This window comes from Podarcis vaucheri, assembly GCF_965113315.1.
Source record: "Podarcis vaucheri genome assembly, chromosome: 8".
NCBI classification, from domain to species: Eukaryota; Metazoa; Chordata; class Lepidosauria; order Squamata; family Lacertidae; genus Podarcis; species Podarcis vaucheri.
Genome location: NC_138766.1, coordinates 59,435,980 through 59,496,140, shown reverse-complemented (window position 1 = coordinate 59,496,140; position 60,161 = coordinate 59,435,980). Strand labels below are relative to the sequence as shown.

Genomic DNA, 60,161 nt, shown 5'->3' with positions numbered 1-60,161 from the left:
TCATTCTGGTAGGAGAGAAGGATAACACTTTCAGAGTTTACACAATCAAGGAAGGAGTTGGGAAGCCCTGTCTGTAGCATTTTCAAATAATTGGTGCAGGTGCTAGGCACAATCAGCTTCTTAAATACTACTTGATCCTTTGACATAAAAAAACCACCTTGAGAAATAGTGAAACTTTAAAAATTCTTAATAGACAGAAATGGATCCTTGGCCAGCAACCACATTGAAACTGAATGAGTGAAAGTCAAGGAAGAACATGAACACTTAATCAATTTCAATGTTAGCATTAATGTATGCTAACAATTCAAGGCAATCAGGAGCTTCAATAGGGAATCAGATGGCAGCTTCTACTGTACTTGCAATGTCGGTGCTGTGCCAATTACAGTAAACAAGATCATGATGTAAAACATAAATTACAATAATATTGGATGTTGAGTCCCATATGAACAATTAGCTCTGTGAAGATAGCATGGCCATGCTAAACAAGAAGCACTTGGTTCTGTACAGAGAGCCATCTGTGAGATTAGTAACCACGAAGGACGAAACCCACAGGCAAATTCTCCTGGGAAGGTTCCTTGGGAACTAAAAGTGCTACTGTGCCCAGAGCGTGAAATCCATGGTTCTCAACACTGGGAAACTGAGGACCAAACGAGACTTGACCTTGGTTGCATCCTTGCATATAACACAGAGATTTTTTTTTTAAATGCAAGGAGGGAAATCCCTAGGAAGGTAACTATTCAAAATCTATGAAGACTCAGATACTTACAGGTTGTATAGTACACAGCCCTTGCATATACACCAGGCATATAAACCTAAGAGGGAGAAAGTATAAATGTTGTGTTCAAACTGTTAACAACCATTCTGCTGTTTAAGGATGTTTCTGTGTGGATATTGTAAAATAACTCATCATGTTCATTTACATGAACAGCTATAGTGTGTAAACCTCGATCTCAGCTGTCACAGTTGATGGCCTCATCTGTTGCTCCAAGGTGGCCAGGTGGGATTCTGGTCAGTCTTAGACCAGATTCTACTTAGTGCTTCAGATGCTACCGTAATTCATTACTGTGTTCAATTAAAGCTCCTTCATGGATCACTGCCTTGCCTTGGTGAAGGGGCTTGAATAACTCAGAGAAGCTATGAGCTATGCCGTGCAGGGCCACCCAAGATGGACAGGTCATAGTGGAGAGTTTTGACTAAAAGTGATCCATGTGGAGCAGGAACTGGCAAGGCACTCCAGTATCCCTGCCAAGAAAACTCCATGGACAAAAACAAGAGGCATATAAAGGTTATGACGCTGGAAGATGAGCCCCTCAGGTTGGAAGGAATCCAACATGCTACTGAGGAAGAGTGGAGGGCAAGTACAAGTAGATTCAGAGCTGATGTAAGTGGCTGGGCCAAAGCTGAAAGGTTGCTCAGTTGTGGATATGCCTGGAAGCGAAAGGAAAGTCCGATGCTGTAAAGAAAAATATTGCATAGGAACCTGGAATGTAAGAACCATGAACCTTGGTAAGCTGGATATGGTCAAAAATGAGATGGCAAGAATAAATATTGACATCCTGGGCATCAGTGAACTAAAATAGACGGGAATGGGCAAATTCAGTTCAGATGACCATCATATCTACAACTGTGGGGAAGAATCCCATAAAAGAAATGGAGTGGCCCTAGCTTCCAGGTGGAAAAATCAAAATTAGAAACAGAACTGTTAGAACCTAAAACTAAGATTTTGTCAAAGATGTATAACTTGCTGTTGAAATGGAATACTCAGGATGAAACGGTGAAATCTGCTATGATTAAATGGGCACAAGATGTTGGACATAACATTATGTTTGCTGACTGGGAACAGTTGTGGACCACAGGTATGAAATTTACGGCATGTAATGCCCTAAGAGAGAATATTATGAAAATGATATACAGGTGGTACATGACACCAGTCAAGCTCGCAAAAATCTATCATTTGCCCGATAATAAATGTTGGAAATGTCAAGAAACTAAAGGTACATTCTTTCACCTTTGGTGGACGTGCCCAAGGATTAAGGCTTTCTGGGAGATGATCTATAATGAAATGAAAACGGTATTTAAATATACCTTTCTGAAGAAACCAGAGGCCATTCTCCTGGGCATTGTCAGCCAATTGGTGCCAAAGAAGGATAGAACTTTCTTTATGTATGCCACAACAGCAGCAAGAATACTCATCGCAAAGTATTGGAAGACACAAGATCTACCCACCTTGGAAGAATGGCAGATGAAGGTGATGGACTATATGGAACTGGCAGAAATGACTGGCAGAATCCGAGACCAGGGAGAAGAGTCGGTGGAAGAAGATTGGAAAAAGTTTAAAGATTATCTACAGAAATACTGTAAAATTAATGAATGTTAGAATGATGTTGGATAGAAACTAAGTGGTCTTTAGCTGTAATGCTATAAGAGAATATGAGAAAATGGTTATTAATAGGTAAAAATTTAATGTTATAATATTTTAAAATTGAAGATTAAGATGAATGAAGAGGGGAGGGATTTACTGAATTAACAATTTGAACTGGAATACAGAAAAGGGAGGCGTGAGGAGGTCCGGGAAATAAGCAAATGAAAGATATGTGACGGAAAGACTGAATTGTTTTTAACTAGTTTTATTTTGTATTTTTCTTTTTTCTTTTTCTTTTGTAATTTCTTGAAAATCTCAATAAATATCTTATAAAAAATAAAAAATAAAAGACCCCTGCTTCTTGGGAGAAAAGCAATGACAAACCTAGACAGCATCTTAAAAAGCAGAGACATCACCTTGCCGACAAAGGTCCGTATTGTTAAAGCTATGGTTTTCCCAGTAGTGATGTATGGAAGTGAGAGCTGGACCATAAAGAAGGCTGATCACTGAAGAATCAATGCTTTTGAATTATGGTGCTGGAGGAGACTCTTGAGAGTCCCATGGACTGCAAGAAGATCAAACCTTTCCATTCTGAAGGAAATCAGCCCTGAGTGCTCACTGGAAGGACAGATCCTGAAGCTGAGGCTCCAATACTTTGGCCACCTCATGAGAAGAGAAGACTCCCTGGAAAAGACCCTGATGTTGGGAAAGATGGAGGGCACAAGGAGAAGGGGACGGCAGAGGACGAGATGGTTGGACAGTGTTCTCAAAGCTACAAACATGAGTTTGACCAAGCTGCAGGAGGCAGTGGAAGACAGGAGTGCCTGGATTGCTCTGGTTCATGGGGTCATGAAGAGTTGGACACGACTACATGACTAAACAACAATTGAATTAAAGAATAATTTATGTGATATACCTGCAGCAAAGCCTACAGAACTTGCAATCCATCAAAGAAAACACAGTCCACAACTGGCCACGTAACATGGCTGGCCAGGGAAATGATAAAGCTCCTGGTTTCGGTTTGTGTGTATGTGTGTGTAAAGCATATGTTTGTTTTATCTAAAGATAGACATTGGTGCCTGGGAAACTGGAAATAGGTTACAGTAAACTATTTATGGAGAATATCTACATTCCTGGGAAAATGTCCTGCTAGAAGCATCCCCAAGATAGTTTCTAGATAATGGGAATTGCACTGTAGATAACAGCATGGAATTTCAATGGGAAAATGTGGGTATGCCTCTTCATCCCTCTCTGAACACTTGTCATTAAGGAGAACCTGACCTTGCGATGTTATAGATTTAGTATGGTAATGGCTCAGAAAGGAGACACTTTCTGATTTACCCAGCTGTTTGTTTCTGGCCTAGTGTTTCCCAATTACTTCACCTGTCCTCCCTCTTAGATGTTGAACATGCTCTGAATAAATGCTGCCTCACCTAGCTGCTTTTTCAGTGTTCAAGTATCGATCCAACAGAACAACACTGTGGTGGTGCTGAAAAGAAATGCAGGGCTAATTCACATGCCTACAATTTGGGGGTTAATTGCTTTGTGACTTAAAACCCATAATTTGGAAGCCCTTTCTTGTTACAAAACACACCAGCCATAAAACAGCCAATGAATACAAATTGCTTCAGTGCTATCATGAGATGTTTGCAATCACCAATACCGGTAAGATTACTGATCCAACTGGAATTAATATTAATGATTTTGAAAGTTTCTACAGGTGTTTTATCCATTATCTGAATGTACAAGAATAACTGTTCCTTCTAAGGTATAAGTTATACCTTAACTAGTCCTTCTAAGGCAAATATAAAGGTCAGTTATGGTTTCTTCATCCATGGGTAGTCAGGAAGGAAAAGGCACTGTCCTAATTGTTCAACTACCTTCCTTTGGGGGGGGGCTCTTGCCTAGTGGAACCTGATAAACAATGTTTGTGATATGAGTAGCCAATGTGGGGCCTTCCAGATGTTGGGGATTGTAATCCCCTTCATCCCAGAACATTGGCTGTGCTGGCTGGGGCTGATGGGAGTTGTAGTCCAAAGCAGCTGGAGGGAACCACATTGTTTTATGACCACCAAGGGAGTACTTCACAAGATGCAGGCTTTCCCTGTGGACACTGTGGCACCCGCTAGCTTTGAAAAATAGGTTATAACTGAGTAGATGAAAAATAGATCTTTCATGGGCTTCTTCCTATGATAGCCACAAGTACAGCCTTAATGTCCAATGGAAGCCCACCTCTGACTGCTAGATATGGGGAGGGTTCAGAACAGGAGATGAATATGGCCATTATCACCATCTTGTGAACCTGCCTGTAGACCCGCGGTTCTCAACCTGTGGGTCCCCAGATGTTGTTGCACTACAACTCCCATCATCCCTGAGCTCTGGCCTTGCTAGCTAGGGATGATGGGAGTTGTAGTTCAACAACATCTGGGGACCCACAAGTTGAGAAAGGCTGCTGTAGACAATAGGTAGGACGCTAATCAGCACTGACCATTGGCCTGGCCATCATGGCAATTTTCATATATTTCTTGAGTTACTTATTGATTTATTGATGGCATTACCACACTGAGTATCAGGCCCACAGGTCTTGAGTACTATGATGGAAGAAAGGCAGGATGTGAATGTAGTTTTGTTTTAAGATAATCTGAAAAGGAAGGATTGATATGTACCAGTATCTGTTCCATTCTGCTTGATGCGGGGCTGAATGCTTCCCATGTGAACATTTTCAGCATGAAAAATGCCCCCAAACCCTCCTGTTGTTTACCTGGAAGTTATTTTGGCACCATTTAAAAACAAAAACAAAGAAAGGTTTCTTTGTGTGCTGATTGTATGAGTCTAGCCAAACAAGCATTCCATGTGATGCTACCACAATGATGGCACATTGCCAAACTGTGATAATGGGATATGGTAACACTATGAGATGCCTGGAAATATGTAGCTCAGAGGTACAACACACACTTTGCATGCAAAGGGTCCTAGGCTCAATCCCCATCCTATCCAGGTACTAGAACCTGGGGGAAACCCCTGTCAGAAACCCTAGGGAGCTGCTGCCAATCTCTGAGCTAGATGGGCCAATAGTCTGACTCAGGTTAGGGCAGCTTCTTAAGCTCCTGGTCTGGAATCAGCTAATTGTGTGTTTAGCATGTTTCTCCCATTTAACTGAGGAAGCTAATGTCAACCATTTGCCAGCATATATTTTAATCTGCTCAAATTCCTCCACATTTTAAAAACTGTTGGGGTCAAATCCACCTTTGGTGGAATCATCAGTCAGCTTCAAAAGTGCTGCAGTATTAATGGAGATGGTACAAATATATGCAAGTCCGTGTCTATTTTTATGGCAACCTATCATGTTTGTGCTTATGGCAAGACGGCACTGACAAGGAGAGGAACTAAAATTAGAGAATGCAATAAGGTTCCCCCCCTCCCCATGTTTACACGTGTTGTTCTTCTGAGTCACAGCCCTGGAAAAATTGTGTGGTTGACCTCCCTTTCCCCAACAAAGTTTGGAAAATGCCTTCTCTCCCCCCCAAAAAAACTCCTAAAATAGATCATGTTAGCATATTTTAATAAATATGCTACAATACAAGATTACTTGATACAATACAATAACATTACCTGAGTCTTACATTAGAATTGATTCAGACTTAATATTTGTTGTCCTTGGCTAATTAACCCCAAGGTGCCAAATTCCAGATCACAGCGTTCATGGTCAAAATTGCCCACAAGGGGTATCAGGCTACATGCAGCAGTAAAACTGCATGCCCATAGCACCCTTCAGAACATGGTTCGTTTGAAAATGAAGGCACTTTGGATGAATTTCCATGAAATGGAATCAATGCGTGGACATTTCATAAGCTATACACTAACAATGGTAGGCTTAGAAGAGTTTAAAATTAAGAAAAGTATTAAAACTACTCGTACAAGCAATCAATTCTAAAAGCATGCATAGAAATATGTAGCAAAGCTAGGATGCAATAAACCTTCTCAGGGCGATAGATGGGGTGGTATGTGTGTGGGACAGACATTGGCTAAAACTAAACAGAGGAGAGAATTGGGTTGTGTTACATAAAATAGATTTAATTCACACAAATGAAAAATGCATGCGCATTAACAAAAGTTTAAAATGAGAATGTCTAAATGTTTATTGGTGAAAAAGTTTTTCCATGGGGCTATATTAAAGACAAGGAGAACACTTTGAGCTTTTGCCACGTTAACAATTAACTAACATATTGTTGTTCTTTGGTAACTAACATGTGAGTGTTGTAACCTTAGATCATGTGAGAGACATTGGGTTGCAAAATCTCCCCCCCCCCCAAACTCAGTGGAGTGAAGATGTAAAATGATGCTCTTCTGAAGGGAGAGTAAACTGCCTGGAGGCTGGAATGCAGGCTGCAGAGAAAGAGAGACCTTTGCTTATAGGTCTGTTTGAATTATTTCATATTTTGTAAGATGCTGAGCTTGTGCTGGACAGCACAAGACAGTATGGATATTTTGGAAATATAGTTTAATGTATTCTGTTTTATTTTAAAGAGTTATGCCAGTAAAAATTTGAACAATATTTTTATGGGTCTGGACAATGGTTTACTCCAAAAGGAGTCATTTCTTATGCTCCCAGTCGCTTCAAACTGCACAATATTAATATCTGCAACAGGTTGACGAAGGAGTGAAGTTAGTATCAGTAGAAGCCTTATAAGCCTATTGCAAGTGTGTTGCTTCTGAAAGTCTATGGATGTGTTTTAACCTGGTTTTTAGTTCATTATTGATTGTAATAGTTCCTTGAATGTTTTAAAAGTTGTTTTTAACTGTCTTTTTTACTGACAAGTTTCCTGTTGGTTTTCTTTTTTGCTTTGAGGTGTTATTACAATCGAGTGGTATATATACATTTTGCGAAATTATTTATTTATTTATTTATTTGTTTAATTAAAAAGCAGAGGGTGATTTTTTTGGGGGGGTTTCTTTTTTCAAAAATAAGAATGGAGCATGGGTAGTAGTGTTGTTTTTTTTGTGAGGCTTTGTGGAAGTTTCTACTCTATGCAGTGCTACTGAGGGCTGAGAGTAAAAGTTCAGTTTCTGCAGAAGGGCAGCAGCAGGTGGCTGTGGGCAGTGAAGGAAGGTGAATATGTGATTATTTTGGGATAAAACAGCCAAATGAAGAAGGGGGGGACAGAGCAAGAGGGAGAAAGGGAGCAGATCACCCCAAGAAAGAGGTAACTGCTCAGGCTCAAGGTGACTTAAGGAGGATGGGAAAAGTTTGGACTGGGTGATGGGAAAGAGTAGTTTGAAGAAAAATAAGGGGGTTCGTTTTGGTTAAGGGAATCCAGTGAATACAAAGATTTGGAAAGAAATAGGAAAATGTGGTGGAAAGGAAATTAGATTTGGATTGCATGGAGTGACAGCCATATTCCTCCCCCTTTAGTGGGTCAACTGATAAACGCATACATCCGAAAAGAAAAAAGCATGAAGAGATAAGTGAGAAATGTGCCACTCATCAGCAGTATCCAATAGATGCCTGGCAGCGACCCATAAATCTGTTGCAGCAGTGCTGATCCTGTTGCTCGGAGCTTGTTTCATCTTTTCCCACATTAGCCTTGCAAAACCAGTTGAATCAGAGGCCATGGTAAGTCAGAAGAAAACGAACATATGTAGTGTGGGCACTGGTAGCTCCACAATGTTGTCCTCAACCTCTGAAAAAATAAAATCTGTGCGCAGAACCAAGATGACGTTTTCCACATTCAGTAAGTCAGTTCTGGACATGCCTTTGTGATGTGCTGCAGAAACTCCCAAGGCCAGAGAGCGACCCCAGTCTGTAAGGACAGGAAGTAAGAAGGAATGAGCAGAATAGAAGATCAGTCACTGGGGCTGTTGAAACATTGTCATTTTATGCATTGTGGTTAGTTACAACTCTTTATAGAGAGGATTCTAAAAGGGACTCACTGTCTTAAAAAAAGGTTGTCAGAGATAGCATGTTTCTTCACCTTTCTTAAAAGATGTGCAAGGGAATAGTACTCTAGAGGAAGAACCATGAAGTACTGAGTAAATTTCAAATGATTTTTCCACTAGTTTAGACCACTGGATGTTTTCCTCCATGTGTGTATGTATGTGTGCATGGACCTTAGAAGCAGGCAGATTAAAAAATGGTGTCCTGCTACAAAATGACCTTAAATTTCTGGTTGGACTTAACGTTACTTGACTGCTGATGGCTCTCTCTCTACTTATTTTTATTTTTAACAATTGTACATAATCTTCATCACACAAGTGATCAGACTCCCTCAAAATATTATGATACCTAGGTATCATAATAAAATCATAGATTCATAGAGTTGGAAGGGACCCCAAGAGTCATCTAGTCCAACCCCCAGCAATGCAGGAATCTTCCCCCCCCCAACATGGGGCTCCAACCCACAACCCTGAGATTAAGAGTCTCGTGCTCTACCAACTTTGCTATCCCTGGGATAGACAGCAATGCTTTTGCTGGATGCCTAAAGAGTAGTAGTTATTCCAAAGTTGGGGTGGGTACCACAGCTGAAAAAGCCCTCATTCTTGTTGACATCAGCCTCATGTCAGATGTGAAGAAGGGTTTCAGCAAACTGTTGGTTTATGTTGGCAATGATCCTAAAGTGTTATGGGAGTGCTTAGTGGGGTTTCTTTCGAGACTGGAGACAGGCATTTCTTTTTTTCAGAGTGTTGCAAGGCATCAATACCTATGGACACAAGAATATGGAGAGTAGCAGATGCACTTCCAGAATCCCACCTGAAGATGCATACTGCTTCTTTTGAGCATATGGTGTTTTGATCATGCTTAGAATGACTCATTGAAATCAAGGGACTTAAACTCACTAGGACTTGAAATCAAAGGGCTGTATCCAATTCCTCAGCTATGCTGCTTTGATGGACTTCTGGACATGCAACAGAACCCCCTCTCCCACTCCTCTCTCCTCCAGACCTCTGTGCATCCTCAAAATCAGCTCCAGAGAGTTGGGGGACCCTCTGGAGCAGATTTTTGGGGCACACAAAGAGAAGAAACATTTTAAAAACCTGCTGTTATCATGATGCTTTCACAGTGATTTAGAAGTTTCCCTAGAGACCAGGAATCTTCCGTTACATCGGGATCCTTAACACAACAACTTGAAAGCTGCACCCCAGTCACCACCATCAAACTGGTCACTGTGCCACAGAGGTAGGAAGCAGAACCCCCACCCACCAATGACCCACAATAACTAGATTCCTAGCTTCTTTTGTAAAGTCTGAGTTATAAGACAAAACATTTGTTAACTAACCTGAGCCTGCCTTTTGGCATTCTTAGCTAATGAAATGAAGTCATAGCGATGACTGACATTTAGGAAAGCAGGTCTAGCCAATTAGACAAATATATGGCTAGAGTGAAACAGCCATTGCCTACCCCAGGGGTCAGCAAACTTGTTCAGCAGGGGGCCGGTCCGCTGTCCCTCAGACCTTGTGGGGGGCTGAACTGTATTTTTTTGGGGGGGGGGAAATGAACAAATTCCTATGCCCCACAAACAACCCAGAGATGCATTTTAGATAAAAGCACACATTCTACTCATGTAAAAACACACTTATCCCCAGACCGTCTGCAGGCTGGATTTAGAAGGTAATTGGGCCAGATCCGGCCCCCAGGCCTTAGTTTGCCTGCCCATGGCCTAGCCATTGCCCTTCAGATGTTGTTTGACTGCATCTCCCATCAGCCCTAGCCAGCATGGCTAATGGTCAGGCATGATGGGAGTTGTGGTTCAGTAACTGGAGAATACATAGCTGGCTACTCCTGGCTGATACTCTTGAGAAGGAACTTCCTGGTTTGGTTTTAAGGCAGGCATAGGCAAACTCAGCCCTCTAGATGTTTTGAGACTACAATTCCCATCATCCCTGACCACTGGTCCTGTTAGCTAGGGATGATGGGAGTTGTAGTCCCAAAACATCTGGAGGGCCAAGTTTGCCTATGCCTGTTTTAAGGCTTTTATGTTGGTCTCCTCTGATGTAATAATGATTGCTGCTCCACAGAAAAGAATAAAGGTATCAATTATTTTAGTGTAGCTGGGGACTAGCGTGCCAAAAGAAAAAAAAGGGGGGGGGGAAAGACAGCAGCAATGACAGGAGATCATGATCTTTCTAACTCAGGTCTTATTTCATACCAAAAAGATGTGACACCCAGGGACGCGGACTTATAAAAAATATTGGGGGGGCCCGGGAAAGCTCGTGAAATGTAAATAAGCTCATGAATATGCAAATAAGCTCATGAATATGCAAATAAAGTGGCGCCGCCCCCTCGTGAGCGAATAGGGGAGAGCGTGCTGCTGCCTATTAATCAGCTCCGGAACAGCTGATATGCGGGAAACCTGGGGCTAGAGGCAGAAGCCCCCGCCCCCGGGGATTCCCCTGTTCTCGCGGGGGACGGCCGGGGCTCTCCAGCTAGGGCGCGCGGCTGGCTGGCTGGCTGGGGAGGGAGCAGGTGGGGAGGAGGCGGGGGACGGCGGCAAGGGCGCCCGAGATTATTGGGGGGGCTGAGCCCCCCCAAAATTTTTTTTGAGGGGGCTCAAGCCCCCTCAAGCCCCATGGAGTCGGCGCCTATGGTGACACCTCCCTGTCAAGTACAGTGAAATCACCCCTTCCCCAGTTAAACTATGGAACTTGCTCCTACAAGAGGCAGTGATGGCCACCCACCTAAATCTCTTTAAAAGAGGATTAGACAAATTCATGGAGGAGGGGAGTATAGACTGCTACTAGCCATGATGGCTCTGCTTTACCCCTTGGAGGCAGCAAAGCTTCTGAATACCGCTTGCTGGGATCCACAGGAAGGGTGAGTTCTCTCCTGCTTGAATCCTGCTTAAGGGTTCCCTACAAGAATCTGGGTAGCCACTGTGAGAACAGCATGCCAGATTAGAAGGGCCCTTGGCCCCATGCAGCAGGCCCTCCTCCTTTCCCTCCAGCTACAATTCAGGCCACATTTGCACATCATTGCACGCATTCATACAGTTTGATGTGTTTCCACGTCATCTCCTGTCCATCCACACCAAGTGTACGGAGGTCTTCAGGTGGCTTATGTTTCCCAATCAGACTGATGCTGGTTTGGAGAGATAATAATAATAATAATAATAATAATAATAATAATAATAATAATAATAATAATAATAATTTATTATTTATACCCTGCCCATCTGGCTGAGTTTCCCCAGCCACTCTGGGCGGCTCCCAATCAGTGTTAAAAACAGTACAGTGTTACATATTAAAAACTTCCCTGAACAGGGCTGCCTTAAGATGTCTTCTGAATGTCAGGTAGTTGTTTATCTCTTTGACATCTGATGGCAATCAGACTGATGGCAATCAGACACCTGACAATCAGACTGACGCTGGTTTGGAGAGAAATGCCTCACAAAGCAACATTTCTCAAGGAACCTCAGGATAGATGTGCCTTGTGGCTAACCTCCTGTGTCCACTGCTCCACAAGCCAGCAATGTGAGCACCCAGTAGAGTAAAGCCAGGCTGTGTGTACACAGCCTCTTCTGTTGCCAGATCTACCAGAAATTGTTGGCCTGTTCTCTGGTGCTAGTTATGTTTGCTTGCTTGCTTGCTTGTTTGGAGTATTTGCCATTTCTGGTAGAGGTGGTGACAGGCTATGTACCCTCCCTCCCCTGGAAAAAAAATCCTGCCCAACGGATAAAGAAAGAAATTTGAGATTGGAATATTTTTTGCCCATGTCTCACTTCTATGCAGCAGTTAAAATTCAGCATTGCCTGTCCTTTGAGCAAAGATTTCAGAAGACTTCCGCAGTTCCCCCACCCTTGTTTTGTCCTTCTGCTGGCCATGTCTGTAGTATGGAGATGAGGGCGCTTCCAGCCAGCCTCCTCTAAGGGATCTGGGGGACTGGAGAATGGAGGGCTAAAGAGCGCTTTTGATTACGGCGCCGTCCTCGCTATGGAGAAAACAACGGGATCATCAAGCACAATGTTGCTGCTCTTCAGCTAGACAACGACTCCAGGATTGCGACTGAATGGGGTTTAACAACAGCCATTCATCTCCCTTGCGCTTTGCATCCCTGGGTGGCGAGAGCCAAGTGCCTCCAGCTTAACCGAGCCCTCCTCTCCCTTGGAATCAACATGCCGTTTGAGACACTCACCCAGGCGGGGGCTGGGAGAAGGGAAGTGCAGCTGATGAGACATCTCTGGCAAAGACTCTTGTGTCACTCACCAAGGAAGACGAAACCAGCTGCGCGAAGTTTCCAATATCTTTCCTGCTCCGGAAAGGTTAAGGGCATCATGCATTGTGGCGCTGGCGGACACATACACACACAAATTCACATTTTAAGCAAGCAAACAAACATCCAGAAACGACGAATTCGTATTAACTCGCATCCAGGTTCTATGAACCTGCCATGTATATTTTGGGTCCCTGCTACAGACACAAGCAAACCGAGCAGGGGGAATCCCTCTACTTTTGTATCCCACGGGATATTTGGCTGATGTGTGGGTTAAAGTTGGAACATTAATCTGCACTAAGGGAACCTGAGGCATAATAAAGGCAGTCAAGGATCCTCAGCTTTATTAAATTCCTTACCTGCTAGAGAGCGATGATAGGACCTGGTTTCATTTCAAATGTCATTTGAGAATCAGGGGACAAGAAAATGGCAGAAAGAACAGGGCTACTACAAGAGGATAAACGGGTGGGGTGTATATTTGTTAGGGAGAGACACTAGATTTTGGAAGAGACCAAAGATTATGAAGTCCGTCCAACCCAACTCTGACACATGGCCTCAACTTCACTGCATTATGCTACTTTAAACAGGCATGGCTCCTTGCAAAGCATCCTGGGAACTGTAGTTTGTTAAAGGTGCTGAGAGTTGTTAGAAGTCCCCTATTCCCCACAGAGAGCTACAATTCCCAGCGGTCCCTGGGAAGGGGGATTGCTTGTTAAACCGCTCTGAGAAACTGTAGCCCTGTGAGTGGACTCTGGTTCTCTAACAACTCTTAGCACCCTTAACAAACCACAGTTCCCAGGATTATTTGGAAGAAGCCATGGTTGTTTAAAGCGGTATGGTATTATGCAGCTGGGGTCATGTGTCAGAGCTGGGTTGAATTTCATGATCTTTTGGTTTCCTCCAAAATCTAGCGTCTTCCCCGACACCATGTTTAAAGTGGAACGATGCTCCCCATATACTGAAACCACATCATTCAGATCACAAAGCAGCCAAGTGAAAATTGGAAGTATCTATCTATCTACTTAGCTCGAAAATACGTATGTCCAGCAGATACCCTGCTTCCTCTACTCCTTGTGTGTCTCCAGATAACAGAATATATGCTGGGCACCCCTGCCCCAAGTTGCCTTTTGAATCATTTCTATGGGAATTATTTCGAAGCACCTTCTAATATAGTTAATGGGAGCCACAAATAAATGTGGTTGACCGAGAAGTCTGCCAGGTTCACATCTCAGCTCGACGAGAATTGCTTGCCAGGTTTTGCTAGAATGTTGCCGCATACCCTCTTCTAAGGCTGGTGAGAGAGAGAACTCTCATTTTAAAAAGGCAGTTTTTGTCACTAGCTTGTCTTTCAGATAGGTGCCTCCCAATGCTTAAGTATTAGATGCTTGGTTTCCCTTTCCTGCAGATCAGGAGAGGTGGTTGTCCGCTAGACCAGCTTTTATTTTGGAGAGGGACGCATTTGCTTCTCATGCAGACGGTTCAGTCCCCGCATATCCAGGTAGAGCTGGGGGGAAACTCCAGGCTGAAATCCTGGATAGCTGCTGCCGGTCTGTGTAGGCAGTTCTGAGCTAGATAGACCAGTGATTTGACACAGCACAAGGTAGTTTATGTTCCATATTTGCTTCTTCCTATAACTTTCCATTGCAAGGAATTTAGGCGAGGCATTCTGCCTTTTGTAGGTATGCACTCGACAAGCTGGATTCGGTTATAGACGGTTTTCTCCTCTGAGACCAGAGTGGAAAGTTTTTGGTCACCTTGACCTGTGATAGTAAAAGGTGGCGCTCGCTGTTGTACCCCACCCCCCACGCGTTTTGGGAACTCTTCATTCAAGGGTTTTTGTCAATGGGAAGTGTGTCCTGCTGATCCCCCCTCCCCGGTCGCGGGCTTTGCTGACGTCACTAACGAGGCGATAAATATCTGTTGATATAATTGGATGTGAGATTCTGGGTTGTGATAGCAGGACGTTGCCCATTGCTGCTCTGAAACGGCCCCCATGATTTATTCAGCAGTGGATCGGGGCACGCAAGCGAGCTGTCAAGAAAGCGTCAGCTTATTAGGCAAGGGCTGCGTGATTCCAGAAGAGGGTCTAACCTATAAAAATCCCGCACCCGGGCTCTGATTAGGAAGCAAACTGATCACAAGGACGGCAGAAGACGGCTCCAATAGATACGCATCCTGAGAGGGAGACGAAAGGGGGCACCCAACTGCTGAGCGACTCCACCTGTCCGGCTTAAACTTCACCAGCATCTCCAAGGTATGAAAATATCCAGGTTAGCCTCACATGCACAAAAGGCAAACTTCTCTTGAGAAGATACTGCCGCTGGGTAGTTTGGATAAGTGTGTGTTATTAAAGCGCAGGTGGTGTGGTGTGTGGTGTGTGTGTGTGTGTGTGTGTGTGGTCTCAAGAAAAAGTAATTCTGGGATCATGATAGAAAGGGCTATTTAAGGGCAACAGAAGGTTTTCTGGAAGCAGTCAAGCAGCGTTTAAAAGAAATGAAGGAAGGTGTTACTTTGCTTGCTCTGAATGATTGAGACACCTGGGTTTCCTATACTAAGGTCTTGATTAAAGTACCACCTGTCCAGTGCTCTGACCTGTAAGTAGCCTAGCCCATAAACTGCTATGCTGCACGCTAAAGCATCGTGTTCTTTCTATTCGATGCATTTAATAAAGACGGGTGTCGAGGCAGCCCTTGACCCAAAGAGGAGGATGCAAACTTTCCCCTTGTGAGCGGATTTGACTGGGTTGACTGGGCCATGGTGCAGATGAATTCACAGTTGCGATAGGGCAGGGGACAGCTATGGAAGACCTTCAGCACCGCGGACAGCGACCGTCGCAGCAGCAGCAGCTGCCGGCGGGGATCCGTCCCCCTTCCCCTCCCTAGGGTGCCGACCCAAGGGCGGGAGTCCGTCTGACAGCAAACTATGCCCATTCCCTTCCCCTCTTGTGCCTTTTCCAGATCTGGCCGCCGAATCATGAAGATCCAGCTGCTGGTCTCTACAGGGATCCTGCTGGTCGCTCTGCTGCCCTGCCATGAGTGCCGAGCCCTCGGCAAGAGCGTCCCAGCCGACCCCGCTCTGCAGCAGCCGGATCTCCTCCAAGAGCAGCCGCAGGCGCTGCCCATCTTGCTCCGCGTGGGAGAAGAGTATTTCGTGCGCTTGGGCAACCTGCACAAGACCCCCTCTCCCGCCGCCTTCTCCTTCTCTTCCTCCGCCTCGGGCGGCAGCCACCTCGCCGCGTCTGCTTCGGCCGGCAACTTTTTCCGAGCGGCGGTCCAGCAGCTGCAGAACGTGCGGGAGCGCTCGCTAGAGGGCGCCGCCGAGCCCTGGCCAAGCGACGACGACAGCGGGGCTCCCCTCGACGCCGCCGCGAAGGAGAAGCGCTCGTCCAAGGACTCGCCGATCTCCATAGACCTGACTTTCCACCTCCTCCGGCAACTCTTGGAAATGGCCCGAGCGGAGCAGCTGTCGCAGCAGGTCGAGAGCAACAGGAAAATGCTGGAGACCATCGGGAAATGAAGCGCTCTCTGCCCTCCGCCCGCCCCCTACCAAAGAGATCCTCCAGTTCGCACACGATATTTACACAGATTCCCTCGTGCTGTTCTCCTCTTCTTTTCATCGAGAGCTTGATCGACGTAGAGAGTGTCCAGTCGACACGCAGCCTAACCTAGCGCGTCAGTAGCATGCCCAGCGTTGTACCCAAGTGTCGTTTGTGACTTGCTGTCCTAACTCTTTGTCCCCCCCCCTTCCTCTTCCCTCGTTGTTACGATTAATGCAACTCTTTGAGGGTGGGGTCCAGCGGCTCAGCCACTGGAAGCTGGGCGAATGAGAGAGAGCCTTGTCTTTTTGGGTTGGTGGGCGGGGGAGAGGGTTGGGGCGTCCTCCTCTGTATCGAGCTTTATTTATTTTATTTTATTTTTTATTTGGAAGCCACTCTCCTTTCTCTCTCTCTCTCTCTTTCTCTCTTCTTTGTAAACATTTCCACAAATAAAACATCTTTTCAGCGCTCGGTCGATTTGGTCGTGTAAGAGAACGTTTAATATTTATATTTTTAATAAAAGCTGCAAAGGAACAACGGCTTCCTACACTTCCTTGCCTCGGAGACGTGTCAGTGGGGAATGGATCGATCGTGGCATAGAGAGAAGTAGAGGCTGAGTGGGGCTAAGGCGGAACAGCATCCGACCATAGGTAACCTATCTGTAGGAAAGAGGTGAAGTGAGGTTAGGAAATAGTACAGTATAAGCAAAAGGGGCGGGGCGGGTGGTGGTGGTGCCGGGACAATGTTTTGGAAGTTCAGCAGTTCCAGTGCTACATTTGACTCGGAATTTGCTAGGAAATCAGCTCCAGATCTTAGTTACCCCTGAGAAAGTGCCTCTGGGCGTATACAGAATGCTAACGAATTTATCCTCACACATCTAGGATTAAAGGGCAAGGTTTCCAGCCGGGAGAAAAAGACCACTTGCCAAGGCTGAGGCCCTGGGTCTCCTCTCATTTTAGGACACTCCCAGCCACCATGGCCAGGGAGTTGTAGTTTTACGACGCCTGGAGGACCACAGATTCTCCACCCTTGTTTTCCAAAGTAAACTCTGCACGGTGCTCATGTTAGCCCGGGTGGGGGGGGGTGAGTCCTTGCTCTTCTTTGAAAGGAATAGGAGCATTTCTTAACACTCCAGTTGAGCGCACCTTTACACGGAAGTAAGATCCACTGGTTTCAATAGGGCTCACTCCTAGGGGACTGCCCTTGGCTGCTTTGTCACAAAGTTTAAAAATCCACCCGTGGAGTAGACGAAGTGGATGTTTCACTGACCAGTCGACGTTTCCCTTAGAAACCCAGCTTTGTTAGTTCAGAGAAAACTATTTCCAGCTGAAATCTGTTCTTCAGACCTCTACTCCTCATCCTTCCTCCCCTTCCTAGGTCCTTTCAGTAAAGCAAGTGGGATTGACTTCGCTTCGTTTATACCCAGATCTGACGTTATGCATCCACAATATTTATATTCCTTCCACGCACAAAAATCCGTTCCGATTTAACACACAACTTCTTTCCACCTTTGTTTTGCGTCTTCGAACCTGATGCGAAAATCGGTTTCATTTCACTGAAATTTAGCTTATTACATTTTGGGTGTTTGGGGGGGGGGCAGGGGCGGAGAAAGAGCCCATGACAAAGTTATTTTAAAGAAAGCAGCTGTGACTGTATAAGTTGAAACTGAGCCAACTTGGACGGGAATCTGTTGCTGACAAATCTTTCAGTGGAGATCGATGAAGAAGACGCACATTTCTGAACGAGCTATTAGGTATTTTTCAAGTTAGACTTCCCCTAACAACTTCTCACAATTTAGGCAATTGAGAGGCCGGTCAACTTTTCCACTCATAGCCGAAGGAGCCTGAAGGGGATAGAGAGTACAGCACGATAAAAGCAGAGATCTAACGTCCCCATTTTTGCAGATCTCCAGCCTCTGTTTTGTGATCTTATGAGCTAACCCTGAAGTAATGGATGCAATGCTCCCTGAGACAGTCCTTAGCCATCTTTGGTGGTCTCACAATGGGATAAAGTTATTCCAGCCCACCTCACCCTACCCTTCCACTCCTTCATTCAACTGAGCAGTGTGCTGGAGCAGTTAGGAGTGGACCAGGGCTAGGATAGGAAGGAAGACCCTGGTTCAGATCGCCACCCAGCCACGAAGCTCCCTGGATGACTTTGAAGCCGGCCACTATTCCTCAGCTTAACCAACCTCGCAGGGATGTTGTGAGGATCAAATGGTAGAGGTGGAGGAAACCTATATACCGTCACTTAATTTTAACTTTACTATAGCAGGGTATGTCAGTACATGAAGAGTGTGCTGATGTTGTTGAGTACAAAATGTGAATGATGTCACTCTGTACGCATTCATAATGATCAACAGGATGTCAGCATTTAGACCACAATGCAGGGCATTTCATTAAACACATCCAAGGGTTCTACTACCACTGGATTTCAGACATAATTTGTTCGGATAGCAACTCCTCCATCTGGCACATTACAAACTGCTTAAGAACCTTCTTCCAGATTTCAGATGTGGTTTTGCCATGCAGTGTAGGGGACCACCATCAAACTGTTTCCAAACCCTCATTAGGCAGAGCTTAATTGTGTGGCTTGGTGGAGATTGTGCCTGCCTTATAATGTGTGGCTTTTGCCAATGCACATCCATTGAAAAGCTTGCTGGTAAGGTAAAGAGCCAACCTGTGTAATGTGAAGTTTATTAACAATGCCTTTAGTGAGGAAACAGCTATGCAAGAATATTGGTAAACCACTCCTGTAAAACTGCGTATAGAAGTCCCCAATTTACAGATGTGTCTTGTGTGCCTTTAGCACTTTACTTGTAAAAACAGTATTGTGCTGCTTTATTTTCTTCACATAAATTTCTGACATTAATTTTGCTGCGGCACACTTAGGATCAATTGCAATAATCATGCAATAGCTTGTTATATCATATATCACCTTCCTTAGATAAAGCCTTATCACATAAACTCAGTACCTAGCCAATGAGGTGACCTTGACAAGTAATAAGGTCACCACTTGATACCTGCCATTACCTCCAAAGCTGGTAGGAACTTGATCCTCCATTGGTTCATGATTAGCTATTAGCTTACATTTCTTCTTCCCTCCCACCCCTTTCCCAAATTGTACATCTGCTTCCACAAATATAACAGAGTCAAATCCAATGAGAATTTTTTCAAACAAAATCTTTTGGATAAAATGTGATCCACCATTCCTTTTAATGCAGTATTTGTTATCACTTTGAGCCAAGTCACATGCTTCCTATGAATCCTTCCAGAAGCCAGCTGGATGGAGAGTCATCATTCATTCAATGAGTTCAACCAGGAGAAAGAGAAGACATGACGAGCCGGCTCATCAACTCTCTCATTGCTCCCAGGACGTCCTTCCATGTGTCCTTGAGGGGATGGTTCAGACCCAGTCTAGGGGTGGAGGAATAAAGATTTACAATGGGAAAATCTGAAAACTCGTCTTGCACCTACACATATTGACTACTCAGTTCCATCAAAAACAATTATTTAGAAGTATTTGATGGCTGTGGAAAATAAATATATAAACACCACAAAGTCTTTGGCACAACCTTCCTCAGCCTAGTATCCTCCAGGTATTTGGAAATGCAACTCTCATCAGCCCCAATCAGTTTGGCCAATGAGCAGGGAAGACAGGAGTTGCAATCCAACATCTGAAGCAGGGTTTCAGAAACTTGGGTCTCTAGCCATTGTTGGACTACAATTCCCATCATCCCCAGCTAGCAGGACCAGTGGTAAGGGATGGTGGAAATTGTAGTCCAAAAACAGCTGAAGTCCCAAGTCTGGGAAACCCTGATCTGGAGAATACAAGGTTGAGGAAGGCTGTTTTAAACATAACCCAGCAGAAAATGTCCTTGCACAAACCCTATTGAGATGAATGAGAGCAGTATGTAATCTTACACAGCTCCTATTCATTTCAACAGGGTTTGATGAGAACTCTGCCAGGCCCATGTGTTCATTAAAAGATTAAGAAACGGCTATCCAAAGTTATTTTGAACCTTTTGAACATTGTTGTAGAATAATATTATAAGCTTATATCAATTGCTTTGGACTTCTGGAAGTAAACCCGAAGTCCCCTGAAATCAACAGGTCTTATAATTTTCTGCTTCTTAAGTTGGTCATAGAAAGTCTTCAGATAGCGCTTGTACTGTAGCTTGATGGTTAATAGAGATGCCAACCAGGACATCCTTTTTTATCTTAAGAAAAATTCAACAGAAGCATTTTCCAAATTTTCACTAAACCCAGAGCACACAAAAATGTTCAAGACACAGGGCACTTCCCTCCTTACTCTTAAAAGAGTATGCTGCACCTCACCATGGCTCTATATCTCTAAGATGTAGAGAACCTTGAAATAGCTCATCAGAAAACACAAACTTATGCAGCAGGTCTGGGGAACTTTTGGTCCTCCAGGTGTTGCTGAACTACAGTTCCCATCGGTCCCAGCAAGCATGGCCAACAACCAGGAATGATGGAAGTTGCAATTCAGCAACATCTGGAGAGCCATAGGTCCCCTATACCTGAAATACTGTTTCTATCACAGATGCTTATGATGAACTGCTATATGGGATAAAGATGGTTTGGCAATGTCCCAAGCATATTTTGTAAATATACAGTGTTAAATTTTAAACCAAGTTAGTGAGGAATGATGACTCGTTAGGTATTAGTTGGCTTAGAGTCATGCTGTTTGCAAAACAAGACCTGTTGCCTAGTGGGTGTGAAAAAAGTAGTTTGCTTCTTTCTATCTAATAACAGTTTTGCATTTTCTTTCAAGGACCAGATCCTTAGTTTTAAATAAGGAACATCATAAATGGATTTTGCACCAAGCAGATTCATTCTATAGGGCCCCAACTCTAAAATGCCATCCTAATATGGATGATGCTTTTGAAGTAATACTGTTGCAAGTACAATATGTGGACACATAATTCTGTACACTTATCAGCACAGGTTTTTAAATGGGCACATCTTAATTTCATTATTGCTACAGTTCAGTCTTGTACCCTCTGTTTCAGTAGCATAGCTGAGCAAGACTAAGCAAATACAACTTTTGATTATTGTGAATGGAACTAATGGGACATCAAGGGTTTAAAATCTATGTCCCTTGATTGTTGGGAAATATCTCTTTGGAAGATGAGACCCTTTGGCTAATGTTTGGGGAACCTTTGGCCCTCCAGGTATTGCTTCACTACAGCTCCCATAATCCCTCACCATCAGGCATGCTTGTTGAGGCTGATGGGAGTAGTAGTTCAGCAACACCTGGAGCGCCAAAGGTTCACACTCCTGCTTTAGCTAATGCCCTTATTTGAAGGGCCATAACTCAGTGCATCTGCTTTCCATGCTGAAGGTCCAAGGTTCCATTCTGTCATCTTCAGGCAAGACTGGGAGAGAAACCTGTCTGAAATCCTGAGAGCTACTGGAAGTCGACGTAGAAAATACCAAGCAAGATGGACCAATGATATGATAGTATAAGGCATCTTCCTATGTAAGGAAGAGAGAACAGAGAACAGAGTTGGTCCCATAGTGCTAAAATCCCTTCCCCTTTTACCACCATTCACTGGGGGGTCATTTGGGTGATTTTCGAATTCAGAGGAATGAAAGCTGGCTGAATGTACAGGTGGTGGGATTTGCACTCCTCCTAACAGCAGCCAACCACCACCATGCCCCCTGCCAAAATACCCTAAGACTGACACTATGTGACATTTTTGTGTCATTCTGATGGGGGGATGTGGTTGCCAGGTGTTGGGAAGACTGCCACTCTACACCAAAGGAAGACTGGCACTGCAAAACAGGGAGCAGTGAAAAAAGTTATCTGGGGAGACTGCTTCTCTATCTGGTTTTGTATTCTTTAAATGCAGTTCCCTAGTCACCGCTCATTCTGCCACTATGAAAGCTTTATTGCTAGAGGGCATAACACCGAGAATTTTAATAGTTGGACCACCCAGGAACAAGCTGAGTTTGTGTGGCAGAATGGCACTGGATCCCAGTCTCAAATACAGAATAGGTCCCAGGAATGCAGAAGTTGTTGACAATTCCTGCACTAGTTTAAGTTGGTTCCCATAGTGCAGGCATTTGACACCTCTGAGTATGAGGCTTTTACTGTGCAGGAGACAACAAACTTTCACTCCACATTGATAACATAGCAATGTTATCAATGGGCTATTCTGGTTTTATCCATCATCCCCTTCCACTCTTTCCCTTTTTAGTAAATTCTGAGTGGAAGGCAATCCTTAAGCAACCATCAAGAAAACATTGCTGATCTTTCCTTAAAACCACCCATCCTATCCTCCATTTCCACACTTTCCATCTTATTCACATTTAACAAAATTAAAAAAACCACTTGCTTTTGTTAAAGTTTTCTACTTAAAATGACAATGTTTTGTAATCACCCCAGCACTCAGCAGACATGATCCAGAAACATCATATACACTTGCACTTGGAATTTTTGTTTAAGAGTTTCCCTCTCAGAACCTATTGAACAATGTTCTAGCTATTTTTTTTTCACATAAAGGGTCTTCTTTATATGCAAGCACATAAAAAAATGCAATTCCTTACCTCCAGTCTGAAGTGATATAGTCCAGCAAGAGCTTTACGGCATAAATCATGCACCTTAACTCTTCCACAAGGCAAATTGATTTGTATGTGTCTAGTATAAGAACACACATGTCTATTCAGAAGTAAGTCTCCCACTTAATTCAGTGGGGCTTAATCTCAGGTAAATAGGGACAGAATTGCAGCCTAAATGTCCTTTGACTTTGTTGCTATATAATATCAACATTGCTTGTTTTTGAAAATCACATATTCCGTTATATAATAATACATGATTTTAGAAAACAAGCAGTGTATTTTGAATGTAGGTAATTTAATTTATGTGTTTCATGCTAATAGTAAAGGAGAAAAGGAAAACCCAGTCTTAAACTCCTGCTGAAATGGCACTTTGCATATATAAAAAATGTTATAATTTCACTTAATAAAAGTTTCATTCTAGAAAAAGACTGTAATGGATGAAAGGTGGTTCAAATTTTGTCACTGAAACCTGGGCTTCATCCATTTGTCTGCCTGCATCCAAAAATTCACAACCAGAATCTGAATTTGACTTCAATTAATTTTAAAAGTATTGTCTTAAAACTCATTATTTCCAAAATTTTCACATCAGGGCTGTACTGATTTGAATTCAACCCTTGTCTGTCAAATTTATGTTCCCACCACTACAATATGCATTGTCTGCTAATAATGTATTACTTACAACATAGGCTGTTCTCCATGGTCAGAAACTATTTTTTGTCCACTGAAAATTTAAATAGAATGGAAGACGTAACTGTAGGTTATTTTAAAATAATTTCAACTTTCTCTAAAGAGTTTCTGTTTACATGGTAATGTAATATAATCCCTTCAGCAGAACTTCCTACAGCTGTCAACTTTTATCATAACAATACAGCTATAAGCTCAAAGACTTCTTTTCTTATGCCTATTTTTAATTCTCTGGGAGCCAAGTGAAACTCTTTTCTTATAAAATAAATTGTTCAACTACATAACTGTAGGCAGGTAAAATATGCACCAGCAAACTCCATCCATCATGAGATTAGCTGTTCAATTCTCAGAAAGGTGGTTGGCCGTGAACTTTTCGCGCCCATGGGGACTGAATGTCTCACCAAAATAGATTTTCATTCTGTTACAATTAGAGCTATGTGGCAAAAGGATAATGTAATGCTGTTTATTTCACACAACCTTAACGATTCCAAAAATAGTCCTGAGAAATGAATGCAGTGTTCCTCTTTGTGTGTAGGCTGGGTAAGTTCCCTGAAGGATGTAATGTCAAGCATACTTTAGGGAGCTTAAACTAATGGTGAAACCTTTTCAGGGGAAGGAGACCCTTAAGTAAGCCCTGTTCCATAAAGTGTGAATGTTCCAGTGGACTCAGCTGAAAATGCTGCACTTCATTACACTTCTAATCTATCTCAGTGGCTCTGTACAAAGCTATCAATACAAATTTAAGCCTGAAACATCTTACTCTGCCTATCATCTTACTCTGTAGTGTATGATTCTCAGGGTGGTTTTATCACAGCAGCAGCAATCTCTCTCACAGACATCTTATCCCACAGGGATGGCTTCCACCCAGGTGAGGGAACTGGGCAAGCATCAGCAGAGGGCTCAAGATGGATTCCATAAGCATCTTGCTTGAACAGTGCACCAAGCCAGCTGTCTGATGCTTTTCAAACTCAAGGGGCAACAGGGAGGAGACACTTGGTCTAGCAGTTGTCTGGTGTGTTCTCTGATCACTTTCTGATAGGATAAACATTACCACCTGCTGTTGGGGAATTATTAAGCCCTCTTCACCATTCATATCTAACAAAAATAAGTTGTGGGCCACTGGACTGACTGCAGCAGATGAAAAAGAGGCAGTGAAAACATAATTTTATCATTATTTCTCGCCTTTCTCGAGAGGTCCAGTGAAGCTTCTATTAGAAAACTCTAGTGGTTCATTAAATTAGATGACTGTTTCCAGAATTCTTTAAACATATGCTGACAATTTTTTAAAAAATAGGACTGCAATAATCTAAATCTATCATACTCACATAAAAACAATTGTCTGTCTCCCTTTCATGTAAAAAAACAACAACAGAAAACTTAATCCATCGTATTGTATCATCCAAATCAAGGTGTGGTTTATAGACTGTGATCAAACCATCTTTCTGAATCACTTGCTCACAACTTTTTGTTTAGCTGCTTCACTAGAGATAACATAATGCTTGCATACAAGTTTGCCCTGGAAAATAATGTAGAGTAACTTGTGGGTGTTAATGTTAGAAAGCTAACTTTATACTCTCTCGTCCTCATCTAGTTTGCTTGTTTGATGCTCTTTACGAAAACTGTGAAGAGACATCATGAAGTCAAGATCTTGCAAGCTGTGTGTTACAAGACGTAGACCTCAAAAACTGCCAAAAGAAACATTCTCTTCTTGCGGGAGAGAAGGGCAGCTATTCTAGCAGTGACGCAGAGCATTGTCTAAGTATGCCACTTAAGAAGCAGACGGCACTTTAAAATATAGATTGTTCTTTGAAAGGACCTGATGAATGAGACCCATTTAAGATTATGACTCATGGCAGAGCTTTGTACCATGGATTCGTTGGATCAGGTAACAAAGCCTGAATAATTTGTAAGGTTTGGATACACATATCGCTTGATCATGAATGAATGACTAAGCTGAGATATTGCAAATATGCCAGGAGGGGCATGTAAGAACAGCTATGGGCATACTGCACATGCTATGGAGGCCAGCTCCATTCAGTAAGAGCTCCATAAATAGACCATCTTGCTGATGCATCAAGACCATCAACACATTCTAGTTCCTCGAAGTTACTCAGCAGTTGGACAGAGTCCATAGTATAATGTCAACATCTTTCTTTACTCTAATTTCTGGTTATTTCTAGAATGTTTTCATCTTTAAATCTTATTTGGTTGGATCTGTGGTGTGTTTTGTTCTCACTCTTAGAATCATACTGAGTACTAATGGATGGAAAAGGCAAGAAATGTAACTTCATACAGCTCATATGACCAGAGCAGATGAAGCAGGGTCCCACAATGCTCAATATTGAGATGGATTTTTAAAAGTTGCTCATAAAGGACCTGCAGATGAACGAGGAAGAATTAGAACCAAGAAAGGAGAGTACTACTTCACATAGTGCATAGTTACACCAAGGACTTGGTTACTACTAAATGTACTAATTACTAGGAAGCTGATGACTTTAAAAGAGGTTTAGACAAATTCATATATAGAAGGCCATCAAAGCCCACTAGTCATTATGGCTGCATACGTACTGCAGGTGGCATGACTTTTTAATGTCAATTTCTGGAGAACACTAGGGGGAGAGTGCTGTTGCGCTCAGGTCTTGCTTGTGGGCATTTGGCTGGCCCATGTGTGAAAAGGATGGCCCTGTTTCAGCAGTCTTATTCTAGTATAAGGAAGAAAGGGCAGAAGGGTAGTAACTTAATGAACCCAATAAAATATCCATCTCTGGGTTATGGTTGATGGCTACTTTTTAAGCGAATTAAAAAGTAACAGTGCTCTAGCCATTCCTTCATATCATGGGTAGGGAATCCGTTGTCCCACAGATGCTACCATCATTCCTGCCCATTGGCTCTGCTGACTGGGGGTGATGGGAACTGTAATCCAAAAGAATTCAGAAGGCCACAGGTTCTCCACCATTGCCAGGAAGTGCAATGGCCTTAATCTCATTTTCTCTTTTCTCACTCTGATACTGTTACAACTTTTAAGAGGAAAATTACGAGCACCATCAGGAAGAACAGGAAAGACATTTTACATGCTGACAGATGCCCTATGATGCTTCCCAAGCACTTCCTAAATTTGGCAAAATCTGCCCTGCTCTTGAACTGTTTTGAGCAAGAACAGTTTTCGAGCATATGTAGGACGTTAAAGGTATAGGCAGGAAAAGATAAATTAGTATGCCAGTGAGTCCATTAGCCTATGAATTAGTCTGTGAATGGTGAGAATTGCCCTGCATTCTCCTATACAGATCTGTTCTGCCATTATAAAGTACTGGATACAATATAGGAATTTCAGGATCACAGAAAGTTTAGCCATTGTGCAATATTCCAGTGCAAGTGACCTTTCAGTAACAATGGGTATAATAAATTTAACCTTTCCATATAATAGATATAATAATAGTTTTGCCACGAAGGAGAATAGTTGTTAAGCCTCTTTTAAAAACAAATGAGTCTAACTAGATGCATGCTTCCATACAAGAATTGTAAAAAACTGATAAAATAGCAAAACTAACCAGAAGTAATATTTATGAAAAGAGGCAACTGAGGAAAGGGAGAGGTATTTGTTTCGCTTGCCACTAGTGATACAATATCCAATAGGTGCTCTTGAATCATGATATGTGCAAAGGCACATTTCACAGGGCAAATGTGCTAACACTGCATTTCCCAGGTCTAAAACCCTGTGCTGTGAGCATCTGAATACAATGGCTCCACGATATCAGGATTGGCTCGAAGTACAGCATAAAAACTGTATATATCAAATGGGAAAACAGGCATTTCCTGTACAAGAATGTTGATCGTGGAGGGTTTGGAAGCCATTCTTATTTTGAAAAATCCCTTTTATTCCCCCCTGGTCACAGGGCAGTGCTAAAGAGAACACCCTGTCAACACAAGGATTTCTCTTTGCATGACAGAATGTTTTCCCCTATGCCCACTCCTAAATCTGTTTTGGGGTTCTCCTGTTCTCCAGAGCAGATTCAGGGGCTCACAAGGTGCAGATTGGGGAAAGACAAAATTACATTGCACCAGCACTCCTCCTTGCACTTGTGTAACTATTTTGTTGAACCCCACCTCTAATGTCACAGAACAGTGACCAGTGTAACCCTTCATCAGACTGAAGGTGAACCAAAGGAGGCAGGGGAGGGTTAAGAATAAAGCTGCCTTGGTGCTGAAGCCACACTTCATTTTTGCTGGATCTATTAATTCAGAGGGGATGTGGCTGTGGGAGATTGCCATGAATTAACCACTGCACCACCAAGGGGCCAGGACAGCTCACAAAGCTGACTTTGGGTCCTGCAATCCCTCCCTTCCTCCCACCTACCCATAGCTAGAAGATGGGATCCTGTGCTAAAGGCACGGCTAGAATATTTTAGCTACAATTCCAGCATTGTGGGGGGTTGGACTAGATGACCCTTGGGGCCTTTCCAACTCTACAATTCTATGATTCTGTGTGGCAGGACCTAGAAGATAAAATTTCCATGGTATTTTGAAAGAAACAACAGTTGTTTCCTTACATTAAAAACAACAACAACAATGCCTTTAAATTAACGTAGAGATGACAAGACAAGTATTTTTCAGTTTTCAGTGAAGCAAAGTGCATAGGCCAGGTCAGCCTGGTTGCACTGTTGTCTAAATAGAGAAAATATCTGTACCAGCCATCATTCTGAGGCAAGATTGTTGGGAAAGGTCTAAATTCAGAAACCAGAAGGTATCCCATGACTCACAATGTAGTTTGTAGATGTGACTATTAAATGCTAGGGGAAGGCATCACTGGCAAAACTAATTATAGCAAAAGCATTGCCTGGGAACCTTACAAAAAACGTTTTGTCATTACAACAGCTCCACACTGGTGTGATTGAATCACAAGAGCAATTTCCAGAAACTACAAAAGAAAGGAAGATTAAAAAGAAAAAATCAAGGGTGAGCTACTTGATTTTAAATATACAATTAATTATGTTTGTTAGGGCCAAACACATGTAATTGTAGCCCACTGGCTATTTTATTATAGGAAAAGCCATGTTTGGAGGGGCAAACAGAATTGAAGAAGAAGGAAGGATGTATTGGTGAATCCTTTTTCTATTATCCTTTCCCTCTTCCCTACCCAGTATGTAATTGGTGATGTTCTTTCCCCCAATTTGCATTGTGTTTCCTTTGCATTGAAATGAATGTCTTGGAATAACATAATGTTGATGTAAAGTAATTAATTGCATAACTTTTCACCATAGTGGGCAGCAAGACAAATGGCATAGCTTTTGCTGGAAGTTGAACTGCAGCAGAATGGAAACAGCACTACATCTGACAAATATGGGGTGGAATGGAAATGGAGGCCTTCTTACTAAGGCTGTGTAAGAGGGCTTTATAGATCCCATTCAGGGCACTACCTGGTGATTCATAATGACCCCAATCTGACCAGGATCCAGACCCCAAACCAAATCAGGGTCGTTGCATAGTGTTTAATTAAGGATTTAAAGCTTGCTTAAACATATGGTCATTGGAGGAGGGGAGATCCCCAACTCCTCAATTCTCCTCACTGCCTGACCACACCCCTTTGGACAGCCCTAGATTGCTCTGGGTGGACCTGATCTACCCAGGGCTGCCTCAACCTACTCCAGCCAAATCCTGAGTAGACCCAAATTGGCCCAATTTGGTTTGGGATCTGGGTAGAGCAGTTGCACAGCCCTATTTCTTACATCCCTAGTCTTCTCAGGCTTATGTGCTGGACTGGGGAATCTCCAGGGAAGTTTAGGTGTGTTGGCCATTTGAGACCTGGAGCCATGATGGTCCTGAAAGAGAGAATATTTAATGTGGGATTATTTCCCCCCCCCCGAATCTGGCAATAGAACAGGACACTCAGAGTTGTTATGCTCAAGATTCTATAAAACCTATAGCTTAGTCTGAAAATGATGCAACATGGAATCATTGCTACTGTTTCTTTTGAAAGACTTCCCTATATGATTTATTAGCTAGTAGCCCCGATTTATCCAACTCTTAAAAGGAGTAAGGCTTGAGAAGCAAGGGTTCTAGGTTGAACAGACAAAAATGTTTTATTTTTCTCCCTGACCAAGGTAAAACACCTTGGAAATTGTTGAATAAGCAAGCATTCAAAGCATATCATAAAACTAGAAACTCTTATCATAATACTGAAGATCAGTGTATGTACCTGGCAATCAGCAGGTTAGAATAGTAGTAGTATCCTATTGGCCAAGCCAGCATCAACTGCAGAATTTTGCTTGTGATGCAGAAGATTTCAAGAGCAGTACTGGCTCGGGGAAACAAGAATATATGTCTATGTGTGAATGCTGGTAAAGGACAAGCCATAATCTACTGATCAGGAACATATTCATCCCTGGGATATGATTCAATATTAAGGCCTCTATGATATTAAAATCTAGCCTTGACTTCAGTAAATTTCTGATGCTAAGTATATGAGTAATCCCATCTGACTCACTGATATTCATGCGTTACAAAAAAATTAAGCACAGCACATGATTAACATTCTTGTTTTTTTGGTGGACTGAGTTTGGAAAGGTTAACATCTTAAAAGCTATTTTCCAAAAATTGAATCCTGAAATTTTCCTTAAAGTGCTTAAATTACTCTAGATCATTCCAAAAGTGAAATACTGCACTTTAGACAGCAACTTAAATATATAATCACAGTTTATCACTTGAGACTCAAATGAGGCATGACATTAATTCACAGTCTGATCTTTCAGTCCCATCTCTTTAATGATCTTATTAGCCACTGTGTGCTTTAAGTACATTTGCATAACTAGCAATTGTCTGAGATTTAGCAAAATACAGACTTCCTTGAAGCCTGCATGCCATCTCTTAGACACGTATTTTTAAATGTTAATTCCAAATACTTTGGGCATTGTGGCAGATACATTCTATTATGGTATGTGACTGACTCTAGAAATTCCATGAATAAAGTTACAGCCAGATACTGGGGTGGCAGCTGCAATAACATTACTTTTTCCATGACTATCATTTCATTCACCAGTAGTTTAGGCAAATTCATCTACCTTCCAGTTTCAAATGATGGATTAGAATTCAGTTGTAGAGATCTCTACAGTGAGTGTCGCCAAAATATCTTACACACTAATTTGATCTGTGCCAACATCTGACAAGGCAAGAGCCTCACAAACATCCTTTGGGATGAAGGATGGGATAAAAATTTAATAAATACACAAGCATCTCAGTGATTGCACATGGTAATGTTACCTTCTGGACAGCTGCACCAAATGTCTATCAGTTATGCACCTTATATTTCTTGTACATAGGACCTCCGGGTATAGGTCGGTACTGTATATAAATTCAATAAATAATTAAAAATAAAAATAATTCCTCACATTAATTGTTCAGTCAGAGGCCACATGCTGGTCACTTTATACAGCTAAACAAGACACAGCATGGTTAGTATTTAAATGGGAGGATGTTTGGAAACCCTATGTAAGCTGCTCTGAGATTTTTAACGAAGGACCAAGAAATATAACGAATGTAATATTTGTTTCATGCTTACCATAGCATAAACTGATGGAAAAAGCTGATGGTAAACATATGGAATTGCAGAATGTAGGCAGGGGATTACAAGTCTGAATATTCCACATTTAATATAAAACATCCTGCACAGAGTAAATTAATAGCCAAGGAAAGGGTAGGCTAAAACTCGTAAGCAAATAATTTTTGACATGGCAGAGATTCAATCATGCAATCCCTGATTTGTATTCTGAAATGGCACTATTCCATGGGAGTTGTCCCGCATGCTTTATGCTGTGCCAAAATCTGTTCTCTAATTTCTCAAAAGACTTCTTTCTCTGGAAAAGGGACTTTGCTTTTTCAGGCTTCAGAAAGGTGGTGTGTGTTTGGTTGAACTTAGTGTGTGTGTGTGTCCCATTAAATATCTGTGTAGCACTCTAGAGTTTCTCCAGTTGTCTGCACTTCTTGATCTGAAAAGCCCACATAGGAGGTTACTTCCTAATATCTTCCCTGAGCTTTAATTGAAGCATGAGAAGTTGAAATAGCTGGATACCAAGTGCTTGAGGCAGTACAATCATTGAGTTTAAGGGAACTGCTTCCTTTTACCTTTTAAAAAAAGAAACTGATCTGTACTGATTTCTTTAAATGCAAAAGGCCACAACCTTCAGGTTAAAAAAAGGGAACAACTTTTTTTTGTACACACAGCTGCCAGGTGCCCAGTAGGTAATCTCCATTTTTTTTGTACTTACGGCCAAGGATGTAATGGGGTTTTCAGGAAGCATGGGCTCTTGGGAAGGTTGCAGAGTGCAGACTACTAGAGAATAGACTTGCAGAATGATAGGAAGGACATTCACAAAACCTTTCAGCTACCTTGAAAGTAAGCAGATCAAAAGCCCTGCAGCCCACCCCTGACAATTTCCCTGAAATTTTCTCTCCCCTTGTATTATTTTTAATGTAATTTCTTTTCTATTTACTTGACAATGTTTTTTTTAAACCCCCCCCCCACCCAGAAGAATCTTTTAGCACAGCACTATACAAAAGCACAAACAGCATCCCTCCCTCACAGCCTTTCCCTCAGACTCAAAGTGATACACATACACATCTTTGGGGTGAACCCTCAAGGCTACTTATGTGTACAGCAAAAGAAACCACGGGTTGTTACATCTACAGTTTTCAATGATGTCAGGACTGCCTAATATCTGATATACACCATCCACGGGATTAATTGGGGATTTCCTATCTATCTCTTCTTCTAAAAAGGTCTCATATTTCACCATGCAGGATGACACTCCAGGGTAACATTTCAGAGGGAGGGGAGATAAAGAGGGAAAGCTTTAGGCAGCATGTATGGCATGTCAGCATGGTCCTTTTAGGATGAAAAGAATGGGACGGTTGGTTCTAACCACCTGCAGGCATGACTACAGAAATGACTTGTGCTGTTAGTTAAGGATAAAACAAAACAGTTCCTACCCCTCAAAGTAAAAAGCATGTATTGAATCTGACTCCAGAGATGGTGCAGTAAGATAAGAAAAGCCAAAACTGAGAGGCAGAATGCTAATCCCTGTGAGGAAATAAGAAGAATACTTCACTAACGTCATCAGAGAAAATTGCTCATTTGGTGAAGTTTGGTGAAGAAGAAGACATTCCATTTTCTGTCCCCCGCCCCCAGGAGTCTGTGTGTTTCTTTTTTCTTTTTTTTTTAAAAAAGGGTGGTTACGATGAGAACACCCAGGGTAGGTTCAAAATTCGCATAAACTCAACTTTGTGCTAGATTGGTCCTCATAAGAAGCACATGCACCAGTAAAATATCAGGCAGGCATAATTCACAACTAATGCACTTGCTAGAAACTTTCTTCCTATGGTGCCTGAACTACCCCTTTGAGAGGAAAGCTGGGAGAGTTTATTTAATTAACAATTAAACAAAATAATACAGGGCACCATAAACATGTATTATTCTATACCAGCTTAATCATCATGGCTTCCCCCAAAGCATCCTGGGAATTACAGTCTGGTGAAGGTTGGGAGAATTCCCTGCTCCTTTTAACTACAGATCTCAAGGCAGGTCCAGCATCAGCTTTGGACAGCTGCTGCTGGGGCCCCCGGTGCCCTGGCAGACCCACTACTGCACTGAGGCTAATATTGGGCTCCATATGCTGTGTGGTTACACAACTGAACTGCCATTACTGACACTGTATCTAGGCATTTTGAGAAATTAAAATGGTAGCTCAGACACAGCTGCCTGGCCGTGACTGCATCCACAGGAGTGAGCCCAGCAAAGGACTCACTGAACCTTGGAAGCAAGCCTGTCTCATGATTGCCTGAAGAGAAGGAATAGCAATCAAATCAGTTTATACCTGTGGCGTAGATATGTCTTCTGTTACTGCTGTGACACTTCCCTGCTATCATTTCCTGGCCCCACCTTGTATTCTTTCTCCCAACCAGCCCTATGGTCATGCCAGGTCTTCTCCCATATTCTCTTTGGGTATGTTTTTCTTTTGTTTAGCGTTAAAGCTGAGCAGTGCTGTTGCTCCTGACTGTCTGTTCTTATTCCTTCCCCTATTCCTTTACACATTCCTATTGTTATTGCTCTTTAAAAAACAGTTGTTTAAAGGCATCCATCTGTCAGGAGCTGCCATGGCTAGAACCAGGAGCCTTAAGTTCTGGAATGTCCATCCCATATGATGTTCTATCAGAGCTGCAGCTTGGAGCATCATTCTGGCAGTGCCTCAAAGTGCGGACAATTTAGCAGCACCCAATCATTGCTGCTCTGCTTTAAGTGGGAAGTGAAATAGCAATCCGGCTTCTAACACCCTGTAGCTAAGTGGGTTAAATACTCTCTCCCGCTTTACTTCATGAATCCCTTGCCTGCTGCAGTTTGGAGGGGCAGGGGAAGAAGATAAAAGGCTATAAAGGCAAAACTATCTGGAAAGGAAAGGGTTGAAATGTTATCAGTTCCTAGATAAGTCTAACCATAGAGAATGCAATGAGTAGAGGAGTCTAGAAAATATGTATACAGCCCATGACCAGCCAGAATAGCAGAGGGATAGGGGAGTTTGTGCAAGTATGACATTGAATTAAAAACAGCAGAATTTTCTGAGAAAAGGGGGTGGGGGTGGAATTGTTTATTTCATGACCACAGGAAGATGTCCTGCAAAAGATGAGTTAAAGTGTGACTATTCCCCAGAATATACCCAGTGCATAAATAGGCACATTCTTAGGCTCTGCGCTGAACCCACCCACTCAAGTTGGTCATTGGTCATACTGGACAGGAAGGAGAATAAAAATCTTCCTGTTTGGGCTGGCATTGCCATGTTTTTGGGTGGTCCTCAGCTCTAAACACCTGACTCAACTCCTGGTTCTCAGCTCCTGGCTCACCTCTGACAGCTGCTTACACAGCTCAGTCGTAACACAATCCACAACACACAAATGCATGGGATTCAGAGAAAGGTATATTATGTACTTTTCTGTAATGTGTCTATAAGGGATAAAATTACAAAAGGTATTCTGAAATGCTTATGTTAAAAGTTAGTGGATATTTTAAAACTGTAGGTTTCAAGACATTCAGACATGCAAGGTTGAGTTCATATACATTAGGCATACTGTTTGTGTGTGTGGCATTCATACCATTTTCTTGAGCCTTTCATTGAAGAACATGATAGATTTTCACAAGCAAATTTGAGGGGGTGGGGGAGATCTTAACACAACAATGGAATCTTGGTTTTGTAGCATAGTTTCCAATTATTTTAATAAACAAGGATTTCAGTACAATAAGTGTAAAAGATATCAGACATCAACCCTGCAATTTTACTGAAATTGCAACAGTGGTGATTTACAGGGCAATCCTATTAAAGTCTACCAGGTGCAAGCCATGGTGAGTTCAATGTGACTTACTCCCAGGTAGGCATGTATATAGGATTGCAGCTTCTAAGGAAGTAACTTTATTGTATTGCACTGTGTTCTGACCATAGCACAGACACAATAGGAAAAATACATGGGAGAAGTTATTGACGATGCAAAATTAATTTTAAACACGCCATGCTTTTCATGACAGTGATAAAAAAGATACCTGATGTGGTTGCAGATCAAACAGTGTACATACAGAAGAGGTTAAGCTATGACAATATATTCCAGATGTGTGATTGATGTGGTTGTAATTAGAAGCAAATGCTGTATATCCAGCAGCTGCAAAATTACATTATCAGCCTGATGTGTACACAGAGGGACAAAGACCAACAGAGTTGTCTGTTGCTATTTTGGAATTTGCATGCATGAAATTCTGGTCAATTAAATGCTTTCAGCAGTTAATTGACCTTGTACATGACCAACTAAGAACTGTTTCCAAAACTAGTTTTTGTTGACATGAGGCAGGATCCAAAGCATTACTTTGTTCGAGAGCTTGTGTGCAGTGCACCCCATGTCTTATCCCAAATTGCTTTTGAAACTCTTCTGCATTTTCAAACTTATTTTCTGTGCAGCATTCCCCGCCCCCCCTTTTACAGGGAGAGGGCTAGCTGAGACTCTGATGTTAAAGAAATCCAAGTCCAGAGCCCTGTTGAGCACATAGAACTACTTGCACATTCTTTGGATGGCAGTCATGTATCTTAATATCCACGTGCTAACATCTCTTCCAAGGTCACTTTCGAGTAATTATATGCACACCTGTTTCAAGTTGGCTGCAACTAGCAAGGCCAGTTTCAGGGTGCAGCACCATCGGGCATCTGCCAAGGCCAACAACCCAGCGGGAGGCCCATTGCTGAGCCAAAGGCCTTTGGCCTTGCTCCTTCTTCTTGCTGCTGCTTGCTCACATGTCCTCTACAAGTATGCAAGCAGTGACAAGAACCGAGAGTAGCAGCCTCTGTTGGGTTTGCTCTTAACCTCTGGGCAGCTTAGGCCCATAGGGACGGCACACACATGGGCAGTCATGATAGCAGCAAGAAGGCAAACACAGGATAGATACTGCTAAGAGCCTCCCAAAATCTGGAGCAGATTGTTAGACAGGTGTTTGGTGGGTGTTTATATTTATGTTTCTGTGATGTGAATCACCTTGTGAGAGCAAAATTCAGAAGAAAATTACAACTTGTCTGCTGAAGGTGTATCTTGGGGGAGGAAACTAACATGCATCAAACCATTCCATAGTGACTGATTAGGTCAGGGGCAGGCAACCAGGTGTCTTCCAGACATCATTGGACTCCAACTCTCATCAGCTCCATCCAGCATTGGGAGTTGTCCAACAATATCGGAAGGACACTGTGTTGGCTACCACTAAACCAGGTCTCAAAGCCAGTACACAGCGCACAAAATAAACATTGTATTCTGTGTCATTTCCACTCTCCCCCCACCAAATATAGGATGCACTAATTTACAATACTACTTGTGCCTAACTGTGGGTTTCATTTAGCAAAGTGATTTATTGAGAAATCTACTTTCCTACGAATTCCCCATCTCCTGCATATTATGTTGCATGTAAAATCCTAACGCAACATTTTCTGAGACTATATACTAACCTGTGAAGTATCAGTGGGTGTGTTAGCTTCCTTACTACTTGCAGCAGAACTTCCATTTGCCATAGCTAGTTCTGGAGCTTCTGCCTTCTTCACATTCACCTCTGCGGGCACTGAAGGCCCGACCTGCCTAATGTCAGTCACTGGGACTGCATTTGAATTGGTTGTTTGCCGTGGCTGAGTTTTATACCAGCTAGGATAAAACAAGGGATCAGTTGGCTCTCCACTTGATTGTGGTTCAGCTTCTATTAGTCCTCCAGACTGTTGGGTAGTTGTCAGCACAACGCCACCCTTAGCAAGGCAGATTTAAAGAAAATAAAGTTAAAATAAAGAATGGAACTTTACATAATCTCTCTTTCACTCACTCACTCACTCAGAAATAGGTGCTGCTTGCCGCATCAAGCTTTCTTCGGAATAGCATTAAAATAAGTCTTTCGATTTGTTGCATTTGTGATTAAGTTTTAGGCTTGCCAGTTGCAGTCAAACAACCCTTTCTAATTTCATCCCCATAAAAAGTGGTAACGTGAGCAACAAGTGATGCCATTCCTTTCCATATGTAACTATATTTGAACGTACTTCTGATGACCTGATTAAGTGGTTGCATTCATCCAATACTTGAGTTGTGGAGGGAAAGCTTGGGGCAGGACTCTTAATGAAACCCACAACCCCTCTCTCCCTGACTTCTCCCAACTATAGTGAAACCATGCCCCCATAGTCTTCTAAGTACAGGAGCTGTCAGCAAAGGTAATGGGGCCTGACTCTTTCAGCCCTCTGTAATTTGAGCACTTAGCTAATTGCACCCACATCACACTGTCAGTAGTATGCCAACAATCGTCTTGATTTGTACTGATAGCTTTATAAAACTGAAAACCACAGAACCATTTCTGTGCAGAAATAACTATGTGGAATGCCCAGAAGAAGGAGATCGTATAGGTATGTATGTGGGATATCTGGGGATGTCTTTCTATGACTTGCAATCTTAAGGTTCCATGGCTATACATTAGATTTGTGTTAGGATTGCTATATTCTCACAAGAAGACATTAATGCGTATTGCAAAACATATTCAGATAGGTGCAATTTTCATTCATTTAAATTGCATATTCGCTGCCAATCAGTGGTGTAGCGTGGGGGGTGCAGGGGGGGCCGGCCGCACCGGGCGCAACATCTGGGGGTTAGGGTTAGGGGGCGCAAATCCACGGGTTAGGGGCGCAAATCCACGGGTTAGGGGGCACAAATTACTTGCCTTGCCCCGGGTGCTGACAATCCACGCTACGCCACTGCTGCCAATACTAGTTTCAAGAGTTTGTTCTGCTGCACCAGCCTTCTCCAACCTGGTGCCCTTTAAATATTTTAGACTTCAGTTCCCAGCATCCTTGACCATCGGCCATGCAGGCTGGAGCTGATGGAAATTGTAATCCAGAACATCTGGATGAACATTTGGAGGGCACTATGTTGGGGAAGGAAGTGCTACACATATAGTTTAAAGAGCACTAGTCTCCATTGCTTCTAAATCTGACTAAATTGCATTTGCTCATTTGTAGGGGCACATGGGGAGGGGGTCCGAACCCTTTTCCACCTGCCACATCCCTGCTCCCAACAGTTCCTCCTTCTAGCTATGCTTGCTTTCAGTATCAGAACTGGCAGGGGGAAAGTGGGCCTTATTATTAATTATTATTATTATTATTATTATTATTGGCTTTACTATTGCTTTTCATTTATTTATGACAATTGACATTCAGTCTGCAACTAAGAAACTACAGGTTGCACTCAATGGCAGCTCTGTGCTAGGAGAAAGCATTTCCACTTACACAAGGTGAAGCACCCAATCTTTGCTGATTCCCTCCCCACAACCTACTGCACACCTCTGTGCCATATCACATTCTGTTCCTGGGGTCCCTCGGGACTCAGGAACAGATTTTCATGGGGCACGGGAGGCTGCAATGAATGGGGCAGATTGGCAAAAATTGAGTGCTAGAGGAAGGCACTAGTTTACTTTCTACTAGTGAAAACCACAAAGATGCTTTCTACTAGTGAAAACCACAAAGCCACCATTGGAAACATCCCGACGACTTCTTCACACTTTGCTCAGTAGCAGGCTGGGACTAGAACAGGAAGAAAGCATCTAACACACAGTAGATAGGACAGTAACGCCTCCAAATAGTTACCTGATTAACAGGAGAGGCAGCAGTAACTGATGGCGGAGGTGGTAATGATGGTGCTGCATTAGTCTGAGAGACAGCGAGTGTATCCTTTGGCATCTCAGTGGCCTGCTGAGGTTGCTGAGATACCTGCTCAGACGCTTCTTCCTCACCAGAGGATTCTGTCTGGACTTCATCCAATTCTTCCACTTCAGCCACATCCTCCTCCTCATTGTCCTCCTCCTCCTCTAATGTAACACAAAGAGGATGTAACAATGGGTGGTAGTCTGGACTTGTTACATGATTTATTTTCTGTATCATGGCATCAGTGCAAATGGCATAAGGTCTGATATAAAAGATACCCTTCATGAACTATCTGTGATGCTGGTACAACTCCTGTTTGATACGGGACCTGGGAAGAACAGCTAACATCCTAACAGCAGCAGCTCTCAAGCAAACTATGATTATGAAGCCTGGTTGAAAGCTTGATTTCAAATTGTGGTTTGTTTGGAGAAAAACAATCCATGAACAATGGTTTGGCCGCCACAGTAAACCAAGGTTCCCAGTCTGTTGGTTGCCGTAGGGGAGGAGTGCAGTCAGAGCAGTGTTGTACTATCACATTGCTCATTCATTGCATATTTTCTGGCTTAACTCGTCATCCAAACACAGACATAGCATTCAATTTCATATTTCTGGTAATCATCCCAGTAAAAGCACAAAAGGTGCTGAATATTTCTTTCAAGATCACAGTTTATATATAAAGAACTACAGTGGTGCCCCGCAAGACGAATGCCTCGCAAGACGAAAAACTCACTAGACGAAAGGGTTTTGCGGTTTTTGAGCTGCTTCGCAAGACGAATTTCCTATGGGCTTGCTTCGCAAGACGAAAACGTCTTGCAAGTTTGTTTCCTTTTTCTTAACACCGTTAATACAGTTGCGACTTGACTTCGAGGAGCAACTCATAGAACGCAGTGTGGTAGCCTTTTTTGAGGTTTTTGGTGATTTTTTAAGCTTTTCCAAAACTTTTCCAACACTGTGCTTCGCAAGACGAAAAATTCGCTAGACGAAAAAACTCGCGGAATGAATTAATTTCGTCTTGCGAGGCACCACTGTACCTAAGGAAATGTATGATGCTAGAAATATTTCAAGATGGCAACAAAGAAGCTATGAATTCTAGGGATGTAAGAAGGCAGTGTTATCCATCTTGGCCTGTGTTCATCGCATGCAAGGCTGCTTCCATTCTGCGGCACCAAAAACTACATTATTCTTCTCAATGTCCACCTTGAAAAAGTTACATAACATACGCAATATATGTAATTAATTGCATAAATTGCTTTAACATTCTATTATTCCACCCCATTCATTTTGATGCAAAGGAAACACAATACAAATGGGGAGGGGGACAGGACATAATCAGTTATGTATCATTGGCAGACTGAAAGCAACAACAACAGCAAATATTGATTGAAGTGACAAGAGGTGTATAATAGGGTCTTCCAGCTTTCGGTATACAAACACATACCATAAGTACTTGTACATTTCCTTGGCAACAGTCATGGAAACACACATTAATTTTTCTTGCATTTACACAATTACCCTGGTGAGTTAATATTACTGGCAGAATAACACTGTGGACAATTAAGTCCTTCTGGCATGTGCATGTACATACCAGTAAGCCACCATTCTCTTGTCACGTTATATGAGCACCGTTATTCAAGGAAATGTTCTCCTGTGCATCACTATTTGGTAAGCTGTGGTTCTGCCTAGTCATATAAACAGGCCAGACAGAGGTTAATAACATTAGTGGCAGAGAGGATGTTTGACTCTCAAAAAAAAATAAAAATGATTATGTACATCACGAAGGACCAAAGCCCCAGATTCTATTAAAGAAAAATTATATTTTCAGTGTGCTGTGTTAGTCTCCATGAGAGTTTACTTTTGATTATGAGGCATGGAAAACAGCCTTGTTACATTTGTGAAATGTCAAACATGCCTCACTGCCATATTCCTGACAGGATGTCTTCACAAAAATTGTGCACCTTCATGGTTAAAAACAAAGCAAATGGTTTCAAAGAAAAGAAAAGAAAGCACATACCTCTGTAAAAGTCAATTTCTCTTATTATCTTTTCTTCTCTGTTGAGATTGACAGTGAATTGGCTCATAATTTCATAGCCATTCTCTATTTTTTCCATCTGAAATGCTCTAGAAGCTTCAGTAATTCTAAAACAGAAATATTGTGTCATTTGCATTAGAGATTGCAAAGGAACATTTTTAAAATTGGTGTCTTGTGATATTTGTGAAAAATACACAGGTTGGTTCAAAAGGGAAGAACTTACTTTTGTAGCAACGCTTTGGCATTCTGTGAAAAACAAGATAAAACCAGTGGAATGAGTTACTTCTTAAATTCTTCTTACTTTAAGGTACATTTATTATTATATCTTTATTTATTAATTGCCTTAAGCCAAAACGGCCTCAAGGTGAATATAACAAGGAAAAAGAAAGCAATTTGAAATGCAATCTGAATTTCATAGGAAACAAACAGTGAGGATCAATAGCTCACAACAATTTTTTAAAAGCTGCCACTAAACCACCCTCTCCCATCTTCAACATGACCACCAAACAGCAACAGAGCTGTACCATACACATTGCAAGTTAATTTTTATAGGGAGTTCTAGAATGTATGCTTAACAAATGCAGGAGTTGGACTTTTCACCATGATCAGGAATTTCACATGGGCTTTGACAAGAGGAGCTTCCCACCCCCTATGTTTTGACCCATAAGGTACATCTTTACAACTACCTTTGCACAGGAAGATATCTATGCATGCACTTACACAGGCAGACACATGGAGGCAATGGGCTGCTGTATCTGTCTGCTACATGCCATACTGAACATTTTCCTCAATACAGAAAGCATCGTCATTCTGTTCCTCAGGCTAAGCAGCAGCAGACTACTAATGTTCTCAATTTCCCTGCAGCTGTGAATATTGCCACTGCTTCACTGTCAAGTAATGAGTGAGATAATCATCAGTTATAAGCTGATAAGGGGGATATTATAAAGGAACAGGACAGGTACACTTTTCACACTGGGGAACTCCAAGATAATTATACCACATAAACTGACTCAATTTACCCGGGGCTCTGAGCTTTAAGCGGAACTTAACATAACGGTTAACCCAGCCCTGACTTCATCTATGAGATCTATGAATAGAATAGTGTAGGTGGAAGTTCCCAGCTCAAAACCGCAAACATATGAAACAGTGTACTTGCATCTCTTTGCAGAGCTGTCATCTTCTGAAATAAGGCAGTCATTATTATCTTCTGATGTAGGAGATGCAATTTTTCTCATTTTAAAAAAAGGGAGGGGAGTGTCCATTGGACCTCACCCTGTGCTTTAGGCCAGAACTTCCATTAATAATATGGGGCTATCAAAATATTTTTAAAGGTGCAAATTACATAGACTCACTGTGATGTCACAGTGCCCAAAACATGTTGCTGCTTTCTGGAGACTTTATCAAGATTATTCCTTATACCCTGCCTTACACTACATTTCACAATAGCTTCTGTTTTCCTGCATGCATCGTGTGCCAGAGATACTAAAACAACTGTTTCTTGTCAATGGTAAGCTGAGGGCCATAAGTGTATGAACAGTCACTAGAATTGCACAAAAAACAACATAGGTAAGGTTAGCAAGACCCTATGTCCTCCTGGTTTTTTCGAAGCTCTATACCTGTAAGAAAACAGCCATTTCTGGCTCTTCCATAAACTGGATGCCTGATTCCACTAGTTTTGACACTGTCTCCAAATGGTCGGCATACTTTTTTATCAGAGACCGGACATGTTCCAGTTTCTCTTCTTGGCTCCTTGTGATTATTTGTGTCATCTCGCTTTTTCTTTCTTCCAGTATTGAGTACAAATAATCAAATTTTTCACATAGTTGCTCCTTCTGCCTTTTGCAGCAATCCTGTGAATAATTGGCTTCACGTTAAAAAGTGTTATGTCACCTGCATTTTATTGCATTACTATTCTGGAAATCGCTTTTATCAAATAAATATTTCTGAACAAAGTATTTTTGTGAAAATAAATAATCCTGAACAATGGCTATTAAGGGCCAAGGGGCTTCTCTGAATGAAATCTGTTTGAACAAAAATGTACCACATTAGACAACTGAAGAGAGAACCTCTAGTTTTTAGTATTCCAAAATAATGAGGGAGGCGTGGAATTTCTTCATAATGTGCACTAATCCTAAACATATTGAAAAATACATCAAAACTATGAATGTTGCAGATTATGTTGAATATGGCAAATATTTTTAAAAGACAAGACTAGGAAATAAAAATATTCTACATAATTGTGTAGCACATTCTAAAAATATGAAACTTATCAGCTTCTAAAGTATTTTCTTCCAGTAGGTAGACTTTTATACACATTATTACTCTCAAACACATCAGAATTATTTAAAATAGTCTGAAACATATTTTTCCTTAACATAACTTAAATACTCAAAAACTTTGGGCCGATTACAAAAGCTAAATATAGCTCAGCAGGATCTGCCTTTGCATTTGAAACAAAAAGTAAATAATCAGATATTCTATTTTAGAAGCCTAGCCTTATTCAAAGCTTTCAGTGAACTAATTTAAGCAGAGGTCAGAAAAGAGTTTATCGTAATAAAGAATCAGGAACTCCATTTCCAGGTTGCTTAAATCATTTTGATTCCAGCTGTGCAATGTATTGGAATCCACATTTTAAACCAGAACAGGAAGGTGAATGTTTGTGTCTCTTAGCTCTAGGCGATTTTCTTAGCTTGACAAATTTCAAGGTCAAACTGATGCCCATCAGAGAGGGAGATGATGTGAAATGAGGGAGAATCATTGGGTTATGGAATCACTCCTCACAGAAAACATCTTAACAGCTTATTTTATTATTATTTATGGATGCAAAGCCTTCATAAACATCATGAAGGTGAAAGGCTGTACGAGTATCTCAATCTCTCCAGTTTGGAAAATAGTTGAAAAAAGAGAGCATTGCATGTGAGTGAGTCATTGCTGGAAAGATACAGCATTGGTCTTGGAGATTGCTTCTGTTTCTTAAATGTATCGTTCTCTACAAACCTTTGAGGTCTTGGTTTTTGTTTAAGTTTGCTAAACCTTCAGTGTTAAGGAGCCTCTGCTTTGGTGTGATTCTAATTTCTACAGTTAACTTACTTGAAAGGCTTGTTTCAGTCTGCAAATCCCTGATAGCAACCAATTTCATCCTTGCAGTGCAAAGCCTTCCTGACAACAAAGTTTTAACTTAACTGCTTATATTTTTCTTCCCTTCCTTCCTTGGCTCGGGGTTTTTAGAGACTTTGAACCACCTTTGGTATATTATTTCTTCTTCTTTGCTTTGGTTACATGAAGAACTACAATGGATTTTCCTGCTAATTAGAGCCACAGTATATTGAATTTAAACCTTATTGCCCTGTGTATTTTTTATTTACAACCTTTCACTTGGTGTTGAAGGTTCAATCATTTTAGCTGTTTTCGTCTTTTGGTGTATCTGCGTGAGAGATTGGGGTTGTTTTGACAAGGCTTATAGTGAGGGCAGAGTTAGATGTGACATGGGAGATAATGTGATCAAAATCTCCTGCAGCATAATAGAAATAGTAATACAGTGGTACCTCTGGTTACGAACTTAATTTGTTCTGGAGGTCCGTTCTTAACCTGAAACCATTCTTAACCTGAGGTACCATTTTAGCTAATGGGGCCTCCCATTGATGCGGCACCGCTGTGGCATGATTTCCATTCTCATCCTGAAGCAAAGTTCTTAACCCAAGGTACTACTTCCAGGTTAGCGGAGTCTGTAACCTGAAGTGTTTGTAACCGAGGTACCACAGTAGTAACTACAGAGCATTCAAAATTGGTTGAGGCCCGCAGTGCAGGGAGGCTTAACCCTTCCCTTCCTCTGACTTTCCTTATTAAAATTCCCTAAAGAAACTGGTGGAAGAAACTTGGGGAGATGTCTAGTATTCAGTTTCATATTGCGTTAAACAAATCTGTCAGTGTTGGTCATCTGAGTTTCTCATTTTCCATACTTAAATTCAGTTCTCCACATTTCCGGAGCACTTTGCGAATTTAAATTAAACTAATCCTCATGAAAATTCATGAACATTTCAGTGCGAATTGCTCTGAAGAAACAAATTTTTGCATGTTGTTTTGATTAACAGGAGAGGGTGGCTCTACAGCAAATGTCCCAATTGACCCCATCCACTTCCATCGGTCCTTTCCCCAATTACTCCTCCTCTCCAACTTTATTCACCTGTCACCAGAACTCTAAAACTGTTTCACACACTTACATATTTCCCTCATTCCTCTACATGCCACCTTAAAGGTAAAGGTAAAGGGACCCCTGACCATCAGGTCCAGTCGTGACCGACTCTGGGGTTGCGGCGCTCATCTCGCTTTATTGGCCGAGGGAGCCGGCGTACAGCTTCCAGGTCATGTGGCCAGCATGACTAAGCTGCTTCTGGCGAACCAGAGCAGCGCACGGAAATGCCGTTTACCTTCCCGCTGGAGCGGTACCTATTTATCTCCTTGCACTTGGACGTGCTTTCAAACTGCTAGGTTGGCAGGAGCAGGGACCGAGCAACAGGAGCTCACCCCATCGCAGGGATTTGAACCACCGACCTTCTGATCGGCAAGTCCTAGGCTCTGTGGTTTAACCCACAGCACCACTAGCCCCTTCTCCAATTCTTACTTTATCCCCACCCCCTCAATCATCAGAGAACTAAAACTGTCACACAGATAACAACCCTTGTTTCGCCAACCAAGGCCTTCCCTTAACCTCCCCTCCTAGCCAACTAATTTATTATTCTTCCTGCCTATCCTCCTCCTCTCTCTCTCCCCACCCCCATTCCTGCCTTTAGAAACCAGCAAATGATAACACCGCGATGACAAACTGGCGCAAATATAGCATAGAGAGAGAGAGAGATCCATTTCTGAAAGCCATTTCCCTTGATATAATGCATTCTCTGTGTTATTTTCAGTAGTGTATGCATTTATGTGCACACTTTCCACTGGTATATGCGACTTGGCTTGATGAGTGCACTGTAAAATTCAGAGAAATGCAAATTTTGAAGGATGGCTGTGTGTGGACTTGCTTCTTGTTTTGGAAAGTACAAAACAGGGAGGTTCACCTTTAAATGTGAACTGAATTGGGTTGTTCCTCCAATCCTGTACCACGTGCCTCTGCCTTTCCTGTCCTAGATGGTAGGGACTGGATAGCTTTCAGGAGGAATGCAGAATAAGATGAGTCTTCCTGAACACTACAGTCATACCTCGGGTTACAGACGCTTCAGGTTGTGTTTTTTCGGGTTAAGGACCGCCAAAACCCAGAAGTACCAGAACGGGTTACTTCCAGGTTTCGGCAGTTGCGCATGCGCAGAAGCACTAAATTGCAACCCGCACATGCGCAGACGTGCAGCTGTGGGTTGCGAACATGCATCCCACACAGATCATGTTCGCAACCCGAGTGTCCACTGTATATGGAGATTATCAGATTTTCTTTAGTATAATCATACGTTTCCCATTGAGGGACAGATGGCAGCTTTGGGAAGGGTATTTTAAATGCAAAGAGAGTATGGGAGGAAAGGATTTACCTACTCTCCCAATGCTATGGTCCTGATACCATTCAGGCCTCATGTGGCCTTCATTTTTTTTAATGAAGCAGATTATGTTCTGAGATGTTCTGCATCACACCTAGTTTGGACCTCAGTCTAAGATGGGTTTCTCTGCAAGCTCCAGTTGCCCATCATGTGCTTTTATTTGTCGGTTTGTTAACATTAGTGATGCAAATATTTTGCAAGAACTTCATGAAAGGCGCTTGTGGTTTCAAGACAAATTCACAGCATTATTTGTGGTGTAAGTCCTACTACTCCTGTCTAATGCCTCCTGTGGAAAGAGTTGCTGGGCTACAACCCAGAGAACTGTTCTCTATCTTTCACTTCCCTGAGACAGCTGCAGTTTCTCCTGCCCATTTCTCCTGTGGTTTTATTTAATCCTATTAGATATACAGAAATACTATGCTCAAAGGAAGAATCTTTCTGAATATCAGGTGCTGGGTACAAAAATATAAAAGGTTGGTTGCCTTCAGTCCCTGTCTGTGCACTTTCCCAGAGGCACGTGCAGGAACATTTTTAAATAAATTATATTTATTATTCATTTGATTTGTTGTGAGCCATTCTGGGCACATAACAAATGGCAGAAAAAGAAATGAATGAAAATGATGATGATCTTGTGAGCCTACATGGAGGCAAGCTGAGGGCAGACTGGTGGGGCAGTGCCCCATAGGCCCTAATTGGCCAACCTCCACTGGGGTTGTCCATGAGAAAATGTAGTCCTACACACCCACCCACCCACCCACCCACACCCTAGTATAGCCAATACACAGTCTGTGTGGGACTTAAAAATCCCCCACTTATATCCAGTCCAAGAGAATGGCTCTTGACTGTCAGCTTCTTCTATGAGGAGGATGGGGACAACATCAGTTGGCTCTACTTGTTATTGGCTCTGGCTCCCTGCCTTCCACCCCACCAGCCCCAATGGGCACCAGCTGATGGTGGGGCCAGAGGCAAGAAAAGTGGGTAACAAGTAACAAGTGTGAATCTTAGCTTTATATAGTAGGCTACATGGAAAAGCAGAGGTTTCTACACATGTACACTACTCTCCCTCCAGGCAAGCAAGAGGCATTATGACAATTCAAAAACACATTCCAGTCAGGCAAAGGCACTTGAGGATGGCATGGAGGGATCTCCAGAGGGGGCATAGCCTGCAGAAGGTCCTGAAGACCAGATAATAGGCCTGGGGGCACTTTTCACACCTGGGCTATGGTTCCCCATCCCTGGTCTACATGCTTCACACTCTTAACTATCAGTATCCATTCCTTGCATTCCTGCTATCTTTAGCTTTCTATACTTGTCACAAGTCAACTCCTTATAGCTAAAGATAGCAGGACTTGCCGGTCCAGCCTACTTTCACAGGCAGAAGTACCACGGTCTAGAACAGAGCATTCCAAAATTTTCATGTTGGTGACACAATTTTTAGACATGCATCATTTTTTTACCCAGCAATTCAGTTTTGCTAGCAAACTGGAGCTCAAATATCCCCCTATAAGAGATACAGAAACATATTGTACGACACACCTGTACACTGCAGCCAACACACTAATGTGTCGCAACACACAGTTTGGAAAGCTCTGGTCTAGAACATGGTCAGCATTGCTTTCTGAGGTTTAGACGATACATGATGGACTGATGGGGGCAGGAAAGGGAGCAACTTCAGTCTTCTCCTTAATCTTCTCCCTACAAATTTGTCCCCCGGGTAACTTTTGGTGCTTTGCTCACATAAGACAATAATCATCTGGAGGACAGCTGATTTAGAGGTGGGATGCCAAAGGAGAAAAAAGAAGTTAAAATGCACCCATCCTCTTTCCAATCTCCTGCTGGAGCCTGCAGCCTGCACCATTTCTTTACGGGGTGGGGAAGAAAATGGCGAGGGGAGGGCCTACATTTGATCTTAAGATTGTATCTTGAAAGAGAAATGCCTCTTCTTGTGTCTGAAAAATGTCATGAGAGGAGTGGCAGGTTTCAGATGCCCTTTCTGACCTATCCGGAATAAGTATGCAGAGTCAGCAAACCACGTGGTGTTCCAATTATGCACTGACACTCTCTAATTGACCCTCATGGGAGTTAAGGATCCTGAAGTAAAATGGCGGCAAGCGGCAGGTCATTAACCAAGGTCATGTAGGTCTGGCAACAGCAGGAAAGTAACCCTTTGAGAAAGGCTTCATTCTGCAATGGGAAAGCATACACACGATTTCATTATGTTATCCAATTTCAAACTGGAATTTGGACTTGAGAATTTGCTTTTGTTTGCCTGTTAGTTTATTTTTAGGAAACACTCAGCCATCCCTAGTAAACCTCTGCAGCCTTAGCACCCCTGCCAAACCCACTAGTGAATTGAGGCCTGTCTGCCCATTAGCCTCAACAACACAGTCTCCTCAGGTGGCAGGCTGGGGACAGCTGGGTGGGTGGCAGAACCAGGCCCCCGAGGAGTGTGCCACTCACCTCCTCCTGCACTTCTCACCTGTGGCCACTGCCTGGCCCTGAGAAGAATGGGGCCACTGCTTCTGCCACCTGCTCGTCTCTGGCCTCCTTTATTCTCCTCTGTCACCTTCCATGTGCCAGGGCTTCCCTCAGCTGCCTCTGGTCACCTCAAGTGGAGGCAGGGAGACCCATTTTCTGTTTTGCCTCAAGTGACAAAATGCATTAGGCTAGCCTTGAGTGCATTGATTATTGCTCCTTCAAACCTGGAGTCAGCCCTCATTGGGGCCACCCTTATAATTTCTCACGATGTCCCAGACAGACACTACATTAGCAGCATTGTAGGAAATACAATTAGTGGCTCCAAACCACCTGGGACTGAGTGCAAGGTTGCTGTTGCTCACCTCATCCATCATAAGGCTAGGTAAGCCTTTGCGTGAAATCTACTTCCATGTAAATATTGTTACCACATGGGTGAGAATGGTGATGTAAGTGTTTCCTACCCGTTCAACACATTCTCTCTCAGTGGATGTCAACTGTTGACAGGGGGAGCTGACCCTTTAACTTTTTTACTTGTAGAAAGCTATCAGTGACTATGTATTGGCTCTTTACCCTGGCCTTTCACACCTGAAATGTATATTCCCATGATCCACCCTATTTCTGTGGCTGTAATTTGCTTTAAGGGGCGCATGGGGTGTTAGGGAAAGGGTAGTAACTTTGGTGGTGGACACGTCATGTTTATTCTGGGTAGTTTGTCCACCGTTGGTCCCCACCCTGCACTCAGCTCTCACGTGTGGCTCCTAAAAGCTGTCAGCAAGCAACAATGGCTACAGCATGGGAAATGGCCTCAGCTGGTTGGCTAAACCAGATGAGGGTAGTGAATGGGTCTCAAACCCTTAGTGAGTTAGGGACTTCCCCTCCATGTGAGGACAGGCTCCAATGGATTGACTAGACAAGACCTATAGTGGGTCCAACAGTTATGAAGGCGGTTTCTGCATGTGCTGTAGAGGGAATTGAGGGGCAAATGGGGCCCATCAACCTGGGAATGCAGCCCATCTAGGAGAAGGAAAACTCTGAACCTAAACCTCCACTGCTTGCGGGATCTGTTTGGGAGAAGAAAAGACCAAGGTGTAAACCCTGCACAAATCTGGAATGGAGTCCCTAAGACAGTCGGATGACACCAGCAATTCCTGCAGCCAAGCTGGTGCCAAACATATTGCTCTGCTTTCGTTTGCACCACATCAACGAAGCTGAGGGAGGTGGGTCTTGTCGTCTGGGCAGCCCAGGACCTCCATACACACGGCTCAGACTTGCGCCCCAGGGAGGTCTCTTCAGTGCTGCTTACGCAATGGTTTGTCATCATCCCCAGAGGCACATTCAGGTGGCAACCATTTGTTTTAAACTTGAATTTTAAATTGTGGCAACCTGCCCTGCAACCTTACGGTGGGCTAGAAATTTTATAAGTGAGTGGATTGAAAGTTTCAGTGCATTAGCTGGCGACTGCACTCCTCATTCCCTTCATAGTGGGTGTGGCCCAGTGCACTTGCTTGAGTCATCTGGGTTTGTTTACTAAACATATCCATTGCCTACGCTGTAAGGTTGACAGGCTCTTCTGTCATGGGACACCTTTGTTATTCCTGGCTTCTGCTGGTAGCATAATCTGGACGAAGCATTCACCATCTTGGCCCCAAGAGAAGACATGATGCATTTAAAAATGGTTAAGACGATGCTCTTTATGGCATAAATTGTGCTAGTGTATAACATACCATGCTTTTGAGCTCTGTGCATCTTGAAAACTGTGTGTTTCTCCAGTCACACCTCTTAGAGTAAATTAGATTAAAAGTCTCAAATGAGACATTTAAAACTACACCATCATCAAAGTTGTTTGCTCTTACCACAGACTACAGTGGTACCTCGGGTTACATACGCTTCAGGTTACACAGTCCGCTAACCCAGAAATAGTGCTTCAGGTTAAGAACTTTGCTTCAGGATGAGAACAGAAACTGTGCTCCGGCTGCGCAGTGGCAGCAGCAGGAGGCCCCATTAGCTAAAGTGGTGCTTCAGGTTAAGAACAGTTTCAGGTTAAGAATGGACCTCCGGAACGAATTAAGTACTTAACCCGAGGTACTACTGTATAACAATGTAAGTATGCAATAATTAAAATTCTAAAGCAGAATTTAGTTTGGTAGAATCTAAATTGTGTTTCTTACCTCAACTGTCCTGCAGGCTTCTTCCAACTGAGTTACAATTCCTTGAACCCTGTCATTACTTCCCACTAATACAGCAATGCCATCGCTGAGTTCAGACTATAATGTAAAATAAACATAACTTAAGGAGAGCATAAAACTCTGTGGCCTTATTGTTTGCATTTTTGAAATGATATCTGCCCCTCCCTCCCACACAAATATTTTTTTGGGGAAATGTACATACTTTACTATAGGAACATACAATAAATTCTACTTTTGAAAACCCCAAAGAGATGAAAATACTCCAAAATATACTTTTGCAGTAAATGAAGCTAATCTGCACCACAACGTATTTCATTAAAGGATCTTGTTCCTATAGGAATAGGATTAAAAGTTGATTGGCAGGATTTTATTTTATCCTTCTGAAATTATTTCTAGACTGCTTCTTGAAAGGTTATTCCAGCCTATCTGAATTGCTCATTTTGCAGGGATTTTTGCTTTGAATACAAAGTATTTGAACCACTGCCTAAATTTTGCAATTTGGGAGGAGACGCATATATAGGTTTTACATTATCTCTAGCAGATATATAATCATTGATATGCATATTCATGGATTTCACAGATATCTTTGTTAAACATCATTTCTTTCTAATTATCTCAGAAAGGAGAAAGCCATGGACAGCTTCCAGTGTATTCAACTGGATGTCCCCACCCCCAAATGCATCTACCCAGCCATAGTGTTCACAAATAAATATAATTATGGGTTCCATTCAAAGGCTGTACTTGTAAACTGGCTCTGTCTAGTGGCAGCCACACTAGGACTCTCAAGAAATTGAGCTGCATTTCTCCAGAGGATAGTCCAAATAAACAGCTGTTTAGTGAATGCCGGGTTAAAAATAAAGAGATATTGTACAGATGGCGGCAAAGGATTCGAGGAGCATAGCCCAGCCTTTCTGTTTCATACTCAAGAAATTACTTGCAAAACAAAACATTTCCTTATTAATTGAAATGTACGCATAAATATACTGATTCATAAAAAGTAGTATGTTCTCTTTCTTGGCTCTAGGATATGTGTCTTTGGTCAAATATTGTGCACATTTGGTCACTATATTTTAAAGAAAACAACAAACTGGTAAGGAGGAGAACAACAACAATAATCATAAAGCTAATAACTGGGGATGGTGTTAGCACACAGCTACGTCAGGCTGCTACTAAGACACCACTTTTTTGTTCTGGGGCATTTATAATGGTCACTTTCCACAGTGGGAATCTGGAATCGATCAGTTAAATTTCCTCCAATGCACCAGAGCCATGCTACATTCAGGGGCATTGTGGGAAATTAAAATGGCAGTTTCATTGGAACACTGCTACCTGCCATGACCATGAACAAAAGCCTATGTCGCCAAGAAAACCCACCAAGGTAGAAGGAGGCTCACCAAAGTACATTTTGCTGGGGAACCCCTAAAGCCTAGAGCTAGGTCTGAAAATAAGGAGTTTTGCTTGGCAGAACAAATGAGAAAAAGAAAGAAGGCATGTTTATTTCATACACTGTGGGAGCTCTGAGGGGAACGCTGATAAATTCTTCCACATAGCCACATGGCCATGGTGTATGAAAGCTGCCCAAGTCACCATTTGGACTGGTCAGTGCCTCACATTCCTGGCTGTGTTATCAATTTGCATTGGTAAGGAAGGTTTCCATGTCACAGGCTAATCAACATGTTGGTTGTAATGCATGTACCAGTATTAACAAAAGGCTGGGTAGATTTAGAAAAGTCAAAAAGACCCTATCAGGGCACAGGACTTCAACAAGATGACCTTGGTAGGGCCCTTCCGTTTTGAGTTTCACATCACACATAATCAATGGTATACAGTTCTGACTGGGTTTTTCAACTGAGACAATCAAACTGCAATCCCGCAACATTGGTGGAGGACCTCACCAGGGAGAGAATTTTATTATGGTTATTTATTTTCAAAAACTACTAGAATTCTACTGATAAAAATGCATTAAGTGGAAGCCTTATTTTTTTTAAAAAAATTACCTTCTGTCTTTGGTAAACATTCGTGAGGGGAGCAACCTCACAATCTTTATGAGCACCAAAAACTTTGCACATTGAGCATGTCGGCACTTCACAATTCAGGCAATAAATATTAATTTTCTCATCTTCATGTTCTTCACACATTGGCTGTTCAGTTTTTCTTTCAGGCCTGTGAATGCAATTCACCAAGAAGAAGAAGAAAACCAAATCCCAATCAGCATCACTTTTTTAAAAAAAATGATTAAATAAAATAGGCAAAATGCCAGTTCATCTAGCCTGATACTGTCTACTCTAACTTATGGTAGCTCTCCCTGATACCTGATCCTGGTCATGATGCCAAGTACTGAATCTGGGACTTTCTATATGCGAGTAATACATTTTTCTACTAACTATGGTCTTTCCCCAACAGAAGAATACGATACAAAAGAATGACACGGGGAACAGAGAAGGTAAATCTGAAAACATGCTGGGTTCACACTTCCATTTACTGTGCACTTACTGTGTTTCCAGTGCTGGGTTTGTAATCCATGTTTACACAATATTAATCAAAATTCATATCCAAAATTCCTGAACTTTCTTGGAGTCATTCCTAATTCATATCTAGCCAAGGTGTGAACATCAGCATAATGCTGCTGGTCAACAAAAGAGGTTTAAAAACTCTCTCAAGGCCAATCTTAAAAAATGGAGTATTAACACTGACAATTGGGAAACACTGGCCTGTGAGCGCTCCAGTTGGAGAACAGCCTTTACCAAAGGTGTCATGGACTTTGAAGACACTTGAACTCAGGACGAAACGAGCACATTTGGCAAACCCTCACCATGATCAACTCCTGCCTAGAAACCTATGTCCCCACTGTGGAAGGACATGTGGAGCCAGAACTGGCCTATGGACACACCACTAAGACCATATTCATGGAAGACAATCTTATTCGGCTATGAGTGACTGCCAAAGAAGAAGATGAATACCTTTGCACAGGGCAGAAACATCTCTACCCCGCCAGTGCTCCTTGGTGTTGCACTAATCTCATGCCTGTCAACTGCCCCGAAAAAATGGCTGCTGGAATCTTGTATAATTTCAGGCTGTACTTTTTTTGGGCATGGTGCTCAAAAATATGCATTTTGGGGTGCCATGTCCCAAAAAGGCACTTTTGAGAGGCTGCAATCTGTGTCCCAGTTTTGGGCTGCTTCATGTTAGAAGGGATGCAATCTGACATTGGTGAAGCCGTACAGATGTGAACAGCTGGGTGGGGGGAAGGAGCTGTGAAATGTGCACACAAAAAACCTTCCTTGCACTCTCAGATGGTACTATAAACACCCCCAAAGAATTCCTGTCTGTTTCCTTGCACAAGTGATGATGAATTTATTATTTCGGTCACAGACAAGTTCCAGCCCACATACAATATCAAGGAAGTCATAAAACACGATAGGGATACATTTGAATTTGCAATTAGGTATAACAGGGACAATACAGATATAGCAACAGTTAAAAAATATATAAATTAAAACTTAGTCCTTGCACAAGTTTACAGAGGCTGTTTTTCAGAGATCCAGTATGTATAATCCTCTCACAACATGCCCATTTTTACTCTATATTGGTCTTCAACCCATGTACACAATAATAGGTTCCCCCTAGACTACACTGATCCTGCACTCAGAAGTTCCCATGTACTGGTTTCTAGCACTTAAAGGTGAAATGGAACTGGAGGAAATGAATGAGACCTGCACAGTAAGATAGGCTCCATATATGTACTGTAATCAAATTAGGTATGAAAAATTTAAGGGGGCAATTTAAGCATTCTACACATAAACTTGATAATTGTTCTAAATTACCAAGCAAAATAGCAGGGTGTGTTGCAAGGGGGAGGGGGAGATGCAGAGCAGAGAAATGGCAGAGGGAGCTGATAGGTGCTTAACCCTTTCCATGGCTTCTCTGTTCCACATTGACTTCCAAGCCAAACATCAGTGTTGAACAGTATTGAACTTATGGACTCTCTTAGATTATAATAGCCCAGCTGTCAAGATGGAGAAGGAACCAGGAAGACCAAATGAAGGGGGGAAAGAAAAAGTTCCTTCCTGCACTTTTAATAGTTGTGTAGAAGACGGAAATTTCCTTTTCTACACAACTGTTAAAGGTTCAATAGACCTGTTCTCTCTCTCTCTCTCTCTCTCTCTCTCTCTCTCTCTCTCTCTCTCGCTCTCTTGCTCTCTCTCTTTCATCTTGCCATCCTAGAAGGAACGGGCTCAATTATATGAAATAACATAGCTCTTCAGTTTCTGGCATACAGCCTTTTCCCAAGGGAAGACTTTTGCACAATAATATCTGGGAACCTATTCAGATTTCAATTACAGTGCTACAGAGCCAGAGAAACGTCACTGAAGAGATGCTCTCTATTCTTCAAAACAGCATCCCTTCTTCTGCAATGCTCCATGAAGAGGCAGCCAGAAAATATCCGCATCATTAAAGCTACAGTCCTGTGCACAGTTAGCAGGGACTAGCTTATTTCCAAGTAAAAGGTAAAGGTAAAGGTACCCCTGCCTGTACGGGCCAGTCTTGCCAGACTCTAGGGTTGTGCGCCCATCTCACTCAAGAGGCCGGGGGCCAGCGCTGTCCGCAGACACTTCCGGGTCACTTGTCCAGCGTGATAAGCTGCATCTGGCAAGCCAGCGCAGCACACGGAACGCCGTTTACCTTCCCGCTGGTAAGCGGTCCCTATTTATCTACTTGCACCCGGGGGTGCTTTCGAACTGCTAGGTTGGCAGGCGCTGGGACCGAAAGACGGGAGCTCACCCCGCCGTGGGGATTCGAACCGCCGACCATGCGATCGGCAAGTCCTAGGCGCTGAGGTTTTACCCACAGCGCCACCTGCGTCCTTTTACTTCCAAGTAGACATGTATAAAATTGTGCTGCTAGGTTTGGTTTGACATCGTTTTGTTATTGGTATAATACGCACATAATACGTCAATGAAAGAAATTATGAAAAGAGCAAGAAAGAGAGCGAGAGCGAGAGCGCAATCGGATTTGGCAAGGCCAGCATCTAGAGAAGGGGTCAGCAAACTTTTTCAGCAGGGGGCCAGTCCACTGTCCCCAGTGGCATAGCGTGGGGGGGGTGCAGGGGGGGCCGGCCGCACCGGGCGCAACATCTGGGGGTTAGGGTTAGGGGGCGCAAATCCACGGGTTAGGGGGCGCAAATTACTTGCCTTGCCCCGGGTGCTGACAACCCACGCTACGCCACTGACTGTCCCTCAGATCTTGTGGGGGGCTGGACCATATTTTGAGAAAAAGCAGAAGAAAAACGAATTCCTATGCCCCACAAATAACCCAAAGATGCATTTTAAATTAAAGCACACATTCTACTCATGTAAAAACACCAAGCAGGCCCCACAAATAACCCAGAAATGCATTTTAAATAAAAGGACACATTCTACTGATTTAAAAACACACTGATTTCTGGACCGTCCACAGGCTGGATTTAGAAGGCAATTGGGCCAGATCCAGCCCCCGGGCCTTAGTTTGCCTGCCCATGATCTAGAGCTTAGAGAAAGATGCTGTGGAAGCAGGTGGACAAGTGCTTTAAGTGATTTGAGTGTGTCCTTGCAATAAATCATCAACAGAAAACTGTTGGTTTCAGTGCATGTATGGGCAGTGATTTGAAGCCAGATTTTGGTCTTTCTGCATATGCTGAAAAAAACTCTCTTCAAACAGGCACTCCCAGGTTAGTGTTAGTATGGCTGTGTGGGAAGCAATGAGATCACATGGATCTTGTTTTATATTGGTTTTGATGATAATGATATTACATTGCTTTTATATGCTGTGTTTTTCTTTTCTATTTCTCTACTCAGCTTTGCTCTTTTCATGTTGGTCTTTTTTTTTTTTAAAAAAAAAAGCTAAATAAATAAATAAACAAACCATTTCCTCCAGCTATGGGTGCATTTATGCATGCCACTATGATGACTACTTGATTGCCCATGTCCTTTCAGAGCTCCTGTAGACTGACCCAGAGAGGATTTGTTAAGCTCTTCTCCCCTGCATCTAAGGGGGGGGGGGAGGGGCAGAGCTTCTGCACTTTCAGCTGCATAAGTAGAAGAGCAAAATCAGCAAGTATAGCTTGTCAAGCAAGCGGCACTTGTTCAAATGCCTTCTGTATAAAAGTGCATTTCACCTCTTTTTCACCTGGAGAGGAGAAGAAGCTGAGCTGCTCTCTGGGCCAGTCTACACAGAAGGACCCTGGCAACTAAGTAGTCATGTGGAAAAACACACATAACCGGGGGAAATATTTAAGGATTTTATTCAGCAATTCATTGCAGTAGATTCTGATGTTTTATTTTTAAAAGTGCTGGAATGTTGTAATGTATGGTGGATATATGGAAGAAACTGAAATGGACGCAGAAATTTGGTGGGTGATCCATTTGGTGGGTGATCCATAGCATGCAGCATCGTTTGGTTCTGTGGCTACAGACCAACGGACTTTCTTGAGTGTGTACATGAGCAAAGACTGCTGACATGATGAATTATTTGTAGGCTCATTTCTCAGATGCAAGGAGTAAATACCTTTCTACATATTGCTTTATGCCAAGAAATCCCATAAAGCAACAGATTAGAGCTGCTAGCATTATACAATAAGAATAGACGCTTGTGTGGCATCCAGTACTGTAAAATGAAGCTCCCAATCGAAGGGTAAAGTGAGCAAACCTTTCTTCTCATACAAAGCAAATCCTAACCAGTATCAGCAGCTGAGCAACCACCAGAGATGTGGGGGACTCACTACCTTTAGCACAGGGGTCTGCAACCTTTAAGACAAAAAGAGCCACTTGGACCCGTTTCCGAAGAAAAAAAAACTGGGAGCCACAAAACCATTGCGACATTTAAAACAAATATAACACTGCATATATTGTTTCTTACTTTAATCTGACAGCGGGCGGGAAGGTGACGTCGGGACGGTGCGTGACTAACGCACGCACTGCCCCATGCGACGTCACAGCCAGTACAGCGCCCGCCACAGTGGGGAGTGTTGGGGCGCACAATGCGCCTCCTCCCCTCGCTAGTATCCGCCCCGGAGCCGCAGCAAAGGTGTAAAAGAGCCACATGCGGCTCCGGAGCCACGGGTTGCAGACCCCTGCTTTAGCAGATGCTGATGGTGCTCATTGCCAGTGCTTTTTTTCCTAAACGCAGGTGGTGCTGTGGTCTAAACCACAGAACCTAGGGCTTGCCGATCAGAAGGTTGGCGGTTCAAATCCCCATAATGGGGTGAGCTCCTGTTGATCAGTCCCTGCTCCTGCCAACCTAGCAGTTTGAAAGCACACAGTGCAAGTAGATAAATAGGTACCACTCCAGCGGGAAGGTAAACGGCATTTCTTTGCACTGCTCTGGTTTGCCAGAAGCAGCTTAGTCATGCTGGCCACGTGACCTGGAGGCTGTACGCCAGCTCCATTGGCCAATAAAGCAAGATGAGCACCGCAACCCCAGAGTTGTCCGCGACTGGACCTAACAGTCAGGGATCCCTTTACCTTTTTACCATGAAGTTGTTACAGTAAGTGCCACACTTTTTAACAACAACAAAAAAAAGTGCCGTACTGCATACCTTTGAGTACCCCCTGAAAAAAAGCACTGCTCATTGCTATTGCTTTCTCTTTCTATAGCTAGCTGGAGATAAAAGCTCCAGGTTGACTTGAGGAATTAAAATAAGAATGGGGTAGGGTAAAGAGGTTCTAACAGGGAATGGGCAGCAATAGCTCAGTTTTATGATAGAAGTCTTGATTTGGGGCTTGGGGAATCCAATTCATGTGTTCCTGTGGCAAACACAACCAAGTCAGCAACCTGCATACATAGGCAATCCTTCAAGGACAAAAATCGGTCTATTACCTGGTAGATTCCTGCTTGTAAATATCAATTATATTTTCCACCAACAGGTTCCTTTGAAGACCATACACTCCATGCCTGTCCAGAACTACTTCATGTCTACAAGATGGACAGCGGAATCGACCTCCTGATGCCACAGTTGTGCCTCCTCTGGTTGGCAGGTAAGGGTTCGAGGCCTGTTCTTGCCAAACAATAAACAAAGTTGTAAAGCTAAGCATGAATTATTTCACAGTTATTTCTGACAACTGCTCTCACTTCCACATCACAAGATCCATCTCACACTATCTGCTTAGGATATGATCTAATACCTGGATGCAGTGACTGATGACTTCAGGGGACCTGGATCAGGTCATCAAAGCCAAACTACTAGGAAAAATACTGCCCAAAAAGTACACAGAAAGAGAAATAGCTGCAAATATAATGTTGCTCAAGCCTGGAAGCTAATAATATAATGACAACTTATGCTAGAGAGAAATTTGCCATTTTTAGAGGTGTTGTGGAACAACAGGAATGGGTATGTGTGTTAATATCTCTAAATACTTGAAATAACATTTCAGCCTATATAAATAAAAGGGACATTTACAAATGCAACAGATTCAAAATCACACATAAAATAAATAACAAAGAACCCATGTGCCTAATTAATTCTCCCATTTTTTTTGCTTTTAAAGAGAACCCTGTTTATTAAATGATACCCCTCCCCTTTGTAACATGAAAGTTTTATAAACATTTATTGGAATTTTAAAAAGTTTAATAGATCTACCTGGAAGATATCGTTGGCACATTTTCTGCAGAGGTTGTGCTGACAGGGGAGGATAACCACTGGCTTAGTAAACATCTCTAAACATATGGGACAAATAAGCTGCTTCTCCAAGTTATCCATAGTTTGCTGCTCTTTGGAAAAAGACTTGTAATTCAGAGAGGTGCTCATCTCCTAGCGATTCCAAGGAGCATAGGCTCAGAGTTAGGGTGCTGCCGAGCGGTTTCCGGGTTAGGTCCCTTAAAAGAATTCCAAAGCTTGTGAGATCAAATGTCCTTTGAGGATCTTTCCCTGGAGGACATTGTTTTAACTGAGTGAAGAGAGCTGGGTCTATTTTAGAAGCAGAACGTCATTGGTTGCCATACTCACTTTCTCCATATATGCATCTGACACAAGGACAGATTTAGACAGGTGACGGCTCACAGGGGTGAGAGATCAACATTCTTGCGTATAAGAAGGAAGGGGGAGAAACGGACAGTTGCCACCAACACATGCAGCACTTACCCTTCTGGAAAAAACTAAAATGTTAAGCTGACTGGAGAATGCAGCCTGGTTCTTCAAGGCTTCGCTGCAGCAGGGGAAAGCAAGGTGACAGAAGAAAAGAAAGTGATAGGAAACTTTTGGCATGGTAAAAAGAATTGCCACCATCACACTTTTGATGCATAGGATAATATCCTCAAAATCCTCAATCAAGTGACATTAGCACAATAAATAATATGTGTGTGTA

General features: G+C 42.6%; 2 protein-coding genes across 2 annotated transcripts; one reads left to right on the top strand and one right to left on the bottom strand.

Moving 5' to 3' along the window:
- Positions 1 to 14,529: 14,529 nt before the first annotated feature.
- Positions 14,530 to 16,638, top strand: CRH (corticotropin releasing hormone). Its single transcript, XM_082236033.1, has 2 exons — positions 14,530 to 14,820; positions 15,524 to 16,638. The coding sequence occupies exon 2, from the start codon at positions 15,540 to 15,542 to the stop codon at positions 16,080 to 16,082; it is 543 nt and encodes a 180-aa protein (XP_082092159.1). The 5' UTR covers positions 14,530 to 14,820; positions 15,524 to 15,539; the 3' UTR covers positions 16,083 to 16,638.
- A 2,145-nt stretch (positions 16,639 to 18,783) lies between these two features.
- Positions 18,784 to 59,755, bottom strand: TRIM55 (tripartite motif containing 55). The gene is made up of 10 exons (XM_082234091.1): positions 59,438 to 59,755; positions 58,678 to 58,850; positions 52,821 to 52,986; positions 50,806 to 50,901; positions 42,248 to 42,481; positions 40,855 to 40,877; positions 40,614 to 40,738; positions 38,546 to 38,766; positions 36,383 to 36,670; positions 18,784 to 19,517 (listed from the first exon to the last, which is right to left on the bottom strand). The coding sequence occupies exons 1-10, from the start codon at positions 59,603 to 59,605 to the stop codon at positions 19,398 to 19,400; spliced, it is 1,614 nt and encodes a 537-aa protein (XP_082090217.1). The 5' UTR covers positions 59,606 to 59,755; the 3' UTR covers positions 18,784 to 19,397.
- Between the last annotated feature and the right edge of the window lie 406 nt (positions 59,756 to 60,161).

Excerpts from the sequence above, each read along its gene's own strand:
- CRH (XM_082236033.1), top strand. The coding sequence starts at position 15,540 with ATGAAGATCCAGCTGCTGGTCTCTACAGGGATCCTGCTGGTCGCTCTG.
- TRIM55 (XM_082234091.1), bottom strand. The coding sequence starts at position 59,605 with ATGAGCACCTCTCTGAATTACAAGTCTTTTTCCAAAGAGCAGCAAACT. Across the intron at positions 42,482-50,805 it reads AAGCCTGCAGGACAGTTGAG|GATTGCTGCAAAAGGCAGAA; the intron begins GTAAGAAACACA and ends AATTATTCACAG. Across the intron at positions 19,518-36,382 it reads CACCCACTGATACTTCACAG|ACTGGGTCTGAACCATCCCC; the intron begins GTTAGTATATAG and ends CTCCACCCCTAG.